Below are 60,948 nucleotides of genomic sequence, written 5' to 3'. Positions count from 1 at the left end.
CGAAGAAGACCTGGGGGTACTGGTGGATGGCAGCTGAACGTGAGCCAGCAGTGTGCCCTCACAGCCCAGAAAGCAAACCGTATGCTGGGCTGCAGCAAAAGCAGAGTGCCCAGCGGGGTGAGGGAGGTGATCCTGCCCCTCTGCTCTGTGCAGGTGCACTGCAGCGCACCTGGAGTACTGCAGCCAGGTGTGGAGTCCTCAGTACAGGAGAGACATGGACCTGCTGGAGCATGTCCAGAGGAGGGCCACAAAAATGATCCAAGGGATGAATCCCCCTCTCTACAGAGCCGAGGCTGTTCAGCACAAAGAAGAGAAGGCTTTGGAGAGATCTGGTAGCAGCCTTTCAGTATCTAAAGGGGAGCTACAAGAAAGAAGGGGACAGACGCTTTGGCAGGGCCTGGGGTGATAGAACAAGGGGAAGTGGTTTCAAGATTAAAAAGGGGAGATTTAGGTTAGATATGTCTTTTACAGTGTTATAGGTTATTAGACTTTTATAGTGAGGGTAGTGAGGCACTGGCACAGGATGCCCAGTGATGACAAGGCTATTATAGATCTGTATGTCTCTGGTCATTGCAGGGGAGCTGGACTAAATGACCTTTGAAGATCCCTTCCACCTCCAAGAATTCTGTGATGATTCTATGATGATTCTGTGATGAATATACATACAATAACATACGTTAGTACTACTGTGCAAATCACAAATATCTCATTATTGTTCCCTTAACAGCAATTCTAATAACATGAAACATTTTTTCTCGCAAATATTTCCAAAATCTCAGATCACACACACACACAAAGATTACAAACAACTTCACAGAAAATCTTAGCAGATATTCTGTTGTTCCATTTGATCAGTTTGTGCTTGTGAAGATGATATAGGAACCTATAAAAACATGGAGTTATTTTCCAAAGGTGAACCTTCCTCTGAATTTGCAGTTTGGTAATAAGAGAGAATGTAAGAAGATGTGTTGCTGGATCTCTCCACTTCTCTCCCAGGCCAAGACACTGAAAATTCTTAGTTTTGTTTCTGAACTCTTCAAGGAAAATGGCATTGAAGACTCTTGTTTTTGATTCATGGAGTATTGGTCATGCTAAGTCTGCAGTCTTCTTGAGAAGCTGTGCCTGAAATTGTAGGCATTTATTTTAAAACTGACAGCTGCTTTTAAAAAAAAAAAAACAAAAAACTCCAGCACTGATTCTAGTTACTGATTAATTGATTGATTGATTTTTAATCTGTAGAAAGAATGTGCAGTTTTAAAGAAATACTCCTATCCTGAAAGCATGCCATCACCTAGAAGATGAAATATCTCTGGACTTCGAAACTGCTTGTTACTAGTTCAGTATGGAAAGGTATGTATGTATATACGTATGCATGAATGAAAGACCAGGTGGCTTGTATTTGAGCAGTTTCAGTCATCATTCAGTTCTGCTTACTCATTCACCATCACCAGCCATGTAGCCTAGCAGCTGCAGGCTGCTGACTTCCTAGTGGTGGTCTGAAACAATTCAAGAGATTTCTGGGGTGTCCTCAAACCAAAGCCTGTTGTTTGATTTCTTTTTCTGTTCAGGGCGAGCAAAATCAGCAAGTGTGCAAGACAGAGCTGGCTGCTCTGAAATGGGTAGCGAGTGGGGAGGTCTTAGTTCCACCAGTAAGTGCTTTCCCTATGGGTGTATGACTGCTTGCTTCTCATCAGGAAGTCTTCAGTGACTGACAAGATTTTTCTACCTCTTCCTTTACATGTAGATTCTACTTGTGAGTTTTATGAGCACATAAAGTGAAAACACAAACTGCAAACTGAGGGCTATTTCCTAGAATTTCTATGTGGAGTCTTTAGGCCTGTGAGCTGTTAGCAAAGATGTCAATGCTTCAAAACAGTGGGGGAAGTGTTAACATAGAAATGCTTGCAAAATTAACAGTTCGGAACTGGAAAACAGCTAACTCCTGTCCACAAGAACATGCCAACCTGGAAATATGCTAGCATCGATTGTGGGTATTATGTGGAACAAAGGAGATACCATATAGCTGGAGTAAAATCAATAAACCCTACAATAAACCCTACAGTGTCAGCCAAGGCCCAGCCTGCATGAGGTGAGGTGGCTGCAAGAGGTCTGTGGATGATTCCAAGGGGCTGGAGCTGCACTCTTGGTGCATCACACCACCTCACTTTGCTCATGTTTTCTTTATTGAAGCCTGGTCTTGGCTCACGCACAGTGAAAGGCATCGTGGAATGCCAGCCTTTTTGGCTGCCCAAGGGCTGCTGCCCTGTGGGCCTTTTGAGGCAGATGGAAGAACCACAGACACGATTGCAGAGTGGAAGCCTGAATAAAATGATTTCTGCACTGTTAGGCAGCAAGTACTCCCAGCAGTGAGGGATTTCCATTGCACTGGCGCAGCAAAGCTGCTCTCCAACTCAGCAGCTGTTCTGAGGCAGCAGCTCTGTGAAACATCACCATTATGAAATTACGATTCCCCTGCGAGCACTCTGCTGGAACTATTTTTCTTTTTTAGATTGGATTAGCAGTCTCTGAGATGAAGCAAGGCTGCCTGCCAGAACACCCAGCTCCCTAAATAATGCTGGGGCACAAAGGCAAGCAGAACCCACACCCCTCGGTGCTGCGGGGGCTGCCGCTGGCGGCTCTGACCTCCCCGAGGTGGGCAGACTTCAGTCTTCGCAGCAGTCTGAGAGGGGAAATCTCAGTACCGTCCAGCCCCGCTCAGCGCCCTCCCTCCGTGTCCGGGATTCGAACCCGCGATAGTGATGCAATAGGGCCCGGCTCCGCGGCCGCCGGCTCCAACTGCGCATGCTCGGGTTGGCGAGGCACACGTGCAGTTGGCGTGCGGGGAGTGGGAGGGAGCAGGGGGAAACGCGCATGAGTAAGCGTTTGCATGCGCGCATCCGTTCTGACGTGAGGGCGGGAGTGGCAGGCGGCCCGTGGGCGGTTCGGGCCGCGCTACTTGTGCCGGCCGCGGGGTGCGGTGCGGCGCTGCCGCGATCGCCTGCCATGGAGGAGCAAAAAGTGAGTGATGCTGCCGGGCCGGCCGTCCCCAGGTCCCGAGGGGCTCCGGCTGACTCTGGGGCCGGCGGAGGGCTCGGGATGCCCGGGCGGCCTGTGTGAGGGGATGGGGAGGCGGGCGTTGCCGCCCGCTGGTGCTGTTGCCGCCCGATGCCGCTGTCCGGGGCTGGGGCCGCGCCGTGCATTGCCGGCCGGGCGGAGTCAGTGGGGAGCAGGGCGATGTGCCTGGCCCGGAGCTGGGTGTCTAAATACGGAGCTCTGCAGAAAGTTCTGACTCAGCCCTTCGGCTTGCGGGCCTTTGGGCTGCTCTGCTTTCCCTTGCTTGGAAGCTGCCTCGTGAGCAGCGTTGTGTTACTCGTGGCTTACATCATTCGGATTAGGGATCTGTGTTATCTTTCTGATCTGTAAGCGTTTTGTGCTGATGCTTCATACTCACCGGTGCTTCTGAAGGTGAGATTGCCAAGCAGTGCCTCTGTTTGAGTTTGGGGCTGCTGAGGGGGCTACGGCTGTTCTGGATGTTGCAGGATGTGTGCCTGGTACCTTCCGCCCTGTTTGGATTTCAGAGCTCTGGATACAGTAGTACAGTTGCAGCTCATCTCGGATTTCACAGCACTTCGTCAGCTAATTTGTTGCTGTCTTCAAACTCTGGCAACTTCAGTGTGAAGAAGTGTAGCAGGTTAGGAGGCAATGGAAGTGTGTCCTGTTTGAAGCGTGGTCGGTATGAGACTGAATTTAGGCTGCTTTAAAAACTCCATTTTGTATCCAGCCATGTCACAAAGCTTCAGTGTGATCTTGAGCAAGCTGACAACTTGCTATTTAAACAGAACTGATGTAATTTTATTGAAGTTTACTTTTCGGCTTCAGCCAGGTTTGCATCTGCTTCAACAGGTGTCATGCGGTGTCGATTACTGGTTATTCAGAGGATATGTTGTTTTATACTGCCATCAGAACTACAAGATACTGCATGTTGCACAGCTTCGTCTCCTCTTTCATGCCCTTTTATGTTTTCATCCTTCGTACGTGAGCACATGGCACAAGATCTAATACAGGTTTAAAAAAAAGGATACCAGCAGTGATTAAAAGCTGACTTTGTTCTAGTGGCTTGTGCATTGGTGGTATATTGGATCAATGTGGTGGTAAAGTTTTGGTAGCAGAAAGACTGCAGGGGTGGCCTTTGAGAAGTGACCAGGGCTGTCCTTGTGTCAAACAAGGGCAATTCTAGTTGGCTCCAAAATGTGCCCACTGCTGGCTGCGTGGAGGTCATCATCATCAGTGCAGATAGTGCTTCTGTGATAACACCACATAAGAAAATTAAACAAAATAAAAATAAAAATAAAAAAATCACTGTTCAGGTTCTCTTGTGAAAGAAGTTAGAAAAATGGGAGAAAAGCAGCCCTGCAGCCACCAAGCCACCACTTTATCCATGATTTAACCCACATGGCTTCTTCACCTTGTTTTGTCACTGTGCCCTGCTGAGGAAAGGGAGTGGATGAGTGCCTTGGCGAGCACCTAACCACTTGCCAAGGTTAACCTGCCTCAGGTGGTTAAGAAAAGTACACTGTAATGCATTTTTAGGCCTCTTACATCTGTGTTTGCAGAAGGTGTGTGTTACTCTTCAACTTTCATCATACTGGGTGGAATTTGTTTGGAGAAATTTGTGGTTTATTTAAAAAGTTACGTACTGATTGATTGGTCGCTGTAACTTCAGGTATGGAAAACCTTGTTTGCTAGTTTGCTTAGATTTGCTGCTGTACTTTAGATCAATTGTTTAAAGGATTACCAGGCTTTCTTCAAGCGTAGATCTTTTCTTTTAGTCACACACATCTATAAAAGCCAAAAGCATTGTTCAGAACTATGTACAAGAAGAGTAATTTTTTTCTGCATGGTAGGACTGAGTAAGCCCTAAAATCCCAGCTGAAAGAGGATTGGGAGTTTTCTTGTTCATCCAAATTGACAGTTATGTTTATAGGATCTAAGGCTTAACTGTGGGCTGACATGCAAAAACAATTGCTTCTGGTTGGTAATGAATGTAGCAGCAGCTGGTTGGATGATTACATTTATCTGGCAGTCTGCACACAAAGGTGTCTTAAATATGTTAGACTTCAACCCAGTAATGAGCAATTCTGTAATGAAGTGATGAAGACTTGCTGCACTCACTGTTTCTGCAAGAAACCAACCTGACAGTCTGAATTCCAGGCATTGCTTGCAGTTGCATTATGTGTTTTACAGCTTGCACTGTGATAGTGTTGTGTAAGGCAGCAGAATTCTTACTTTCCTCTGATAAAGCATGACATTGTGCGAACAGGCAGTGGGGCCACAGTAAATGCATCATAGAGGATTCTTTAATTTAAACTTATAAGGAAGAGGATCGGGGAAAAAAATGGGCTTGGGAATATTGGAAAGGTTTCTTAAAGGCAAGGTGACAGCAGGGTTCACTGTAGAAGTAGATGCTGTCAAAGGATAAAACTTCCACTTTTTAGCAGACATGAGGTCATTAGTAAAGAGCTAAGAACTTGCTTGTGGGGACGGAGGTGGAACATGAGATTATGACCTCTGTGACATCTTTTAGGTTGCACGCCTCAAAAACTGGCTTACAAGCTCCTCCATCTGCCTTGATTTCCTGTGTTGTCAAGTAGCAATGTTAAGCATAGCAACTCGAAACTGAGTCTAAATAAATAAATAAATAAATCCTAATTACAGCTTTCACTTTTTTAACAAGTGGCATGAACAAGCTCTGTAGATTCAGATGTGTTTCAAGAACTGATTTATTTGGTATTCTGATTTGTTCAGAACTCGAACTTTACAATAAGGCTGAGTTTTAAGTACCGATTCTTGATGACTAATAAAAGTCTTCAGATATGAGGGTGACTTGTTAAAATTAAGCTTGTAGTCTGTTATAATTAAAAAAACCCCACGTGCTCAGCAATTTTTCATACTGAGTACGTATTTTGCAAATTTAATCTTCTGCTTTTTAATGGCCGACAGCAGTATATTGCAGAGAACCTCCCCAGTTGTCACCCAGCTTTTGTCTTTGAGGTTGCTCTTAATCAGAGTACACAAAGTATTTACCAAAATATTTCACTAACTGCAGAAATAAGCTTACAAATAGCTGCTAACTTTACTCTGCTGATCACATAGGATATGCTGTTAGCTTAGGGTTTTTTTTTTTTATAGCAGATAATGTTAATTTTTCTTTTCAACTGCTTTATTTCCTTTATTGCTTCTCTCTCATTTGCTTTACAAAGTCTTCTAGAGAAGTTACGCAGGGCAGTGTGGTGACAGTAAGTAGCCTGGCTGTTCAGATGATTTGGGATCTTCAGTATAATTAAAGTTTTTTAATTTAATAAAATGCCTCTTAGGTCATTAATCTTTTTTTCATTACAAAACATTTATTGTGGTCTTGTATCAGAAGAGTTGAATTTACAGTTAGAACATGCATGGTGAATTCTTATTAATTCGTGTGTTGAAATGCTAAGCTGCAAAAGGACCTTGTGATCATTTCTTACTTGTCTTTGTAATTCCAGGAGACTCTGCAAAGGATCATCTCTACTCTCGCAAACAAGAATGATGAAATTCACAACTTCATTGGCATGCTGAACCAAACAATACAAAATGTTCAGGTATGTTTGTTAGGATTCGTAGCCTGTATGTGGTGGGAGCAGCTGCTTATCAGGTTTTGTCAGCCTTAGACTGGTTGTGCAGTGTGTAAGGGGTGGGCAATAAAAATCAAGTGTAAAATATAACTTCATGTTGGAACCAAGTAGGAAAACATTTCATTTCCAAAGTTCTGCCTCAGCTTGGAAGGTGTAGTGGTTTTGGTTTTCTTGCAGAAAGCAGTCTGGGGTTTTGATTTGTTTGGAAGAGAGTGTCTGATTTTGATGTGTGAACTCAGATTCATGTTAGTTGCAAGTTGTCTGTTATTTTAGACTTCTGTTGGCAGACTGAAAAATGAGGCCATCTAAAACACTTGAGAATTCTTTGCTCTTTCCATAGTTAGTATTTGGAAATTGTTGGGTTAAAGTTAACTGTTAAACCTAACTTTTAAACCATTTACCTCTCAGCTGAGGTTAAGGTTTCTCTTATCTGTCAATAAGTGGCTGTTTCTTGCTAAAACTGAGCAAAATTGAATTCAGAAAATGAAGTTTTCCAGCAAATCTTTAAGATGGCTTTCTGAGTGCAGTTTAGTGTCAAATGAAATGGAACTGTGTAATATCCTGTTTACAAACGTCTGAGAGCTAATACATAATGGTGAGAGGGGGGTGAATTCTATGCTTTTAGGCACAGAATACAGTTTCCAAATGTTGGTTCTGTGCAAGTTTGAGTATTAGAGTTTTTATGAATTTTATTCTTCAGCTTGGTGATGTTATGTCTGTCTGAAAGGGGGCCCTCCTTTAATGTTTAGTGATAAAGTGAGGAATGATAAGAAGGTATATTGTAGTCATGGCAAAGTGTGTTTTGGCAAACCACATGATTTTCAGTCTAGAAGACAAGGAAATCAGCATTGCTTCCATTAGAGATTGCAGCTGTTTTCAATTCTCTTCTCAGATAAATTCTTCTAATGTGATTAGTGAATTGGATGATGAATTTGATGCTCTGTATTCTGTATTGGATGAGATGAAGGGGAGTATGGCTAGCACTATTCAGCAGGAACAGGCTCGTAAAATTCAAGCTCTTCAGGTAAGTGTAAAATGTCTCTGAGATTCTTTGCAACTGGGTACAAGAAATTTTAAACTGTTATTTAAAGCCTTACCTGAAAATGAGATTTTTGACAGTGTTGCAAGAAATGGAGTAACTGCAAGGTAAATGTCTTTGTGTCTCTCCGGCCTCTTCTGGTCTCCAGTCTATGTTCTGGGTGTTATTGTATATCAAGGAGGTGTTATAATGTGTAACTTACATGTGAAGAAAGGCTCCATAGGAGGACATATACTTTCTATTTTCGAGCTAATTAACATCTTCAGGACAGAGATTGCTTTGTTTCTCCATATAGGAATATGAATCTGTTCAATGCCTGATGTGATTTTTTTGACCTTTTTTTTTTTTTTTTTTTTTCAATTTGTATGGAAAACGTGTGAGAGTTGCATAGGAACATGTTTAGTGGAGGGCACCAGTTTAATTTGTGAAGTACATTTCACAGTTTTATGATTGTATGATTTAGTGCAGGAGAATCTTTGCAATGAACTTCAGAGATACAGAAGTGAAAATGCAGCTTCTTGAAATAGGCATAAAATCCATGTATTTACAGTAGAGAGTAGCCAGTTAGCACTAGCTGTCAGAAAGTGTAGCTACATGGGGATATGTAGGATAACTAATCCTATAAACAGAAGCTGGTTTTTTAGCTTTTCTTTCTTTTTTTTTTTTCTTTTTTACATGATCTAACTTGTATCCTTCTTTTGCCTCCTAAATCTTTTTCCTTTTTTGCTTATACATGGCATTAAGGAAAAAGAAGAGCCTTTACTTCATAACTTTAAAGAAGCTCAAGGAATTGTTTAATGCAAATTCCACACACCTCCTTACTATGTCTGCTTTACACCAGTCTTGAAGTAGGAGGATAAAGCATTTCAGAATTTTTGGGTATATATCTCAAGTTTTGCTTTCCCATGTCCAGTTTTATTTTTCTCTTCATGTCTGCTTTAAGACCTTCTGAACATCCTGAGCAGATGGTGGTCACGTGCTTCTAATTTACTCAAACTTTAAGTATTTAGTACTTCTCAGTGAATAACTTCTAGGAGGAATTTCAGCTGCTGCTTACATAGTTTGTTCTTCCATATATATAGTTAGTGAAAGCTGAGGTTCATCTTGTAACACTTCTGGAGGGGAAAGCTATTTTGGTAGTCAGATGGTAGTCAGCAAGCTGTCTGACTTTACTGAGAAACTTTCTGTTAATATCTGTTAATTTTCTGGAGCTTAATCTAATTTGATTGAATGGCATGATTTAAACGCATTCTAAAAGCTTGTTACTGCCTGGTATGTGTTGAACAGGGGAGCTACTATTTGCATTGGACGAGGATGGAAACAAATACAGTGTTGCAGGTCGTTAAATCACTTGTTTATCTTTCAGCTTTGGCTGTTATCTAACTTTTTGGTCTAAAGGATGTTCTCTTGATGACAGATCAAAATTCCTCTAAGGTGCACAGCAAGAGTGCTTTTTCCTAACAATGAACCTATTAAACCAAACTGACAAAAAACTGTTGTGTTGAATGCATCAATCTAAACCATTACCGTTGATTGGGATTAAACTTTGTATGAGGAAATCAAAAGCTTTCAGTGTGGTCTAAATTTCGTGTTTAAGAGAACTTAAGGGACTTTCTTAATTTGTCCTGAAACATTTATATTGGTCTTGCACAGTAGTTTAAAAGGCTGACGATTTCATTTTTAAGTTGGTTTCACAAATTTTCTTGGATGTTAGTGCTGAAAGTCCAGAAATTACTCTTATTCCTTGCTTTAAAGACAATATTTTTTTTAGGATGGTGTACTTTATTAATGCTAAAGTGTTGGACGATTACAGCCAGAGTCAATGGCTCTGTGTCCAGGTTGAGGCCAGTGTTGAGTGGTGTCCTCCAGAAGTTTGTCCTGGGAGCGGTGCTCTTCAACATCATCAACATTAAGGACAGAGATGGTGGGATTACTGCACCTTCAGCAGATTTACAGATGACACCAAGCCAAGTGGTGCAATTGATAGGACAGAAGGAAGGGATGCCATCCAAAGGGACATTGAAAAGTGGATCCATGTGAACCTAATGAGGTTCAACAAGGCCAAGTGCAAGTTGTATTTGCGTCAGGACAATCCCAGTTATATATACAGACTGAAGAAGAACTCCTTGAGAGCAGCCCTGGGGAAAAGGATCTGCACATTCTGGTAGATGGAAGGCTGGACACTAGCCAGCAGTGTGTGCTTGCAGCTTGGATGGCTAATTTTACTCTGGGCTGCATCAAAAGATGGACAGCTAGCAGGGTGAGAAGTAATTGTCACCCTCTGCTCTGCTCTTGTGAAGCCCCATCTGCAGTACCATGTCCAGGTCTGGAGCCCTCTGCACAAGAAAGATGTGAAGCTGTTGGTGTGGGTCCAGAGAAGGGTAACAAAGATGCTGAAAGGGCTGGAGCAGCTCTCCTACAAAGACAGGCTGAGGGAGCTGGGCTTGTTCAGCCTGGAGAAGAGAACGCTTTCTAGTACTTGAGGGGCACTCAGAAGGAGACTGACTTTATATAAAGTCTGTAAGTGATAGGACAAAGGAAATAGTTTTAAACTGAAAGAGGGCAGGTTTGGCTTAGTTGTCAGGAGGAAATTCTGTACTCGGAGTGGTAAAGCACTGCAACGTGCTGCCCAGAGAAGCTGTGGATGCCCTGTTCCTGAATGTGTTTAAGACCAGGTCGGGTGCAGCCTTGGACAGCCTAATCCAGTGGGTGGCAACCCTACTCACAGCAGGAATTGGGACTGGGTAGGTTTTAATGTTACTTCCATCCCAAGCTGTTCTATGAAAATGCTACTTGCTATTAAATTGTTTTATTACAGTGTATTATTACATGGATAGAAAGACATGTTGAATGGCTGTAGAAAAGCTGCTGCCAGGTGTAAAATGTGCATGTTGTTTGACCTGCGTTTTGTTTACAGTCCTGTGGAGTGTCTGTAATTAATCTGCTTGGAGGGTGTATCCATAGTTATGTTAGAGGTTCGTTATGGACTACTTAATTTACTGGAAATGGTAGTTTATTAATGGTAATTGTCAATTGATCCTCAAAAACGTTTCTTATTGCTCTTCTTTCTCGGTTCCTCTTTCCTTGCCATCATTCATTATACTGTAGTGCTTCTTTTTAAGATACATATGCCAATTAGAGCAGGATAGGAATAAAATGCCTTACAGCTACAAGTTAATTGATGAAGGACAATTTTGAAGGTAGAAATAAGAGCGTACATGGACTTTAGCATTTCACAGCTTTTGTAAACCTAGTGTTGTGAGAAACACGTCTTAAAAGTCAAATCTGCCTTTTATAAACCAGTTCAGCTCTATTCCCCTTTTGGATTTGTGGAATGTGCTCTATACCACTGTGCATGTGTTAAGCACAGTGAAGTTCTAGTTAAAACTCACTGTATGTCAACTGACTAACTAAGGTAACCTTATAAGTAATTAAAGAGGCATAGCAAAGCCATGTAGCTGTAACAAATAGCAAATAACTTTTTAAGTACAAATGCATAAAGATATTCTTTTTTCTTCAGAATCAGCTTAGCCAGTGTAGTAGTGCCCTGGAGAGTTCTGAAGAGCTGCTGGAACTTGCTGCGCAGTCGCTGGACATAAAGGACCCTGTGAAATTCTCAGAGGTAGAAAATGTTAAATGGATGTATGTTAGGCAGGTGCTGGTGTTTGGATTAATTTCTAGCAGCTTCTGTGTTGTGGTAGTGGACTCAGCAGAGTACTAACTGTGTTGTTTAGCCTGTAGTATTGAGTTTTAACTTGCTTTTGTCAAGCTGGCCTTTTAAGATGTGGTGTTCAATGAAATTTAGCTTGTGGTCAAGCTCAAATGTGATCGTCTGAGAGTGCTCACAGAACTGTATGAATAAAGTCCAGTAACTTTTCCAGATTAATTAGTAGGGGCTTGCAATACAACTGCAAATCTTCAGGCAGTTCTTTGGAGCTTTAGTATCTACATTAAAAGTACAGGGTAAACCTGAACATCTGTAGTAAAGCTTTTAACATGGGCCATGATGGACTCAACTTTGGGACTTTTGTTGCTCTATTGCAGATGTGTGATGTTGATGATTGGGCAAAAAGAAGTTGCAGAGCCTCCACTTGGTTCCTATATAAGTACAGTTAACCCGTCACAGTTGTCTTTATGTTTTTCTAGTATCAGTATCACTTAATGATACTTCAGTATTAAAGGAGTTTGAGACCTTATGCACACGGCTGTGAGGCCTTTCTAAATTGGTCCATCAGAACTGCTACAACATGCAATCTCTACTAAAATAGATGCTGTCTTATTTAGTGTGAGGAGGAAGGAAAAAGAAAGTCTTTTTGTAGATAGCTAACAAGTTCAGCAAATCTGTATTGATGAAACCTTGTGGTAATCAGCCCTTAAGACCATGGAACTCATATTTATGATCTGAACCCTTTGGCTTTTCTGAAAGATCTCATGAAACTGAATTCAGGACAGCTTTTCCTATATTTCCCAGAACTTGCTAATGTATTTGTATGCTGTGAAGGCTGGAGCCAGATCTGGGCCTTGCACTGCGATTCTAATACAAAAAATGCAAGCTTTATCTCAGCACACTTACAAATGAGAGCCAACATATGCCTAGCTGGAAGAAGGATATGTTTACAAACGAGTTAAACTGTTCTAGGTGTACACTGATCCAGTACAGTAGGTTCTGTAACATAACTTGCTTTAATAATTCTCACAATAATAGCAGGCTCAGCCCCACCGAATCCATGACCAAGTTACTTTGTCTTTCTGTCTTTTAATGGGAACAGGAACAAAGGATTGGACAGGAAAGCTGTCTTACATTGCCTTTTAGACCTCTTGGCAACATGTGTGCTGTCTTGCTTTGAATGTCAGTTTTGATTCGTTTGCCTTGAAAAGTAACAATTCCTAAACTAAATGTCTTTCCTAGCCCTTCAATTTGGGTTGTCTTTTCTGACTTGTAGTGATGTACAGAGATTGTTAACTCTTGATCAGCATGTAGAATGTAGCTTTGTATTCTCTCTAGGTTGTTTACAGATAATCTGTACTGTTTGTTTTTTTTTTCCAATCAAATATGCAAAGGCAAGTTATTGGATGTTTAGGAGAAAAGGTCTTTAAATCTGGAGTTTGAGGCTTAAGAGGCTTAACAGGAGTCCAGTTCACTGAGCTCTCAACATTCAGAATCTTTTTACAGTAGCTTGAACTTAAAAATGTCTCAGGTGTTTCAGGCATAGTAATACTGAATTGACTATTAGCTAGTTAAATCTACTGGACTATTAACTGGAATACCTTTTTTAATTGGTGTTTTTTCGGATCCTGCAATAAATCCATTCAAGAGAAACTAGCTCAAGACTAGGTTGTATTTTTTAGTGTAGATTTTTTTAATACTTTTAATGAATTAGGTAACGTGGAGGTCAGAGCATGAATACCAAACGCGTGCAAGAGTGCTGTGGTTGGATAGGATGTGATTTGACACTGCTGTGCAGCCAACATGAAATTGGCTGAGAACCCTTTTTTGTCAGTGGTCTGGAAACTAAATTCAAAGGAGTTAAGACAGGGCTGTCTTGCAGAGAAATGTGTTCACTGAATCCTGAATGCCACGTATTCCACCAGTTGTAGAGATTACGAGGAAGGGTTTGTAAGTAACAGTGACTTGTCTACAGCTGTCACATAATCAGTAATAGTTCCAATGAGAACTTTGGTTTGATATAAAACAAAGCTATCTCTTAAGCTAAATTATTCATGAATATTTGTTCTTTCTACTTCCTGCTTTGGAAACATAAGATTATTTTTATATAGGAGGGAGATGTTTTTTCTTTTTTCCCCACTCATTTATACTTAGAAAAAAAACTGTAGGTCCCTCATTTCTTTGGCTTGCAAGTTTATGTATAGTCTTTGGGAAGGATGGTAGTAAAGATGAATACTGCCTTAGTAGCAGTGTTAACTCCAAATAGTGATTCAGCAATTCTCACTAAGCCATCACTAAGACTTCTACAATAATGTTTTCAGTTTTCAGTTCCTCCTGGTGGGGGACTGGGATTTTTTTTCCAAATGCTGGTTAAGATTTGTCTTTGAAATATGACATTGGTTCTGCACCTTCTTCATTGTTATTGCTTAAATACTGAGGAAAAACTGTGTTTTGTATTTTGGGATTTTGGCATACAGTGACTGCCTTTTAGGAAGTGGTGTTGGAGTAGCGCAGTGACTTTCAAAGGGAACATGTTAGTCCTATTTTTTTTGTGTGAATGTACAACATAGATAAGTCAAATATGGCTGAATGCCACTAAACACTTTGCAATTTAAATGAGAATAACAGTCATTAAGTTTTACCAACTTATTGATGGGGCTCTTTTGAAATATGATGGAGAGTAACTTAACTGATGCAGAGAAATCTGCAGAGACAAAATTATGGACAGGAAGTTGGAGCTGGTTTTCTGTGGTTTTTGAGACTGATTTGTTGCCAGATAATATACACTGTTGCAATTCTAACTAACACTATTAACATGCTTTATGGAATTTTTTTTAATGCAAATGTTGAACCTGTTTTGATTCTCAAACCTGAGCATAGAACTGAGATTGTTCTGTCTTCTTGCATGGTACTGCCTTTGAGACTTGCATGAAAATGCTAACTACCTTCTCTCTCTTCTCCCTGATGTGCCCCAAGGCTGCCAGACAGATCAAAGATAGGTACAGTACAAAGCCTACACTTTTTGTCTCTTTGAATTAGTTTTGTCCTTGAAAATGCATTTATTTTTAAGGAACATAGTCAGCTTGAATCAAATTCATGGATTCTGCTTTAAGTGTTCCTCATGACGTCACAACTTATGAAAGAGAACTAAAACTTTTCCTCTTCAGTGTTTCTTGCTGGTTCCAGACCTTTCATCCCATGATAAAAAGCGATGTTTTTAACACAGGGAAACATGTCTCTACTGCAAAACTTCTGTTTGTTTTAGTAGCTGGTGGGTGAGATTGAATAATATTTCAAGCTGACTCTGCTCCTTTAAATTGTGATTAAGTCTTGATTAATTACCTTTTGCTAGCTAACTTCAAGTATTTCTGATGATATCATTGAACTGTTTTAAATTTGCTATTTCTACTGGGTTTTCATTGTGCCGTGTCTTGAAACTACTGTTTAGAAATGGAATGTTTCTGTTTCAAAATGAATACTAAGGTTTTCTTAAGCTGAAAGTGCTGATTGTACTCTGAGAGTCTGACATCCTGGTTCAGAAAGTTCCCTATGTTGTGGGTAACGATTTGTAAGACCGCTCACAGGGTCTTACCTATGTATGTTACTCCTGCTGACCAAATTGGTTTGCTTTCAGCTTATGTATTTTCAAGGGAGATTCTGCTTGTCTAAATTGTCTTGATGTTAATGTAAAATGAATAACTGATTGAGAAATTTTCACTTTTCCAAGGGTAAAGAACTGAAGTAGTTAACAAATCAGATGGATGGTGGCAATGATAGGTATCTTAGCTCTTTAAAAGTTAATTAATACTTCGCCATTAATACTTAGAAGGTATCCTGTTATCATTTCTGTTTTCTTGAAATGCTCTGCAGTCTTGCCTTTAAACCGATTGTGACAGGTTGTCTCTATAGTATTGGCACTTCAAGAGAAGTTTATAGTGTCTGAAACTAAGTTAATGTTCTGTTATAGCTAATCAGAACGCTTCTTTTTCTTAAGAGGAGATTTAGTCTAACAGTCAGGTCAGGTAGTGGAATCTGGCTGTTACCTGCCCATACTGAATTTCAGGAAGTTAACTGTGCCTTGGGATATTGTTTGTTTTACTGTGCTCATTTCATTGTCATAATTGCCTTCTGTTTCCCCAAACTATAATCTTCTCATGCTTGTATGTTTAATATGCACCTCCCATATTTATTCTTCTTTCTTCACTGCCTAACATTTAAATGTTTTTTTTTTTTTTTAATCATTCTTTAATGTAACTGCAGTTAGCACACGACCTCTATTATATGCCAGTGAAGAACATAGTACTTCATGAGAAGTGATATGCATTAGGTGTTCTAAAGATGTATCAGACCTGTGAGCGTAGACTGGGTGACTGTAATGATGTCTATTTTGTTATTAAGCTTTTTTTACAGCAGGGACAGACCCTTGTGCCATCTCAAATCAGTGTCATCAGGCCATGCGGCAGAATTTGAATGACTTCTGTATTAAAGAACCAGAAAATAGACTTACTCTTTTATTTTGGTCTAGTCCAAGTAGTACTGAGGTGTCCTAAGAATATTCATAATAAGGTCTAAACTAAGATTCCAGAAGGGGAAATGGAGTAGTGCTTTGATATGTCTTAGACATCAAGACTTTTTTGGAATCTGTGCTAAGCAGTTATGAGAAACTAGAACATTTTGTAGTAGTTTAGAACATTTTTTGGCTAACAGTTTGAAATTAAAAATACAAGTAACCGATTGCTGTTTCTGAAACTGGCTATAGGTCTTAAACAATGCAAAGCATGTTTTGCTAATACTGCTTCCCTGACTTTAGAGTCACAATGGCTTCAGCATTTCGCATCTCTCTGAAACCAGAGGTCAGTGACAGTATGACTCACTTGATGGTGGACTTCACCCGCGAAAGGCATGCACTCCAGGCTGTTAAGTTTTTGCCAGGTAAAACTGTCTGCAGTGAGTTTAATTTGTTACTAATTCAGTAAATGACTATATTAAAAAAAGAAAATCTTCATGCATCCTAATGAGCAATGTTTAATTGGATGTTAAGCAGAGTATCTTGATGGTAAAAGTTTTCCAGTTTTTTGTTCATTTCTGCATAACATGGCACTTCTGAGAATGATATTTATGTTTTTTCTGAAGTGGGAATACGTCTTCCAGGTCACATGGTTTTGTGTTTTGTTTTTTTTTTTTTCTTGAGTTGTATGTTCTTCTGTACATTATGAAGCTACTTGAAGTTTCTGAAGGCTATACCTGGTAGCTTGATGCTTAGTGATGCACTGTAGTCCTAATAACCGGTAGTAAATTGTGCATGGAACTGCAAGCTATTAAGTTACTTATGTGAATATGATATGATATATCATATGATATGATATAAAATACATGGTAATGGTTATCTACTATGATAGTGGAACTTTTGAATCTTCTGTTGTGTTTCAAACTGGCCTGTATCTCAGCACCATAAAGCCATTTGCTATGCTTGCCTGCAACAGTATGGGATAGAGAATTGAAAAAAATGTAAAAGAGCAAGAAGTTGTGAAGTAAGAACAGTTTAAAATGAATGGGGTAGAAAACAAAGAAAACCCTACAAGAATTAATACAAAAACAAATGGTGCACGGTGTATTTTCTTGTCACCAGCTGGCTGATGCTGTGCCAGTACCCTCACAAAGACAACTCCTTCTAGCTTTTTTTGTTCACACTGACACAGAGTCATAGAATCACAAAGGTTGGAGAAGGCTTCCAAGATCATCTAGTCCAAACATCTACGTACCACCAGTATTTCCCTACTAACCCATGTCTGTTAGTACCACATCTGAATGTCTCTTGAATGCCTTCAGGGACAATGACTCAACCACCTCCCTGGGCAGCCTTTTCCAATGCCTGACCATTCTTTGTGAGAGGAAATTTTTCCTGATATCCAACCTGAATGCCCTGGCACAACTTGCAGCCATTTCCTCTAGTTAATGCTAGTTACATGGGAGCAGAGGCCAAACTCCACAGATGGTGATGGAGAAACCTTAAAATGTGATGAACAACAGGAGCTGTTCTGAAGACTTCATCATATGGTGTGGAATGTTCCTCTGATCAGTTTAAGCCAGTTCTTCTGGCCGTGTCCCCTCCTACTATCTTGTGCAGCTTCCTCACTGTCAAAGCAGCGTAAGAATCAAATTTTGTAGTATAAACACTGCTCAACTGATGTGTTATCAGTGTTATTCTCATCTTAAATCCAAGACACAAGCACCATTCTAGGTAGTATGAATAGCAGCCAACATGAACATTGTCGCATCTGAGACAGAATGCTATCACAACTGTTTGGTGGTAAATTTAGATGATATATTCCAGTGTATGTTTCATATTTTACTCATTTCTTTCCTACTTTCTTTCCACTTTGCCCTTGACTCATACTAAGAATACATCAACAAGAATACTGCTGGCAGGGCTATATGTCACTATTCCAAATCCGTGAAGGACTTGGCAGCATCAGTTTACATTTTGCACATCTATATTTTATGCTGCAGATACAGTACATAGTAACAGGCATAATTATCAATATTTTTCATACTTATCTAGCACTGTCTAGTCAGAAATTCCCATTTGTATTCTTAGACTCTGTTACTCATTGCCTTGTATTCTACATACAAGGGAACAATCTAGATAATCTGATCATATTGTACACACTTGAAAAGGATGAGAGTGTTAAAATCTGACTCCAAACATTCATAATCTTATATCTGGACAAAGATACAATTTAGTATGACCCTCCTTATATGCATGAATTTTTCTTTTTAAGTGCAAAGAAGTTGATATTGTTTGGACTGTTCATTTGTAAGCTGGAAAGTTTTCTGGATATAGCTTTCTACTTTCTGTAGTGCTAAGTTATCAAGTAACTATCAAGTAAGTCTGGCACTGAAACCTGATAGCTCAAATTTGTAAGCAAAATTGACCTGGTGGTGTTTCCTGATGTGACCTGATGTGGGAAGTTGAAAACAATCTTGGTGTTGTGGTGGAGCAATACTTAAACTTCTGTTTTTTCTTCTGAGCAGCTTAGCTGTTCTCAAGCATTTCAAACCTGTGCTTGGTTGAGTGTACTTCCCTTAACCAAAGGGAGAAGAGTACAGACCAGCAGTGCATCTTAATATTTGAACAAGTAAACATGGAAAGGTGTGATGTGCATAAAACAAACTAGACCTCCTTCTAGTGGGGATGCTCTATCTAGAAGCTGATTGTATGTAGGCAGTAAAATTCATCATTCACATCTCTAAATGTGACTTCAATATAATTAAAGTGATGCTGCTTGTCATCAGTTGTTACTGGGAGGAATCACTGCTAAAAATCTCTTCAAGAAATAATAGATTCAATAGCGCAAAGACAACCTAAATATAATTAGAAACTGGGTTAATTGGTCATAACTGGAAAAATGCACAAGTCTTTGAGTAATATGAAAAGTGGTGTGTTGTTTTTTTTTTTTTTTTTTACAACATCTGCAGTTCTGCAGGTCCTGTGGATACATCAGCATTGTACTTCTCTCAAATGTTCCTGCTTGATATGTTGACTTCAGGCCTTTTTGAAGCTTTTGTGAATGCTGAAACAACAAAAATCTTTTGCAGATCCCATTTCCAAAAGCTTTGAGCAAGAAGTGCTTCAAACACTTCAAAGTACTTTAAGTCACTTCAAACAAGTGACTTAAGTGCTTTTCAATTTCATGAAAACTTTTGTTTATAAACAAAGCTACTGCATCTTCTTCAGTAGGTCTTCAGAATTCTCTCCCCTTCTTTTAAGACAAAAGATAAACAGGGAAGAACTAGATAACTGGGAGCTGGCTAGTGGGAAGTATTTTACTGTTGTCTGTGGTGATGAAAGCAAAGTAAGTGATAATGTTTGAGGGATGCAATTGGTATTAATCAAAAGACTCAGAAAAATAAAGCTAAAAGCTTTTTAATGTTACCCAAAACATATGATCATAACTTTGGGCTCAGTTCCTCTCTGCTCTTACATATGCTTATTGCTTGCAGAAGAGGATTAACCTAACTTACTAACAAAACCCAAATCTGTATAAAATATGATGCAAATGTTAATTCTAATGTCAGTGTTTATTCATTTGTGCGTATTAAATACGCATAGTCATTTATTGTGCTTTGATGATGGAATTTATCCCCTAGAAGAAATAAGTGTTAGTGGGCTGTAGGTAGTTTCTGAATTCTAATAAGTACAAGGAGAACATACTATGTTGACTCTGTTCTCTCCTTTGAGCTGATTTGTGTATTTGTTTTCCTGCAGTTCCTAAAGCTCCAGTGATTGATTTGGCAGCATGTCTAGTCATTGATAACTGTATAACAGTATCATGGAGAATGCCTGAAGAAGACAACAAAGTTAATCACTTTGTACTGGAATATAGGAAAACCAACTTTGATGGGCTTGCTCGTGTAAAAGATGAACAGTCTTGGGAACTGATAGACTATATTAAAGCTACTGAATATGTATTATCAGGTAAAGGCTGTTTATACTTAAGACCTAAGAATATTGATGTAACTTTTGCTTTGAAGCTTACCAGGGTATCCATCTGTCTGTATGTAATGAAGTGTCATTTGTTTTATTGTGGTCTTGGGTGCTTTGAACAGTGACAGCTCTTTCTCATATTTGGAGTATGATGTTTTATAAAAACTCACTTTTTAAATTGAGTTCATGGTGATACATAAATTTGTTTGTTTTTTTTTTTCTTCAAATTCAAATAAATGAAAGACTGCATTATAAAATAGATCTTAGTCTTGTGAAGTAGTCAATGGTTAATCTCAGTTGCGTTTTCTGAACATTTACTTTTTTAGGTCTAAAATTTGATACAAAATATATCAACGTTAGAGTACGAGCTTGCAACAAAGCTGTAGCAGGGGAATACTCAGATCCTGTGACTCTGGAAACAAAAGGTAAAATATGGAAGACTATAACCTTGTCTTATATTGTAAGAAGCATTGAATGGTTGGAAGGGACCTTAAAATGCACCCAGTTCCAAATTCCTTGCAAAGATCAGGATTGCCCCTTATCAGAAGAGGCTGCCCAGGGCCCCATCCAGCCTGGCCTTGAGTGGCTACATGGATGAAGCACCCACAGCATCTCTGGGCAGCTATGCCAAGGCCTCACCATCCTCTTAGTAAATAATTTATTTGTCAGCATCTAACTCAAATCTCTCCTCTTTTAGTTTAAAGCCATTCCCCAGTTTGCCTGTGAAAAAGTCTCCCTCCTGTTTGTAAGCTCCTTTTAAGTAATGCAATGAGATCTTGCTGGAAACTTCTCCAGATTGAACAAGTCCGCTTACTCAGCCTGTCTTAACAGAAGGGGTGCTCCTGGCCTCTGATAGTCTTTATGGATATTTTAGTTTTGTAGCTCTAGATTCTAATCGTGGTAATTATTCAAAAAAACAAGCAGATCTAAATTGAGGTAATCTGAAACTGATGAATCCTTGACAATGTTTTCCAACAAACTAGAAGAATAATTCCCTGGCAGTGATGTTCTGTAACAGAATGCAATTCTTAGTTGTTCTGGTAGAAATAATGATTCTGATACTCAAACTAGTGCAAGTTCTGTACTATAATGGACAAAATTGCTGATACAAACAATAGACAGACAATTGTTCATAGACCATTAAAATATAAATTATGTTACCTGTAAGCACTGAATAAAAACAAAGTTATATGCAACTTGAATGAAGCAGTGTGCATACTTTTTTATAACCACTTCAGTGCTTCTAAGCAACGGTCGTTGCAGGGTGTTCATATTTTTAATATTTAAATACTTTAGTTACTTACATTCCTTAATCCAGTACCAGAAACAGAATTCTGGTTTTTAGACTATCTATGGTATTTTTCTACCTTAACACTGCATCTGATTTACTTTCTTCAGTAATCAGCCCACAGAAACTCAATTTCTGCATGCACATGCTTCTTGGTTTTTTTTTTTTTTAAGATGTGTGCTGTTGAGCACACATAAAATCATAAAATCTCGAGTATACTTCCAGCATCAGTCTATAATAGCTGATTGTATTAGGACTCACAGAACAGTTTATTTATAACTATCTCTAGGGGATTCAGCATGCTGTATTCATTTCCTTTTCTTGGGATGGAGAAGTTGACTGCAGCAAATGCCAGGTCTCTTCTAGTTTCATGCATCCTCTGTTTTCATATCTGTAATGGACTTTGCATTTCAACTCTTATGTTTTATCCTACATGATTGTAATCCTTATTAATCACAAATACCTCGTTGGAGAATCAGTGCTGTGGTGCATAAGAATGAGAATGGCTTTTTAAACCAATCGTAACTGTAAGAGTCTAAGTAGGCTGTAACTAGCAGAAAGAGCCAGTTGAATTTAATTAGTAACACTGCAGCATTATGAAGATGAAAAAATATTTCAATATAACTTATACGCTAAAGGTAGATTATTGTTCTTTAAGGTGCTTCTTCACTGTTTCACATTTTGTCTTGACTAGCATTTGTGTTTGATTTGGACAATACTTCATCTCATGTGAACTTAAAAGTTGAAGATTCCTATGTTGAATGGGAACCTACTGGAGGTAAAGGCCAAGAAAAAGTAAAAGGGAAAGAAAATAAAAGCAGGTAAGAACTCTGTAAATATATTTATTGTCTGAAATGCATTATCTGGCAATTAAAAAGGGAGAGTGGGGAGAAATTAAATTGATGGTACAACAGTGGAACGTGAAAAGAATTTTCACTCAGAATTTTTTCTCTGCAAGGAATGTTCATTCTTTGTTTCTCCTCTCCTGTAACAGATGTATGGGCTATTTCTGGAATCAGTCATAAATGTATGAAATATTAAGTTGAATGTAAGTCTTGGCAAAATAAATTTTCCAAGGCGTCAAGCGAAGTTCTAAAATAAGATGAAGTAAACGTTGGGAGGTAACTGGTATTCACCTCTAAAATTGTGTCCAGTAATTTTGCAGATCAATACTTGTAAACAGACAGGTTTTCTACTATAAAAATAATGAAGGAAATATCTGGCTGCTGTGTCCTTTTGGGAAGCTGAAGTTAAGAATGAAATTGGTACTATAAATGTTGTTTGAATTTATCTTAACTCTTACTGGTGAGGAAAAGGTACCAATAAAACAAACCAGATAGTGGAAGATAATAGAACATACCTTTTCTTAAAATGTTTTGGCCTCCTGGAGGTTGGCTTGTTGTTACATGCACAAATGTGGTTGGCCAAATCTGCCATAAGGGCATGTTGCAGACTTGTCCACCAGGACTCCTACCTGTTTTTCTGCAGAATTGCTCTTCATTCAGCAGTCCCCCAATCTTTCCTATTAGGTGGGATTCTTCCACCTGGAAAACCACATCCCCAGCAGTGAGCATGGTGGTCAAGTGATACTCTCCGTAGCTTCTAGCCCACTTCGCAGTCCATATCCCATATTCCCACCATTGAATATATGAAAAATGAGAGTAGGTCAGTAGTCTTGCTAAAATAAAGGCGTGAATGGTGTCCATCAGTTTTCTGTTGCCCATAGAGCTGGTTAAATTTTCCTCAAATTTTTCAACTGGAACTTCAAAGCATAGTTAACGCTGCTTGAAATAATACATGAACCAATATGTTCCCTATAGCCATATACTGCCAGAAGTATGATAATAGTGCTATTTTAAAAATGTGGACAATTTACTATAATAATGGAACAGTTGTTTAATGAATACTTCTGTCTGACAGTGGCCAGAATACTGTGCTGAAGAGCAGTAAAAGGTGATAATATACCTCATTCTTAGGATCTAACATCTAGTTTTGTTGTGAATCTTTGCTAAATCCCTTTGCTTGATGTAGTGAGCAATCTAATAGCCTTTATCAGTAACAGCTTACGTGTGCTTTATAAAATTCTTAAGAATTTGACTGTGTATTTACAGATTGTGTATGTTTTCTAGTGACTGGAAAATAGTCCTGTAAGAGTACCTCCTGGTGTGCAGGATGTGTGATTTGCAGTAGAATTGTGCCTTCTAGAGTTATATACTTATTTTTGAATCCAGCTATTTTTTGCTTCTGAACTTGTATAATAGTTGTTCTGCATCAGGAAAAAACATGTTTTCATGTCTTCCAAGATCACAGAGATTAACCTGATGTTATGTGTAAAAAAATTAATGGCAGTTCTACCTACTGAAGGAACTTTTTAAATGAGAAAGCATCATTTTTGTTATGAAAAGGCTGTCAAAATATTCCATTATTCCTTGTATAACTGTGTTTTCAGTTAGAACTTCTGTTATGATTGTCTATTAGAGCTCCTATTTGAGAAATTACTTTTTTTGCTCTCTTGCACTTTTTCACTGGTTTAGTAGTTGTGGGATTAAAGCAAATGCCCAGGTCTTAATTTCTCATAGATATTACTCTTCTGTGCTATCCATCAGGAGGATATGTTTTTGTTTGACATGAGCAGTACTGAAAAATTTGTGTAGATGAAACAAGCTCTGCCTATAGTTCTGCAACAGGAAGCTATCAATTTCTGCTGAACTAGGTCTTAAGCCTGCTTCAGGGATTGACTTCTTGCTCTATGAACTTTGGGAGTCTCGTCTCTTGTTTTTGTAGCTATCAGTGAAGGGCTTCCCTAGTTCTTGCTTTTGGTTTGGTAGGATATGGTCATGTTCAACTATGTCTCAAGCTCACCTTTTCTTGCAGGAGATTTAGGATCTTTGATTCATACAGGAGGTTTTTCTTCCCTGTCTAAAAGTACCAGTGCAAAATTAGTCTGTATTAGAGGGTATAAAATTTGAAGCTAACTCCATGGTTGGTGGAAAGGCTGTGGTAATAATTGTTTCACATGGCAAATAGACATCTTCTAAGGGTTGGAAGGACATGATGACCCTAAGGTTCTTAATGCTCTGTAACACATCTGTAAGGCTGTATTAATGTCTTGGACCAGACTGGAAGGGGTTTTGTGCAATCTGATCTAGAGAAAGGCATCCTCGCTTATGATGGAGTTGGAAATAGGTGGTCTTTAGGTCCCTTCAAACTTAAGCCATTCTGTAACTTCTGATATCTATCCTTAGTCTTCTCCAAAAGAGAATGAATGTTGCTCAAAGTCATATTTTTTCACCAAAGAAAACAAAAACTAAGGCTAACTGCTGTACTACGGATAACAATCATAGTCATAAGACTATGATTTTGTTATAGAAGAGTGGAAGAAATACAGCGGTTACTCTATTAGCTAATAAAATCTGTGCTGCATTAGAAAGAGGCCACCAAACTGGCTTACTGCTATAAAATTTCCTGCCTTTCCATTTCTGAAGGGAGAGGTTAGCACTTAAAAACAACTTTCAATATTTTTTTTTTTAAACTTTCATGCTTAATACTGAATGCCATTGTCTGAACTGGTAAAGGCTGTTAGACTTAGTTGAGAATGCCTGTGCAGGTGGCCATTTAAAGAAGATCTGAAAGAAATTATGCTGAAGACTTTTTAATGCATTCCTGACTTTCACAAAATTCTAGCAAAGTACCTGCTTTTCTTGGAGTCATTCTCTAAGTGGCCACACTTGCTTTCTGCCTAACTCAGTTATACCTAATCTTACAGAAAAATAGCAGTGGCTTTTGCTGGATATGCAAATGAATGGTCTATCTAAAGCAGGATGGATTCTGCAGTGTTTTCCCTGAAATTATGCTTTAATTCTTGGTTTTGCTTTGTTTTGTTTTGTTTTTATGCAACTGCTTGTTTCTTTTTTTCTTTGGTAAGTAAACAACAAGTTTTCACATTAATAACATTGAAAAGCTTTTGATGTGGTTTGGATTACTGCATGCTACTCACCTGGTTCATGTAGTTCTTGCAAGCAAGTTAGAAGGTTGGCTAGTTTCTGATCAGTGTTACTAATTTATATGCTAGGTTGTGATGCTAAAAATAATCATCAGTTTGAGAGCAATGATTTCTTGAAGGCTTCCTTGACTAGATCAAGATAAGTGAAGATGAACAAGATATTCTTGCATGTTTTTATATGATAGTTTAATGCCAATCAGCTTTTCATTGCCACCTGACTTTATTTTAACTGTGATACTATGCAAAAGGGGCATTTTCCTACCCCTAATGAAATGGTGTTTGAGAACAATTCCAGAAAGTAGAAAATAGTGTAGAATGAGTCAGAATAGTAACAAGCTCAATTTCACTGTACTTGTCCTAGGTATTTGAACAAGAATTAGCATTACCAAACTGTAGCTGAACTTGAAAGCTAAAGGGCAAACATCCTTTTTTGTATGTAAGCTCATGCATACTAGGCTCTGGGGGTTGTGGATTTGGAAATCTCCCTGAAATGTGTCAGAAGTAACATGCTTCCTGTATTGTTTAAGTTTTGTCAGTGAAGTTAAAGCTGTAAGCTACATAGCTGCTTCTGAGAAGTTAAACGTTTTTGCTGCTAATTACTTTTAAAATAAGACCCAACATGATTGTCTGATTACCAAGGTTTAATGTTCACTGTAGTTCACTAATAGCTTTCATTTTGTTTAACGATTAAATTTTTAGGAATTATATTTTTGAAAGGATAACAAAGGTAAAAGAAAATGTTTGGGAACATTAGGAAACCTCATGGGTTAAAAATTATTCTCTAAAACAACTGGTTGCTCACTAATATGTTCTCCAGTACACAGTTTTCTGCATTTATTTTGTTATTAATTCCTAAGGGAGATTTTCTGATCATAGTTGATCAAAAGCAAAGCCTTTCTTGATTAGGATTAGACTCTTAAATTTTATAAAGATTCCTATGGTGTTGCTGCGTGCTCCTCAGCACAGCGTGTTACAGCACAGCTTAATTTTGTGTGTGCTTTGAAAGACTTAGTAAATAAATACAATTCCCCCTTGTTCTGTATATATTTTTGATATTTAATTTTTTGAGGAGAGTTGTGCTACATTAAACTCCGGGAGCCTTGCTTAATCTCTTTTAATTCTGCTTAGATTTTATATTCCTGGGTTTTGTATCATCTTTAGTGTGTGTTTTTTGAAATTACGGTTATTGTTTTACTCCTTTTGTGGTTCTTCATTGGGTTACACTCTTTCTTGGGATTTCTTTCAGTTTATCCAAGCAATATGTATACTGAAAAACCTGTCTTTAAGATAAGACTGGTTATTTTCTCCGTTCTGATACTGATACTGAAATTTAGGTATCTCTGCGTCAAGTATCAGTAGTGCATTCATACTCAACTGTTGTAGCTGATTTATGTGGTTTATTAGAAGTCTTATGCAAAAAATAAGCAGTCCAAAGTTCTGAGTATTCCAGGCAAAATACTGGTGTATGTAGAAGTCTATGTGCCACACATCTACTTTTTTCCATTTGTTTCCTTTCTCTAAACTTGTTACATCTTGATTTTTTTTTCCTTGTCATGTTTTCCATCTCAGCTTTTGTGCATGTGTACTAGCTGACTATTAGATTTGTGTTGCTAGTGGCTGAATGTGACTCTGCCATTTCAGTAGCTTGTGTACGTTTTTTGTAATGTAATTGGCTCTTGCCTTGGAAGACTTGTTTTGGTGTGTATTGCTGTAGTAGTGTGCAAATCTTGAACGGTTCTTTTCTTAGAAGTGGTGCATCTCCAAAGAAGACATCTATTGGTGGAAAGGCCATGGTGAAGGGCAGCAGAGATCGTTTTGCTGGTGAATCGTACACCGTGTTAGGTAAAGTGAATTTTTTTTAACGACTTTGAAGTCAGTTTAGATAAGAATCTGAGGATAAATCTGAGTTCATTCAAAGCTGTGTACTTGATGCTGCCCCACACAGGTAGTCTTGCCTAGTTAGCACCAGAATTTTGAGCTATACCGAGTGACCTCAGGTCTTTCGAAGTCCTCTGTTGCAAAACTCTTAGTGACTGGCATTCACAGCTTTTCAACATGAGTTAATGTTAAATGTATCTTGTCTCAGTGGATGTAAGTCTCCTTTTTCTGCTTTATATTTCTTACCTACTTATACATTTTTTTTTTTTTTTTGTTATTAGTAGTTCAGATTTTTCTGTTTCAAAGTCTTTGCTGTAAAGAAGCTAAAATAGGGGAAACCTAACTGAAGCCTGTAAGGAAGTAAAAATAAGATACAAATATAGCAACTAAATGTTTGTTTGTTTTTTTTTTAATAGGAAACAATGCTATTGAAAGTGGGCAGCACTACTGGGAAGTGAGAGCACAGAAGGACTGCAAATCCTACAGTGTGGGTGTGGCATATAAAACTCTGGGGAAGTACGATCAGCTGGGAAAGACTAACGTAAGCTGGTGCGTCCATGTCAACAACTGGATGCAAAACACATTTGCAGCAAAACACAATAATAAGACCAAGACACTGGATATACCTGCTCCAGACAGATTAGGAGTATACTGCAACTTTGATGGAGGTAAGCTACAATTCTATTAAATTGAGCTAAAAAGCTTATTTGAATAATGGTGTCTAGCTGAAGCAATGCAAGGCAAAGTTGTACATTCCTGATGCTTCTGATTGACAGTCTCTTACGAAAAGAGACAGAGCTGTTTGTGCAATAATGCTTATAATGTCAAATGGCCTGAGTTCATCTATGAAGACACAGCTGCTGAGAAATCGTCAGTCGTAGAATATACTAATTCTGTTCCAGGAAAATTATTCCTGGAATAATTAGGTGTTTTCCTGGAAAAGTACCAAACTTGCAGAAAGTTAGACAGCAGCAGCATTAAGCATGTTTTTCAGCTTGCTTTTTGCCTCTTTCAGGTCAGCTCACGTTTTACAATGCAATCTCAAAGGTGCCACTACATACCTTCAGAATGAAATTTACACAGCCGTTGTTACCAGCCTTCATGGTCAGTATTCAAAACTTTGATCCATTTCTAATACTCAATATTGACTTTGCTGAAGACTAACAGTTGTGTTTTAAGGGTGGAAATGTGGATTACTGCTTATGATGAGTACTTAAATGTTTGTTCCCTTTTTTATTTCACACAGTGCTTACACTATACCTGAGACTTCACTGGGGCAAACTCTTGATTACAGATGTCTCAACTAAAAGGCACTTCATCTTTATAAAAGTCCTTGTAAATTCATTGTGTTCTGTTACCTGATGATCCTGCTACAATAATTGATCCAAAGTGATGCAGATGAAAGCCCAATATGCTAAAAGCTGCCAGAGCAGATATCATGAGATAAGACTAGATTAAATGCATCCCTCTGAAATAAACATTTGAAAGCTAGAGTGTTTTAAAAGCAATGAGATTTTCTTGCTAGTCATTTCTCTGGTCTGCATGCCTTTTTTCTGCCTATAAGGTAATCAATGAAAACTTGCTTTAACTGTGAAAAATTCAAATCTGCAAAAATGCAAGAGAAGAGAATAAGTTACTGCATACTTGTTTTTCCTTTAAGGGCTTTGAACAAATGGAGTTGGAGGCCTCAGCTGCATTATAAGCTGCCTACCAAGCACATCATATATGGGGAGCAGGATATAGGCCTGGGAGGACTTAGGCATCTGAGGAGGCTGTCGCTTTAGTTCATAGTAACAACTCAGGTGTCTGGACACTGACCTTCTACCTATTGTAATCCAGCCCACAGAAGACATGGCACTGTAGTTCTATTGTGTAATTAGGCTGATTAATGAAGATTTCCCAGGCAACTTTACTTCTCATCATACTTTACTGTCAGACATACCACTACAAGTTGATTATGTGTTGCTACAGCTGACTCATAAATCAGTTCTTAAGACGTGCAAGGGAACACTTGCTTGTACAACTCAGCCTATTTGTTTTCATCTCACACAGAGTTTAACAGTTTAAGTTACTGGCTGCAGTCTCTATTCCACTATAGATGTTAACTTGAATATAGTTAAAGTAAAAAAGGCAAACTGCTTAATCACAGCTGTTGTACTGAAATTTATTTGTGCAATTAGGCACACGTTCTTTAATATCATTCAGTTGGAGAATAGATGTCCCTTACAATGGCAGCCCTGAATCTCCTCAAAACTGTTTTTCACATTGACCTATGTCAGCGTTTGCATTCACATAGTTCCAGTGTGACATGACAGAACTAAGTACTGCTTTCAGACACTGGACAACTCTTGTGTATTGATTGTAACCATCATTAAGTTAGGATATTGCTGTTAGGATATCAATGTAAATATATAATTTTTTTTGTTGTTATAAACCTATTTGGAAAGTACAGAATGTGAAGCATCTCAGATTTTATGGTGTAATGCTAGGGCCCTGGGCAACCTAATCTAGTGGGTAGGAACCCTGGCAATGGCAGGGGAGTTGGAAATAAATGAGCTTTAACGTCCTTTCCAACCCAGGCTATTTGATGATTATTCAGAATTGGCTTCTGATTTAAAATGTGTCTGTATGTGATGACTAAAGAGAAAGAGAAAACAAATGCAGCTGTGGGTTAAGTTTTGTGTCAGTTCCACTATGGGAAGGAAGAGCAAAGTATAACTGCTTCATAATGTTAAGATTTTTTGTGAATATTTTTTTTCCTTTCTCTTTCAGATCTGGTGTGGTGGTCTTGCAGTAAGTACTGGTTTGCAGGTGCCAAGTGTTTTCACTGCACTCCAGAAAAACGAAAATGGATTAAGCAGATCAACTAGTAATCTAAATAATATTGCTCAGTAATGTCTGTTGAACACTTGTATTGTTGAATGTTTTTTTCAGTGTGGCTGCTATGCGATGAAACTTGAAAATTGCTTTGAAAAATGGGTGGGAAAATCAAGAGCTCTAGCTATGTACTTTTCTATTACTGTACTTAAGCATTTTGTTATGGACTTGAATATTAATTTTGTTACAAATATTTTTCTATGAAGAATATAACAAATAGTGTTTTGTTGTTTTTTTTAGCTCTCCTAGCAAGAATTATTTGACTACAGATTGATACTACTGGTCTTCCCATACAAACATGAGATAACAAGCAGGCATCTCAAAAGAATATCTATTCATGTAAGAGATTATGGGGTAGATATGAAGAAATAGAGCAATCTGTGCTTTTTTTCTGATTTAAAAAAAAAATCAAAAACTAATACCTAATTTACTTCTGGATTGGTAGTCATATATTTTCTCCTACAAATCCCATAAAATATCTTTTTAATCTCACTTCTTACCTGCAAGTTTAGTAGTAGTGAAATGATTTATTAGTGGGAGAGCTTAAAAAAAAAAAAACAAAAAAAACCCAAACAAACCAAAAAACAGCAGCAACAAAAAAAGCATGTTATATTCTTTGTGGAAAGAGTTAACATTTCAGTGAGAATTATTTGTATATCATTGACTTTAAAAAAAAAAAAAATCTGCTTGCTTCCCTCTAATCAAGTCCAAGAGCTTAGAAATAATTTTTTCAGCTACATATTAGAACTGCTTTGAAAGTAATGCCTCCTAGTTTATTATGTTGGCTCACGGTGTCAGAGGAGGTGGTATGGTGGTAGAAGTTAAGCCTGGGAAGGAATAACCACATGCATCAGTATAGATTTGGGACTGGCCTGCTAGAAAGGAGAAAGAAGCTCTGCAGAGAACGCTCCAGGTGTCGTGGTGGACAACAGGTTGGCCATGAAATAGCGGTGTGCTTTTGTGGCCAAGAAGGCCGCAATAAAAAGAATGTGGTCATCAAGTCAAGAGAGGTTCCAGCACTGGAACAAGCTGCCCAGAGAGGTTGTGGAGTCTCCCCTGGAGATTTTCAAAACCTACCTGGATGCTTTCCTGTGCAACCTGCTGTAGTGAACCTGCCTTTTCAGCAAGTTGGAATCAATGGTCTGCAGAAGGTCCCTTCCAACCCCTGTGGTTCTGTGATTGTGACATAATCCTTAAATCAACAGCATCTGAAGCTATCACACAGACAGTTGTTACTATCCAAATCTCAAGTATTTCTTCCTTATTTCTTTAGTTTTTGTTTTTTTTTTTTTTTTAGTTGCAGTGAACATCTGAGTAGAGCTCAACTGCAAAGATGTCATTGTCATGTGAGATTTGCATGCCTGGGCCCTGATGGTGTTTAGAGAGATGGATTATGATGTTTGCTTCTTATTTTGGGACTTATTCTTTAGGCTGTGGTTAATAGACTCCTAAATAGCCAAGTGCCTGTTCCTACTACCTGGTCATCTGCTTGGTTTTGGATGTCCAGCTACAGTTTCTGTTTAAATTTACCCTACTATAAACATTAATTTTTCTTTCTGGAGCAGAAAGTGTGTAATGAGAAGCAACCATGAGTAATCTAACTCTGTAATGAGAGTGTAATAAGAGAGGTCACAAGGTGTTCCCCAGGGCTCAGTACTGGGACTGCTTCTATTTAACGTCTTTATTAATGATCTTGATAAAGGGATTGAGTGCACCCTCAGTAAGTTTGTACACGACACCAAGCTGGGAGGGAGTGTTGATCTATTTGAGGGGAGAAAGGCTCTACAGGGGGACCTGGATAGACTGGATTGATGGGCTGAGTTTAACTGTATGAGTTTCAATGGGGCCAAGTGTCAGGTCCTGCATTTTGGTCACAGCAACCCCAGGCAACCCTACAGGCTTCAGGAGGAGTGGCTGGAAAGAGGCCTGATGGAAAGGGACCTTGGTGTACTGATGGACAGTCGGTTGAGTATGAGCCAGCACTGTGCCCAGGTGGCCAAGAAGGCCAATGGCATCCTGGGTTATATTAGGATGGTGTGGTGAGCAGGACTAGGGATGTCATCCTGCGCCTGTATTCATCATTGGTGAGGCCTCACCTCGAGTACTGTGTTGAGTTTTGGGCATCTCAGTACAGAAAGGACATTGAGGTGCTGGAGCAGGTCCAAAGTTGTTGTCGTATGAAAAATGGCAGCAGGCAGGCAGCCTGACAGAATGGTGTCTGACTTGGAAGTGGGAGTGAAGCAAAGGTGTGTCATTGAATTCCTCCATGTGGAAATAGTGGCACCCACTGACATTCATCGACACTTGCTGAATGTGTATGGAGATCAAACAGTGGATGTGAGTAAAGATGAAGCAATGAGTGGTGTGTTTCAATAGTGGCCATAGAGGGTCACTTCTGCTGGAGCAGATTTTTACAGGCCTGCATGCTGCACTCTTGCTCCCAGCTAGAAAAAAAATGCATAGCTAATGGTGGTGATTGTATTGAAAAAGTGTTTTGTAGCTGAGAACGAGCTCTATCAAATAGTATTATCTTTGTATCTATTGTAGTTTCCATGGAAATAAGAGGCGTTGCTTTCAGAGCAACCTATGTAATTTTTTTCTTTAATGCTTAGTTTGAAGGCAGCATGAAGTGTTTCATACTGTGATTCTTTTGACTTGCAAGTTTTAGTCTAACCAATGTCCTAAATTAACTTAACATGTGACTTTGTACTCTTGAAAGATAAATTTGTTACAATAGTTTGCACAGATTTCAGATCTTTGCTGCTAACAGCTAGTTCCATTGTTGGTGTTGTGTTTTTGTTTTGTTTTGTTTTTTTCCAGTAAATGGGGATATGAAGAATTGCCTTAAGCACTTTAGATTTTTTTAGACTTTTTTTTTGAGCTAGTGTCTGTTTTGACTTGAGTACCAATATATTAGTGATACAGTTGATACACTGTTTGTACAAAGTATATTAATGATATTTGTTAAGAACTTGCTCTGAGGGTAAAGAGAGATGCCTGCAGCCTTTGGAGCTGCTTTTCCCAGAGGAAGCTTCAGGGATAGGAGGGATGGTTCTTTGGCGGGGATTATCTTCTGTCTGATGCAGTAATACAGCTGGTGATTTCAATACTGAGCCTCACTGCTCTGGAGACAGACTGTTTGGTTGGCAAGTCAGGGGAGATCTTCTAAATGACCAAAATGAGATTTTACTACTACTTACTTGAGCAGTTACTGGTAATATTTCAGCGTTAAAATATCTTCAGCACAACCTGTAAGGAACTGGAGGTTTCCCTCGAATGAGTATAGCAGAAGGTTATCTTCATTTCTGTGAGGTGCACGAATTTAGGAATGCGGATTGCAGAAAGGATGATGTAAAAGCATCCAGCTGAGAGGTGTTCCTTTAAGTACCAAATTGAGAAGGCAGAAGGGGACTTGTCTTTCTTCCCTCACTGCTTTTTCTCCTCAAAGAACGGCACGAAGCTATGGCACAAACCTCCTTCGCTGCTTCTCGTATTCAGACAGAGGCAGACGTTCTCCCCAGTTCACTCCTACGGGCCGGGCCGCTCTGCCAGATCTCATCTCATCTGCCATCACGCTTCGGCCCATCCCTCCGCAGCCCCCTGCCCGCAGACCCGTCGCCGCCCGCTGGAGGCAGGGCGCCTTCTGCTGTCTCTGGCGCGTGTGTGTTGCCAGCGTTTTGTGTTACTGAATAAAGCTGAGATCTGATGCGTACACCTCAACCTGTAGCACGCTGCCTTCACTGCCGCGCGGGCGCCCCGGGGATGGGGGCGGGGCGGGGCGAGAACGGGGGGAGGAAGGGCGGGCGGGGCTGCGTTGCGCCTCAGTGCCTGGGCGGGCGCGCATGCGCGCAGCGGGCGGCGCGGCGCGGGTGGTGGAGGCGCAGGTAAGGGCGGCCCTTCCGTGCCGCGGGGGGCCCGGCGCGGGGGCTGGGAGCTCGACGCTGCGATGTCCACCTGAGCGCAGCTGCCGCGGCCCGAGTGGCGCCGCAGGGCCGTGCGACGCCTCTCCCCCGCGTTTCCCCGCAGGCCGACGGCGGGGCGTTGCGCAGTGGGGAAGATGAGAGGCGCGGAGCTGCTGTGGGGCGGCGTTGTCGTGCAGCCCCGGGACTGATGCAGAAGGTCAACAAGAACGCGGTGCTGGCTGTGCTGAGCCTGACCAGCCTGGTGTTCCTCCTCTTCCAGCTCTACTACTACAAGTTCTACCTGTCGCAGAAGGTAAAACCAGGCGCCCGTCTTTGGCCGCTTTCCTGCAGTCTGTGATGGTGAACGAGGCCGTGGTGATGCGTTCCTCATGGTCTGTGAAGGCTGAAAGCTGAGCAGCTAGCAGCCGTGACTTCACGGCGTCAATAAGCGCCAGCACCGCGAAGTTGCTGTGCGTCTGGGAAGAGAGAGCTCTGTCCTGCTGCTTTGCCCCCGTGGTGCTTGCCTAACGGTGCCGGTGTTTGTCACCCTGCTGTTGACCTCAGTGCACAAACCCGAGACCTGATCCTGTCCACACAGCTCGTGTCAGCCTATCTAAATAATAAATACAGCAGTAGGCTTTGGTTTCTAGTAGGCTTCTAGTGCTGTAGGTGGGTAACAGTAAGCATAATCATAAAGGGCTAACTGGATAAATGCCCCTGAAAATATTGTTAAGAGGTCATAAGCAGGTATTCAGCTGGAACTTATTTATTTTCCCTTTTTTTTTTCTTTCTTTTTTTTTTTTTAATAGAATGGAGCAGTTTTTTCAAAAGCCAGAGGAGGCCAGTCTGGCCAAGACAACACTAGATGGGTATGTACGTCACTGACTGCATGGTTCCATTGCGTTCTCAGAGAGCTTACACAGAATTGCACGTGCAAAGCCTAGAGCTCTTGCCTCTTCACTGAGGGTGCTTTAGTGTCAAGAACTGAAAGATGCTTCTTTCACTGAGTGAGGTGGTTACATGTTTCAAAACTGTTCACTGTGGAGTTGAGACAGAGTTGCAGCCTAACAGCTATTCCGTGTGCAGTCCTTTGCTGCGTTACACTCTTAGGATCAAGTCTCCTGACTGAAGTTTTGATCTAGGCTTTCATGCGCTTTCAGACAAAGTATTGAGAAGATTGGCCTTTTGGTCTGTAGCTTGTTTGATAGTGTCATGATAGAAGAGTCAGCAGGTCACAGGGTAGTACTTCTTTCTTGCTGCATGCACTTAGCCAGCCGCTAAGTGGTCCTTGTTACGTGGTTATGATGGATCATAAAGCTCTTCACAAGCAGGAGAATTATGCATTTCAGCATTTGCTACTTGCTGCATTCCAGCATTCAGGACAAGTGTTAAGAGTGCCCTTACATACTCAAAATTGCATGCTTTAGTTTATGTTTTACTGAAGATGTGCTGGATTCGTTGCAGCTAGAACATCACACTGGTCCTGGGAAAGGAAAAGTCAGTTGAATACAAATTTGTATGTGGTGTACCTAAGTACAGATACTCAGGTACTTGTAGTTAGTATTTATTTAGAGAAGTCTTTCACTGACAGATCTCCTCCTGCAAGAATAGCAAAGGTGATTAAGGAGAAGCTGTGCTGGGAGCTGATTGCCCTTTGCTTTGGATGCAGTATGATTATAATAATGCTGCTAGTTAGCAAAATAGCCATTTAAGTGCCTTGTTTCTGCTGAGCAGAATGAATGGTGTTTGTATTAAGAACTGTACTTGGAAAAAATCCAAACCAGCTGTTCTGTGGACTGCTTGCTGGCACAAAGGCTCTTGCAATTCTTGGAGTTGGCATCCTCTTCAGAACCACTAATGTGGTGTTAGGTGATAAAGTCACAGTGGAGCTTCCATCCTGCCATTCTTTAGGCAGAATTCTCTTTAGCTCTAACTTGATCTAACAGGGTTATCTGTAATTGAGCAGAATGGTCCATGGTCCCATTTTTTTTACTTTAGAGCTCCTTCCTTTTGAGTCCCTGCATGATGAGTCCAAACTACTCTATGTGAATGAGTTTCTGCTTGATACTATGATCATTTCTTCCTGCTGATTTAAGTTCCAAGTAGAAACACCTGTTCTCCTGGAAAAGTAACAAGAAAAAAAAGTAGACATCTTTGTACAGATTAGTTTCCTGTTCATCAGTCTGATCTGCTTGTTGTAATTACAGAAATAAGGCTAACATATTGCTTACCTTTTGGCTGAGTATAGTGGAAATCACTAAAGGTGTGGGCTTGCCTCTGCTTGTAAAGCACATGTGGTGTGCTGCTCTCCTGATTATATCTGTTGATCCATGTTCTGCCTTCACTCATGTTTTTTCACCTCTCTGAAGTCAGAATCCTGTGCCAGTATTGGAAGTTGGAAAATGAAATCCGTTTGGATGGACTCAGCAATTTCATTGTGAGAGTATGAGAGCTTGAGTTGGAAGACCAGGGTCAGTTTGGTGGACTAGTAGCTTGGACAGCAGGCCTTTTTGTTTTTCCTTTTTGTGCCTTATCTAGAAACCTTGAGATATAACAGACATAAAGCCTAGCAGTGCTGTTATAAACATTTTTTTTTCCTTATTTGAACTGTGTTTTCCATCATGAAATTTAATTCTCGCAGTTAAACATCTCAGCTACAATTTTAATAGCAGTTGCAGTTGTTACTGGTGTAAATTGTCCCTGTGCTATGGACATTTAAATGTACTTGATCAGAATTCTCCTCTGAGTCAAGTCAGTAAAGTCCTCTCCCCACGCACAGGGCCTTCTTGGTACATATTTTACTCTTTAGGCAGTGTGGACACAGCTGAATGCCCTGTGTTCTTCCTGCCTCCTTGCCAAATCACGCTTTGTGCACCAAAGGTGCATCAAGGATAGTTAGTGTTACTGATAGTGGGCAGCATTCTTTCTTATTAGTGGTGTAAATGACAGCAGGTGCTCAACACTGTTCTAAAATTTATCTTCTATTTCCACAATTCCTAGTAGTGTTAAAGTAAATCATAGCTGACTTTGTCTCTCAGGAAAAATCATGGAAGAAAGAACTTCATTTCCTGAGGATGTTTTGTGATTAGAGTAAGTTTATTCTCTCCACTTACTGGCAGACCAAGCTAAGACTGTCACAGTGATTGACTTGTAATTGTGTACGAAGATTTAAGCTTTCAGGATTCATACAAGTCTTGATTTTTTATTTTATTTTTTATTACTTGTTACTTGCTAAAGCCCTTCCTGTTTTTGGTTTAGAGTGACTGCATCATGCAGTCTGTGTTTGCATGAAACATTACTGTTTGAGAGCATTCCATGAAGGATTAGTACTATACTTATGAGCTGAAAATGTAATTGTCTGGGTCTTTTAAATGATTCTGTAAGGACTGTAAAGTTTCCTTCTTTCTCTCATTTGCCATTCTTTGTTATGGTTGCTGGGTGGTTGCCTTTTTTTTCCAACCGGCTTAGCCTCCTTCTTTCCAGCAGAGGTCTCTGTTGAACCTAAGGTGTTAAGCATAAACTCGGTTGTATATGGTGAGATGGGAGAGATCTGTTCTGTCTGTGTGGAAAATCTGCCACAACCTATTTGTTGCAATAAAGGCCAGGCAACCTGTGTGTACTTGCTTTTAACTATTAACCGTATGATCATTCTGTTAGATCCACAGAAGCGGATGCAAGTTCAGCACTTTCTGCAGAGTTGAGCCAACTAGATCTGGTTGCTTCAGCCTTTTGCCAGCTAAGCTTTCAATAGCTCTAAGAATAGAAATATTGCAACCTTTCTGGGCATCTGATTATATACTGGGAAAAAATTCTGCTAACATCTGATTGCATTTTCCTGTTTTCTAACCATGTGCCTGTCAACCTGCAGGAGTGCACCTCTGAGAAAAACTTGGCTTCATCCTCTCTGTACCTCCTAGTTATGCTGGTATTAAAGGCAGAACTAGATCTCCAGGTTGTGTCTTCCTAATTCCGGTCTTTGGCACTTTGTAGACTGCCCTTGTTTTAACCTAGAACACTTAGGTACTTTTCTGCAGTTTCTCATGTTCAGTTGCCCCAGCCTTTCCTATTAGGTGAATTTCACCCATGCCACATGCCAGGCTTTGCCTTTGCCCAGATTGTCCTTGCTATGCTTCCTGTCACCATCAGTATGAGTCACTGGACCTTTTCTTGGTCTCTGTGAATGGCAGTCCTGCCCTCCAGCATACTGAATGATCTTCTAGTTCAGTGTAGTCTACCAGATTTCTGAGAATGCACTCCTTGCTACTGTAGAGATTATTAATAAAGTTACAAAGCAGTGTTGACTAGGACTGAACCCTGCTGAGATGCCAGTAGTAACCAGCGCTTGGTAGGACATGGTACCAGGCCTGTGCCTGCTGGTCAGCTGGTTCTCCATGCAGCTTCTGTTGTACTTACCCGGTACGTATCTCTCCACTTGAGGTTCAGGGGTACTGTGTGGGAGTAGGTCAACAGACTTGCTAAAATCAGAATGTGAACAGCATCCATTGCTCTCCCCTTGCTCACAGAGCTAATTATTTCTTCCACGGCAGCTGAGGTCATTAGGTGCAGTTTGCACTTGGCTGACTTTCGCAGTCACACTTTTGACATCTGTATGCTTACGTGTAACGTTACAGGGGCTTTTGCTGCAGAAGCTTTTTGGGGATTGAGATAAAACTGACCAGAGTTCCCCAGAGCCTTCTTTCTGGAGTTGGTATGGAATTTAGCTCTTTCTAGACTCGAAATGTGCCAGAGGAACCTCAGAAGGACATCAGCCAGTTCCCTCAGCGCCCATATGTTCCATCTACATCTGTCACCTGTTAGTTTATTTAAGCGCTTTCCAACTTGATCTGGAACTGGAAAAAAATCTAGAGCTTAATTTAGAGGCTATTCTAGATTACAGCACTCTGAAGCGCTTTAATTTCTGGAAATTTTTCAGTGAATATGAAAGATTTTTCCTCTAGTCTTAGAGATAGGGAGTGCTTGAGAGCAGGCTGCTCATCTGAAAGAAGAAATTTCAATTTCTGCAATTGTTTATGGAAGTAAAGGCACACTCAGATAAGATAAGGCACATTGGGAGATAAGATTTCCTTTTATCAGTTGGTCAAGAGTTAATATACTGATTCATATACACTTACAAATGATGTTTCTAATTCTAGTTTTCTCCTCTGTTAAACAGCATGTGGTTAGGAAGTTCCTAGGCTTAATATCCAGTCACAACATACCAGTGTATTTGATTGATCCTTTAATTCTGGGACTTATTGATAAAGACATTGAACAGATCAGAAGTTCTTCTGATGGTCCTAGTCCAGAATGCAAGTACTTCTGTGCTCCAAGAGACTTCACTACATTTGCACTACTGGACAAAGCGTGGAAACATGAAGTGAGTTTCTTTTCTTCAGTTCACATAGTGTATTTCAATGCATTTAACTGTTCTAGGATTTTGTGTCATCATGCTTCCATGTTTGCTTTAAGGACACAATTTGCTGTAAATCTCCAAAGAATGATGGTAGATGAAACTCTTTTAAATTAAAAGGTATTCACGTACTAGCCTTTGAAGTTTTAGAAACACATGAATTGTTGAAAGAGAATGGTAACCCTGGCTTTGAAGAAAGTCACACAGTTGATTTGAAAATAGGTATTGAGAGCCTATTGAGATAACAAAAGGTTCTTAAGAGGCTATCTGCAGTATTTGGAAGCAATTGTATTAAGGTGGCATCCCCCAAAAAGAAAAAGAGATTGATATTTTGAAATGGAAGGGGAAATCTTTAAGCCTGTTATGTAGATAGAGCCATAATAAATGTTGAATCTGGAGATCTGTTGATAAAATGCAAGTATTAATGTGACAGGGCTGGAAAGATTACGATAATCCGCTCATTTACATTTATTTTAGTAAATCTGTGTATTTGCACCATTTTGTTTTGTCACCTAGTATAGTAGCACCTGGTGCTTTTCTTCAGTAGCATGAGATTTTTAAGTGGATGCATTTAAAAGTGGAGATATAGTAGGGGATGAAGGACAAAATTAAATCCCAGATAATTTCCTCAGTTGTGGCATCTGGAAATACATACGGGGTTAAATTATACAAACTACAGATGCCAGTGATAAACAGCTTTTTTCTTTTCCTTTTTTCATTCATGTCCCTCTCCACAACCCCATCAAGGAATATTAAAATGATCTGTAGCCATTTTACTGAAGCAGTCCTAAACAAGCAAAGAGTGCTGATGCTCCATAGCTGATCAGACAATGGTTTTACTATTGTAAAGAAATTAAAGGAACTGAGAATAAGATCGTGTAGCAGAACAGTAATAGAACTCCATCTCCACATTCCTTTGTAGCTTATTTTAGCTATTTGTATAATGCAGAGGAGTAACTGAAAGGGTTGTCAGGTGCTGATTGATTAGTTCTTACCAGGCAGAACTTCATACTCTTTTTTTTCTTTTTTTTTTTTTTGGCGTGTATGTGAAAATAGGAAAGTCAGTGGCTTAACATTAATATATTTAAAATTTTAAAATCTGTTGATAACTGTGTGAGTGCTTTTATTGCAGTAATGAAAATGGCTTTTAATTATGGTAAAGATCATAGATTACACTTCATATTATTTATGTATTTATGTAGAGTTTCAACGAAGAGTTTTTTTTGTTGATGCTACAAAATGCACAATGTAGTGGCTGAGGAAAGACAGTGTTCACTGTGTTGTTTTATTGACAATTTGCTGGTCAAAATCTAAGAAAAGGAAATACAGCAGTTGGTTATGGTTGCTAATCTTTAGGTTGTAACAAATTGTTGAGTGATTGATGCTTAAATCTGATTAGAAAATGAAAAATGGGAATAATGTCAGTTAATAAGATTAGCATTCAGTTTTGGTTTCTCTTCTGTTTAGCTTCTCTCCCTCTTTCTGCCTTTCTGCCTCTCCCGTTTTTAGGTGGGACTTTTTAGAACTGCTGAGAAGATGGGGTTCCAGTGGCTAAAGGTTCTAAACAAGGACCCTCGCTTGGATGGGATGGATGACCTGTCTGGCACTGAAATTCCCTTGCACTACATTTTTAAACTGGCGTCTCATGCCATTCACCTGGTGGTGTTCTATGAGAGGAGTGGTAATTTCCTCTGGCATGGCCCCCTAAGGCTCAAGCAACATATGGACAGAAAATTTGTGTCTTTCCGGAAGCTCCACTTTGGTCGCTACCCTGGAGCGTATGAAAGGTGAGTTCACAACAAAGGAGGCAAAAGGCTGTAGCATCATTTCCAAAATAATTTCTTTCTCTTGTATATTAAGTTGGCCTTTTCTATAAATTTTAAAATGAATCATGAATGTTTTAGCTCTCGGAGTGCCTGGAAGGTAAACTTATGAAGGTAAATCCAATATTGGTTATTGAAAACGAGAGTTTCTCATCATTTGTAAATGAGAAATGAGAGAGGAAAAACTAAGTGGCAGGAGATACAGTAATAACTGGTGCGTATTTGGTGTTCTTCCTGCAATCACGTGCATCCAAAATTGTAATGCAGATATGAAAATGGGAGGCAACACAAATTTGCTTAGTAATAATGTAATAAATGACCGGTATTAAAGAATGTGAATAAAGAGAAGTGACATTTGTATCATGCAGAAAAGCAGCAACAAATACTTCGTAATCTAGATTTGTAAAGTGCTGCTCCAACTCCTTATTTGCACAAATGTTTGAAATTATTTGTCCCTAGTCTTATGCTTAAACTTTGCATCCCATTGGTGAAGTTACTGTAAATATCTGCCTTTTGTTAAAGCACTCTCAATAGCAACTTTTCAATTTTCAGTCGTTTCAGAAAATACAGATGGTGGCAAATCTTGTCACTGTTTTCAAAGCCTAGCACGTACCACTATGCTTTGAGAGCAGTATTCTTGTATGGCATGTGTTTATGTTATGCTAAAACAGCCAGACATTTCACAGGTCAAAATAAATCTATGGTTTTTTCCTTAAAGCTGAGACTACTTTTTCTTCCTTTTAAAACATGGAAGCTATATGGACTGTGTTCCTAAACATTTAAAAATGACTGTGTACGATGTTAAATACCTCTTTTCACTCACTGTGAAGACTTAATGGCTTCTAAACTTCAAAGGCAAACAGCCTCTGTGGACAGGTTGAAATTTGATTCTAAAAGTCTATCTCGTATTTAGACAGCCAAATAACCTGAATTTTCAATGCATTGAGCAGCAGGTCTGAACAAATTTAGTGGAAGTTATGAAAGTTATAAAGGAAATGCTGATCTGAAAAGGTAAGTATGGGCTTACAGGCACAGAATTTCTTTCTAAATGAAATTTGGAAGGGTATGAGGATGTATTGAAGCTTTTGTTCCTCTTGTTTCTTAATTCATTTTGAGTAAGTTTGGACAGAGGAGTCACTGAGAGAGATGTGTTTTAAGATTTCGAGCAGTGCTAGAGGACAAAATGGCTTGTAGTTTCTAAAGGAGTTGAGTCGAGTAACCTATTATCTTTCTTTCCGTGCAGGCCTGAACTTCTGCTTGTTTCTATTGATGACTTAAAAGTTCAAATTCCAAAAAATCCATCCAGTTTTCTAGAAGAGATGTCACACTCTAGATTTCTTGAATGTAGGTACAGAGAAGCTCGGGCTTTCTTTCAGGTTAGTGGTAATCAAGTAGTGTCTCTGAGATATAATGCACATTTTCACCAGTTGACCCAAACCTACAAACAGTTCATCACTTTTCTATTTAAATGCAACCTTTCATGTGCATAAACTAACCCATAGGATCTGGGACTCAACATAATTCAGTACATGGTAATAAACAAAAACTTTAACTGAAGAATCACGGTCTTTCTTTTTGACTTGTGTGTTTTTTTTCCCCTTTTCTGAAGGGGTAACTAACCTGTGCACAGTTTTCTCATAATCTCACCGTTAAACAGATTTAATGAGATCTTTTGCATCTTGTAGTCTAAAATGTTACTTATGCATTTCTCAAAGTTCTGAACAATCCTTACTTTTACATTCATTTGAGCAACGTATTGCAATACTGTGTTCCTAGCTCTGATTTCAGATTCTCTGAAGCCTCCAGGCAGTAATTGCCACAGGTAGAGAAAGTGTGCTTGGGAAAGCATATTGAACTTCAATACTGAAATAAGCAGCTGGCTTCTATTTTGAAAGTTATCGAGGTGCATGTCACCCAGGAGCTCTTAGTAACATCGGTTCTGAAGTTGAGTGGTCAGTGCATTGTTTACATGTTTGATTTGGCAATGTTTGCCCAGACTGCCTCCATGGTTTTGGCTTTTCTTTTCAAGTTTTTCATTCGCGTTGCTGCGGTTTTGTAGCAGAAGTTCTGAACATCCAGTTGTAACACTTGGTGGCGCCAAATAAACCTGTAATATGCTCAAATGTGACTGCATCCCTGCTTTCCCCTAGGCTGTGGGTATTGGCTTCTGTGTGAGCAGTTAGGAGTTGTGTGTTGTTACCGCTATCTTTGTCTAATATATGTAGTCTTATTCTGTTTTACTGTGACTTTACATTACAGTACTTTGGAAAAGACAAATATTGACATTTCAGAGTTGAAATTTGACCTGCGATTCCAGTTCCAGCATGTTCTCAAACTGAACCATGTGTGTGAGAAAAGATAATGCCCAGATATTAAATAAATTTTCAGAGGTCGTTCTTTTTTCCTAAGATGCAGAAAAATGGATGGAGAAATTTGCTCTCTCATAGCAGCTTACTTTTGCTTTCCAGGTGTATCCTGATGATGCCTCTGTTGATGCAGTGGAATTCAGAAAAAGAGCAAAATCCTTGCTGCATTTAGCTGCCCTGACACTGAATAACTTGGGAGTAAAGTTCTGGCTGAGCAGTGGAACGTGCCTTGGTAAAACATTTTTAATTTATCTCAAATCTTAAACATTTTATCCTCTGCTGCATTTGTGATGTCACCTGAGGTTAGCAGCTGGAAGGTGGTTATCTGTGAAGTGTGAAGCAGATGTTCTGTTTTAGCTTTATTAAAATAAGGCCTTTTTCTCTTAACCTGATTTCCTGATTTCTCTTGAGAAACTTGTGCCTTGGAGATTGTGAGTGTATTCCAAGTAAAGCATTAAGGATTGCCAGCAGTTTCTGTGTTTCTCTGCCTGGAAAGTAATTATAAATTCTCTAAGTTGTGTGGCTTACAATTTGTTAAGTGCTGGTTGGAAGATACAATGATGATCATATTTTTCAGATGTTCTTACAGGCTGTCACCTGATTTTCTTCCCATGTTTATCATTGAGCTTTTATGCAAATTTGATATCTATTTATATATTTTTAAACACAGGTCTTTTAATAAAAAACCTAGTAGAATAGGCACTACAAGCTTTTAATTCTGTTGAAAGTTGAAAGAAGTATCTTTCCTTTCCTTACTGAAATAGGTTCTGAAATAGGTTGTGTCACATATCACACACACACAGAATCACACAGAATCACCCGGGTTGGAAGGGACCCCAAGGATCATGTAGTTCCAACCCCCCTGCCTAGCAGGGCCACCAAACATACACATTCAGATCAGGTTGCCCAGGACCCCGTCCAACCTGGCCTTAAACACGTCCAAGGACGGGGCATCCACAACCTCCCTGGGCAGCCCGTTCCAGGGCCTAACCACTCTCCTAGTAAAGAACTTCCCCCTAACATCCAACCTAAATCTTCCCTCCTTCAAATTAAAACCATTTCCCCTAGTCCTGCTGTTGTCAGCCCTTTTGAAGAGTTTACTCCCCTCCTGGGTGTAGGTTCCCTTCAGGTATTGATAGGCTGCAATGAGGTCACCCCGCAGCCTTCTCTTCTCCAGGCTGAACAAGCCCAACTCCCTCAGCCTGTCCTCATAGGGGAGGTGCTCCAGCCCCCTGATCATCTTAGTCGCCCTCCTCTGGACCCTTTCCAAAATCTCAATGTCTTTCTTGTACTGAGGGCTCCACACCTGGACACAGTACTCCAGATGGGGCCTCACAAGAGCTGAGTAGAGAGGGACAATCACCTCCCTGTCCCTGCTGGCCACCCCTCTCCTGATGGAGCCCAGGAGAGCAAGTCACCTTTACATTTTTTGGCCAAGAGAATATAATTTTCTGAATGAACAGTTACTGAAACTGCATTAATAAAACAAACTAAAGAATGTCTCCGTTCTTGTCTTAGTGTTCTGCGGTAGTGCTTCAAATCTATTTAAAGTAATTGTTGAAAATTGTAAGCATGGCTACAGCCCTACAGCTGTTCATTTCTTGTTAGATTTGGACCCAGATAAAGAATATACTTTCCTGAAGACATTTAGAATAGAAAGCTGAAGATATTTTCATTTTAGGAGTTAGTACTTTTTCATTCCTGGCTTCATAGAGAAAGGAGGTGGCTGTAAGTGCCACTGTTAGTCCTTCTGTTTTCTTCAGTGTGATTCATTTGTTACCAGAGAAAGCAGGAGTCTTATTTATGACCTCATTTGAGGATTTCGGGCTGGTTACCCTTTGATAGGTCATTTTTGTACTGCCTTTGTTTTGTGATATATTTCTCAGCTCCAAAGTTAACTAATTCCTTTTTTTTCTTCTTTTTTCCACTTGTCAGGATGGTATAGACAGTGCAGTGTCATTCCTTACAGCAAAGATGTGGACCTGGGGATCTTTATAAGGGACTACAAAGCTGATATCATCCCAGCCTTTCAGAAAGCAGGATTACCTTTAAAGCACAAATTTGGCAAGGTACACAGATAAGGAAGAATTCACTTAATATGTCTTTTTGTAGGTTAGTAAGTTTGAGTACTGCTACAGTTCTTTTATGTAGAGATGGATATCTGAAATCTCCTCCTGCAGTCTAATGTTTTACCTAAACATGTAGACTTTCTGATTTTTCATGTTCTCTGGGACACTGTGTGAGAAGACACCATTCTTACTTCATTCTGGCTTCAATCTTGATTGGGGAGTCTGAATTTTACACAGAAGAAATTTTATAAAATTCTAGAGGGGTCTAATTTGTGTGAGTGCTGCTGGAGAAACTTGAGATAGAATTTGATATTGGATGTGGCTGATTGTAAGAGTGGATTGGTAACAGCTCTGAGATATCTGCGTCTTGTGTGCAAAGATAGCAGAAAGTGAAGGATTGCTTGAGGTAGGTACTGGGCTAGTCCATTATCAGCTTATGTGCACCCTTACTATCTTTTTCTGGAGTGTAAGCTGCAGAGTGGAATGTAAAGGTAGAAGACAAACAAAAGCACGGGGATGTGAGGGTTTAGCCACAATTAAAGTTATCGTTGCTGGTGCTAGTGAGCATTTTATTGTCAAAGACGGTGCTATTGTAGGTGTTAAATGAAAATACTTACTAATCACTTGCTTATTCACTGATATTACTCTGCTCTTTTATGTGAGCCTTTTTAGCAAATGGCATTCTCAGGTGGTGGCAATTTCTGTATGGATTGCAGTAGGCTGTTGTATGACCTGTGTGAGGGTAGTTGGGAGCCTTAAGCAAGCCATTTTCTATTCCTGATGCAGAGCACATGCAGCTGTAAAAATTAATTTGTTGTGGTGTTAAATGGACAGTATTGCTAGAGCTAACTTGAGTTTTGTGTGGCAAACCATATTGGTTTGTGCTGCAGTACAGTTAATTTTATTCTTAGTATCTGGTATGGTGCTATGTTTTGGATTTGCAACCAAGACAGTGTTAAGGACATCCCAGTGTTTTTATCTGTTGCTCATCAGCGCTTCTACAGCATCAAGCCCTTTCTGCTTATCATGCTCCCTTCTAGCATGGTGTTATTACACAAAAATTGGAAGAGGACAGAGGCAAATGCAGATAAACTGATCAAAGGGATATTCCATAAAAAAAGCTGGGATAATGAAGGAAGAAGGGAAGAGTATTTGGAATTATGGCATCTGTCTTCTCAAGTATCTGTTATGCATAAGAAAGCTATGATTACCTGGAATTTCCAGAACATCTGGCTGCCAATGGGAAGTAACAAACTAGTCCCTTATTTTGATGTGCCTGTGTGTGCAGCTTCTGCTTTACCAGTTACTGTCCTTATCTTGACCACAAGTTTTCTTGCTTTTCTTTCCACTCATCTTTTCCTGCTCCATTGTCCTCCTGGAAGCGAGAAGGAAAGTGAGTGAGTAGCTGTGCAGTGCTTATCAGCATACTGGGGTTAACACACAACACGGGCACTTTTAAAATTCTTATCTTAAACCCCTACCATAATACCTTTTCTTTTGAAGGGGCTATGTTTAGGTGCTTTCCAAATAGAGTAGCAGACTTCATGGCAATGAAAGGTCATCATTCTCTGCTTTCACCTGTTTTACCAAAAGCATCTAAATGGAAAATGGTTTGTTTTAGATTTCTGCCTTTCTGCACATAGCTCTTTTGTGTTCTCCTGGAAAACTGCTGGAGTTCTGGCTTACTTGCCTAGGCAGAATGACATTACAGTTGGTCATTGAATAGATAGCTCTGTGTTCACTTTGTGGCAGAAAGCAAGGAGATAGTGCCAGAGCTTTGGGGTGGTAAAGAGAAGTCAGTCTCACTGAGGTGCAGAAAATTTGTGGTTTTCTCAAGGCACCAAAAATAAAGAACTTGCTGTGGTGGTTTATTTTCTGCACTTTCACTGCATTATTGAAAATAAATTTGTTCCCTGAAACCTGCTGGCTTCAGTAGCCTTGTGTTTTTATGAGTGCATATAGTATGTATTTCTGTCTTGCAGGTAGAAGACAGTTTGGAACTCTCTTTCCAGGGAGATGATGATGTGAAACTTGACATTTTTTTCTTCTATGAAGAAGATGACTACATATGGAATGGCGGAACTCAGGCAAAGTCGGGCAAGAAATTTAAGTATGAACTGGATTTATACCTCTAATTGGAAAGAAACTGAACGAGTTAGGTTTAAGTGTTAGCATTCTGTATTGTGTTTTTTTCGTTTGGCAAAGTCTGTGCTTTTTGTGGTACGTATCAGGGAGAATCAGAGGAGTTTTTTGTACTTTGAGACTTCAGAAGTAGAAAGAGAACAATACCATGCCTTGCTAGAGAGGTGCTGGGCCTGTCGAATGCTAGTTTTCTTGCGAGATCTGAAACTTTTTCATGTCATGTATGAGCCAGATGATATCTGGAGTGTGCAAGGGCTAAGTTAAAGGTTTAAGATGAGAAAGAAGTCTCTTAAACCTTTTTCTGTTTTACAAACATGCTAAGTGAAAAACAAATCCTTAGGCATCTGTCTTGACAAGTGTTATGCCAGAAAGCCTCAGCTGTCCTTCCAAAGTAAACTCCATAGTTTTGGATGTTGTGGTAATGATCTGGAATACTTCATTGACTATAATGATGTGACAGCAGTGCAGATAATTATTGCAGACCTTCTTGTTGTTCAAGTTCTGAGAATGGGATTTTAAATAGAATACCACATTTCTTGCTTCATTCTTTTCAGTGCTAAAACAGCAAGTAAGTACAACAGCTTCTTAATCTATTCAGCTTGCTGAATAGAGGTTTTGATAATTAGATTTGTTTCTTTCCATTACCCATCTTCTCCCAGAGACACTTGTAGACTGGTTGAAAGCCTTGTTGACTTACATAGGATATCATTATCTTTCACATTTTGCCTGAACTGCATTTGCTTACTGTTAGCTAACAGGAGCTGTGCACTGTCATCCAGACAGTGATAGTGTGTGACTCCTTGCTGTAGATTTATTTGTTCTGAAATGATAAACAAAGATTGGGGAAGATACTTTGACAAGCAGAGTCAAAAAGTACACTTAAAAATAGACCAGGAGAAGAATTACTGGAATATTCCTGCATAGGAAATGTAATATGTTTTGTAGAATACAACAGTTTTATGGCTATCTAGAGCAAGTATAATGTCTTTTCTTCTTTTCTTTCTGTACAAGATCATGGAGGATTTTTTTTTAAATGTATTTTTCAGGCAGCTGACCAGAAATGTACTTGTGTTTCATAGCTGTTTTCATTCCAGTAAAGTTGACATCCTCTTTCAAAATTGCATTTCAGTAGCAGACTTTGGGACCCTCCATTTTTCTTAGCCATCACACTTTCAAAATTTTGACTAGCTGAAGTAGAGAGGTCAATCAAAAGTGAAGTGACTGTTTGGTCATGTTAAATTTGGTCATGCTAAATCTCACCTGCTGTTCATTTGTATCAGAAGAGAGACTGATTGCTGCTGGATCATCACAGATCTGGAAGGTGGCTCTATGCAGAGATATTTATGTTTTTAATAAATGGAGGGTAAAATCTTTTTTTTTTTTTTTTTTTTTTCCAAAAAAGCTAAATATTTTTGCCAATGTATTTTCTACATATCTTACTAAATAAAAGTATGAAGAATGGAATTATTTCTCATTTAGTCTAGAAAATATTTTTCAGTAGCTATTTTTCTTTTTACTTCCTTGGCAAGTGGATTTCCAAGCCATACAAATCTTGCTATGTGGTTTACATGTTTATGTATAGAAATACTCTCACAACACTGCAGAGGCAGGCAAACTCATAAATCCCTGTAATTTTGTTTTTGAGGTAACAAGAACTGAAACTTTTTTTTGTTTAGAAGATTTGTACTTGATGGTTTCATTCTTAGCACAGAATATATCTTTATGAAAACGTATCCCAATAATCAAATCTATGCTGTATGCATTAATCCTTAAAATGAGTTAATTCTGTAATTGCTTAATATAGAGGCTTTTCTGTAAGCATAAAATCTTTTCTGATTCATGAGACTGAAATTGGCAGAAGGAATGGTGATTGGTGTATGTGCACAAAAGCACCCAGCCCTGGCCAAGCCACTTGTAATGCCTGAACAGTGAACAAGGATCCCAGAGGTGAATGCCTCAATGAAAGTAATACTTTTCATTAGGGAATATAAGCATTTTATTTCAGAATTAGTTAAATAATTTCATGGAGTTTCTAACTGGCTTTGAATTTGCAGGGTAGGTAGTTTAGTTTAAATTATCTGTTCATTTTCCTTAAAATTGATTATTTAGAGTTCATTCTTTGGAGGATGTATTATTTCAGCTGTGTGCTGATAGCTTTTGCTTATGCATGCATGCCCACTTCAGATAGATGAATGATTTCCTGGGTAAATAAGAAGTAAATATCTTCTTGATGATTATAGACCCACTAATAAAGTTTATTTATCTTGTTTCCCCCTTGGTAGCTGGCTTTTTTTCCCTCTTTTTAGTTCAGTTTAAAGCTAATTGTCAGTCCCTAGATATAAATTAAAAAGTGCTTGATCACTCTTTTTCACCTCCATTTAAAGCATGAAAGCAAGGTTGTTTTATTTTCTGAAATTGTTTGCTCAGCTCTTAGATAAAATACTGGCTTTGTACTTGGAGGAACTTGCTAGATTTTTAATTCATGCAAATGCACAAATCTTTTAACTCTTTTCTCAGAAGTGCTAACTACTTCTAATTCCATTTTTTGACCTGTGAAAAATAATGTTGAGAACACTTTTTTTAGTTTTTTTTTTCCTGTGGAAGGCTTAAGAAGTGGGAGTGATCCTCTGCAGGAATGGTGCATATGCTTTGGTTTAACATATAGGGTTCCTATCAGATGTCATTCTGACCAAGCTGTCAATTTCCAGTAGTATCAGCTTATCTGTAGGTGGGGCCTACACTGGGCCCTCTGCTGAAAAGAGCAGGCAAAAAACAAAGTGGGTTTGGTATAATATATATTAATTTAAATGGGCCACGGGGGTTTCAGAAAGTGCAGAGTGGCAGCTGTATCTTAATTCTTTGCAGCTGCTCCAAGTCTGGCACTGTTTAAGCAGGCACTGAAGGCAAATGGAATGCTTTGTTTCATGCGATTGAAGAAAGGTAAAAACTTGTTTATAAAAAATTATACCTTTGATTTCCAAGCCTGACTCACAGAAAAGTCTTTCATGCTGTATTTGAAATCTTCCTTCCCAAAAAACATGTCAAATATCTTGATATCCTTCAAACAAGGTAGCTTAATTTCAGTTTGTAAGTGGAAAGGTAGGGACAGGGACTAATTTCTTTTACAAGGGAGAACAGCAAGGGAGTAAACAGCAGTAGAATTAGAAATGCTCCTCCTTGAGAACATGTGGCAAATACTAACCAGCTACTGTTGATAAAAACCCTGTCCAGTTGGTAAATGATGCATCATAGGTAGGAAACTATGAAATAAGAAAAAAAGCTGCAAATGTAATTTGGCAGACTGACTTACATGTGCTAAGCATGTCTTCTGCTGGTGACCATGTCCTTCTGTGGTGCAGGTATCTCTTCCCGAAGTTTACTCTGTGCTGGACTGAATTTGTAGAACTCAAGGTCCATGTACCCTGTGAGACCCTGCAGTATGTTGAAGCCAACTATGGCCCAGACTGGAAGGTTCCTGTCAAGACATGGGACTGGAAGAACTCACCATCCAACGTGCAGTACAACGGTGTCTGGCCTGTCGATGAATGGGATGAAGTCATTCAAATCTACTGAACGTCTCTTTGCTCCCAGAAAGTGTCTGGTATCCTTGAAATTGTCAGTTTGTAATTTCCTGTCTCCCAACTGCTGCTTTTGTATCTCCTCATCTGTTTCCTGAAGAGACGGTTTCCATTTTTTGCAGATAATTTTACATGTTCATTGTGAGTTGTACACATAGTTAAAGATTAAAGGCAGATTGTGGAAACTAAGGAGAAGAAAAGCCAAAAGTAAAAGTGTACAAAATCAGTAAGTGTATGGGCAGTTGAATATAAAAGCAAAACCCATGGCCAAGCTGCTTGATCTGGGGATCATTAAAACCTTGGGACCATTCACTTCTCAAGAAAGATAGGACGGAAAATCCTTAAGATATTCTGGGTTTTTTTGTTTGTTTTTTGTTTTTTTCTGAGGAGCTCACATGGATTTACAATTCTTAAACATGCAATCTGTGAGTCCCATAAATGCATTTAATTTGAGATTGATGTATTGCTACAGTATGTGAGGGGCTTGCCTTTTGGAGTGAAATGTTTTAATTCAGAACCTGTGTGACCCCCCCTGCTCTGCAAGTGTTGTGTTCTGATGTAATATTAAGTGAAGGAAGAATCAAAAGCACAATCTGCATCAGAGATCTTCCAGTAACAGTTGGTTTTTTCTTCAGGAACTAACTACATGTATTAACAACGGGGAATGTTAGGTGTTCATTTCTCTCTTTCTTAAAAACTTGGGGGCGTATGTTGCAGGAAAGTATTTCCCATTAAAATACACCACCTGGTTTTGATGTCCCAATTGGTGTTCCCTCTGTAGGAGCTGAGCAGACTTTAAAGGGTCATATCTATCACTGCTCTTCAGAAATGAGGGAATTGATACTTTTCTGTTAAACAGGGGCTCACGGAAGGTCAGTATGAATCATAGCTCTTTTCGTAAGTGTGAACAGAAGTGTGTACAAATACCGACTGCTCCATCGAATTTGCAACAGCATAATTGCAAATCAAGTGCAAGTGTATGCTAGGCTGTGACTGGGAAAGGTGCAGGCCTGACAGCTCTCATTTTTGGTCACGTTTTTGGTCAGCAAAATAAGCTTTTTTGTTTTCTGTTTTGGAGAGGGATAATAACTTTCATATGAACTTGTGCTCATATGGAATGAGCAGGATTGTTCCAGTCCTGCTGTGCAGGGAAGATGAGACCATTAGTGTTACTGGTGATATGTATGTGATACAGACCCAGGATTACTTATGAACTAGTATCAAGGTACTAAACATTTGTCTTGCTTTCTTGCAACAGATCTAGATTCCCTCTTTTCTTACGAAAGTAGAAGGGCTATCATTGATCTGCAGCTCTTCCACATGGCAAGACTGAGTGTGTGGCTTGCATTCTGCTGGTGTGCAATGTTCAGCTCTGTATTCAGACACGTACAGTTCTTAAGAGATGAAAAGGCCGCTGCTGTGGGGCTGTTCCAGCACTGTATCGTTCCAGGTGCACTCTGGGTCTTCCTTGCAGTTTTCATCCTGGAGCATGTGGCATACATTTCCCTGCTAGCTCTCTGTGTTCCAGAGGTCTCCTGCCACTGAGGCACTGGAGTGAATTATACAGCTTCCGACAAAAACCTGTCATGTTGTTCTGAAGTGGTACTGTAACTTTGCCTAATTGAGAAGAACAAGATGTGAAATCCTACTCTTGCCATTTACTTGCAAACATAAACGTTGCATCATAAGGGATAATTTCTCAGGTATGTATTTTTTTGTATTTTGTTCTTTAAAATGGAAAAAGCCAATTCCTCATGATTTTAGTGCCCAGAACTCTGTTGTCACTGACTTCTGTACTAAACGGTGTACAATCAGCCTGCAAGTTTTACAACTACGATCTTTTAAGAGTCTAAGGACAGATTCTATCAGAAAATTGTAATCCTGTCAAGTTTTTGACTTCACAGATGGAAAGAATTTGTAATGGAAAAAAATGCATGTCCCTGAGAGCGGATCTCTGAAATATTTGATGATAACTGTATATAAGTTATTCAAGTTAAAATATTTTCAGAAGATACAAATAAATATTTAACACTGATTAGAAGAATGAGATTCAAATTTACTGCTCAAGTTGTGGTTTCATGCTTTATTTTGTCATCTCGGGCAACATTTCTAACACAGTCATTGTAATTACTGTGAAATATTGGAAAAGTAAAAATTTTGAGCTGTTTCTTACACAGCTTACTTACTGTTTATTTTGAGCTGTTAATTTTTAATAAACTTGATGAGAATTCAGCTATGCCAAATCTGATTTGGCATTCTGATTGATTTTCTGTGTCCTAGCAATGGTGTTTTATCATTACATTATCATGCCACTTGCAATGGAATGCTCCCTGGTTTCTTCACAGTGAAAGCTCTTCACAGAGGAGCACTTCAATTCTTCATCAGCATTTATCTATACTTGCAGCTCCTATTGCAAAGCTGTTTGTCAAAACACTGGAGTATTTAATATATTCTCCTTTCGTGTTCCCTTTCCAGTGTCCCCTTCATCAAATAGATTTTTTTGCTTAAAAAAGAATGAAAAATAGCATCAGGTGTTGGTGCTTACCAGAACCTTGTGGACTTTATTTTGCCTACCGAAAATATTTTGTGTATTTGCCTTGCTTGTCAGCAGAGGAAGAACTTCCTCTGAATTCAGAAGTAGAAGTTGGAAAACCAGGAGCAAAACAAGTCAGCAGGCAGAGAGTAGAAAGTTGAACTGAGAAGGATTGCTTGCACCTGTTCCACAACATTCGTTGGTTCTCATTAAACCAGAACACATTTTTGACCTCATATGATTCCAAAATGATATACTGGATTGTTTCCGTAACAGAGCACATGATGAAGCAGAGAACTACAAAGTTATGTTGCTGTTCTCAGTCCAGCAGTGTGTTATGCATAACTCTGCAGTTAATTCTCAACAGCAGCAAAGCCAGTCTGCCAGCATATTGACTGGTGCTGGAATCAGATTCCTCAGGCAGTTAAGAGTGCCGTGGTGGTCAAGATGACACATACCGTGTCTTGAAAGATTGTCAGACTGACCTACAAGGGAGCCCAAGCTTGTGTATGTTGCAAGTAATAGGAATCCACAACAAAAATGGTTGGAATAAGGTAGAAAAAAGGATCTTGCAATTACACAAGCACATTATACTTCTGCATGTCTCCTGACATGCTTTGTGCACCCAGCTGCATGTTTCCTACTTGTAGGGTTGTGTCCAAGGAGTGGTGTAAACACAGCAGAAACCTGTTCTGTTAGGAGGCATACTGTGATGCAATGCCAAAGAAATACACAGATTTAGGCATTCGTTTCCTGCTATATTCCCCTGAATTGCCCAATCCCAGACACATTCCTAATTCTAGTGCTGTTTTACCTTCCTAATTTACAACCTTCATTTTGAAAATGTTATGAGCAGGGGGCAACTTCAGAGTTCTCTCCACTGCACGTATTTAAGGTCTTAACCAACAATACATGAAGCACTTTCATTTTCATGTGGCAAACAAAGCACACTACATTTGTTCATTTGTTAAAGATTGCAGTGCCTGCTCAGGAAAGCCTAGAAGTGGAGGATAACAACAGGTTTAAAGCTCTGCGAGGAAAGTTTGTAGAAACTGTGTTGCTTAAGAGAAGGCCTGTAGGACAAGAACTGTAGCACGTTTCCAAAGTCCATAACAGGGTGCTGCAAAAAAGGAAGGGATGCATTTACTTTCTTCGCAACTGGCAGAAGAGAAAAGTAAATGAGAGAAAAGCACAGCAAGATTGCCTGCAGAGAATTCTGGGGTATATTACCCATGGAAATGCACAAAGCTTTTGATTTTGGTGGTCATTAAGATCAGGTCATCAGATGTGTCGGCTTGGACTCAAAGATTAATTGTAGCTAATCCTGTCTTCCAGTGGGAGTGAGTTAACTGTTTTCCAGGATTTTTTACTTCTACAAAATTGCAGTTGAAATCATTGTGCATGAGTCTTAAAAAGTTGGTATTTCTGGAATCTGACAGTGGAGCTGAGCACCTAAATAGCTCAGTGGGAATGATGGTGAAGCCAGTCCCAATACCACCGTGGAAATGATAAGAAAGTGCACAGTCTTAAACATGTGAAAATTAGACACTTTACTACAAGAGTGCAGCACAGCTCTTTGGAAGGATATGTCTAAGGCAGACGGAGGCTGTTGAACAATGCTTCTATTCCTGCACAGAACAGACGATGCCTTGCTGAGCAGGGCAATAAGCGTTGGAGGGAGATGCCATCCGGAAGGAATGTTCAGATAGCAGAATGATCTGTGTATGATTCATCCCAGACTTCTTTGAAAGCAAGGAATGGAAGGCAAACAAAACTGTGTAATGATACAGATATGAAAGAGTTGTGAAAATATGCCCCAAGTCTTTCTCTGCTGTCCGAATGAAAAATAAATTGCTGGTTTTCTTACGCCCTTTCCCTTGAAACAGACTCTGGGAGATGTTGGCTTCTGGTGTTAAAAACAGTTTGTATCCTTTGCTGCTTTAAAATTCTCTCCCTTGTCATATGTTGTGAAGTCTGCCAGCCCAAGATAACAACAGTCTCTGCTTTTTGCTATCACTAGGAATTGTTTATTTTGCACAGATGAATGCGATGTTGAAGGGGTGGCATCAGTGTTATAACAGAAACCTTTCTTCATACCAGCCAGTCTTCCACTAACAGATCTGTCCTTTATTGTATGTTTGCAGAACTCTCCAAGTTCACACAGCAACTCAAGAAACTCTGGTGCAAGCCTTACTTTTGAGGTTATTTCCTTTATAGACATGTAGTTATATCACAATGTATTGCTGAATAAAATACAGAAACTAGAGGTCAGTGTACAAGCATGTAAAAGAAAGATATCCTCCACTTGCATATAAAGGCCTAGATCCTCAGCTTTGGTAAATAGGCACCAGCATCTGATTTCCATCTGTTGATGGTTTTCCCTAATGGCATTAGTTAGCCTAATAGTTCACAGAGTTCTCTGTGGAGGCTTAGTTTTATACACAAATGTCCTATTGATCCAACCTGCAGCAGAGTACAACGTAAGCACTGAATCCATATTACCAAATCCAAGTCACAGTTGTAATTAAGGAGTGTGGGTAAAACCCCTCTCCTTGAAAAAATGAAGGGTTGTTGGCAGTTTTGTTCTGAACAGAGGGAAACGAACACTCGTGGTAGCACCTGCTTTCCCGAAATAAATCTTTCTAAAAGAGTAGTCAAATATTCTATACAGAAATAACCGCGTGAAATTTCATGCCTGGTGCATTGCAGATCATGCTGTGCGCTCACAGCGTTCCCCCTCTGGCCTGAACATTTATGAATACCTTCTTTAACCATCAGCATGAATGTCAGTGTCTACAATGCAAAGGAAATGTGCTTGGGATTCTAGAACAGCCTGGCCGATAGCTGAATGACTGTTTTAAAGGTCTGTGATGGACTTTTTTTCTTCTTGTGTCTCTGAAGCAGAAATCTTGACACTCCAAAATGAAACCTTTACAATTCTGTATGGAAGCTTGGCAAGGCTGAGCAGAAAGCTCTCTTGCACACTTGCTCTCATTACTGAAGTTATTTTTTGAATCATTAGAAAGCAGTTACTGCATCATTTAAAATAAAAACCCAGATGAATGATTTAGGAATGTGCTGCAGATGATGCTTCTCAAGTTGCGGTAGTTCATGAAGAGATGCTGCAAATAATCTCATGATTGAGTGCCAGCCCAAGGCACTGCTACTGAGGTGATGGGGAAAGCTGTGTGCTTTGCACCATGTAAAGTGAGAGGCCTGCAAAATCTCAGGCTGGATTTTACAAATATATATTAGAAACAGCCCCAGTCTGAAATGCCAAGAGCACAGACTGCTTGAGTGCGAGCAGTCCCTCTCCAGAGCTCTGCGGAGCTCAGTCAAATAAGTTAGGAAACACAGCTTCTTGGAAGGCTTCTACATCCAAAGGTTTTGCTTTTATTTACTCGGAGGGCAGTGAAGCCCTGGCACAACTGCCCAGAGAAGCTGTGGTGCCCCATCACTGGAGGCGCTCAAGGCCAGGTTGGATGGGGCCCAGGGCAGCTGAGCTGGGGGGGGCAGCCCTGCCCATGGCACAGTTTGGGGCTGGGTGGGTGCTGAGGTCCCTTCCAACCCAAACCCATGAACATCACCTTCATCGTCTTAGTGGCTATTTCTTGGGCGATCTCACTTACTGTGAGAAGTCCAGAACTGAACAGTGCAATCTGGGTGCAGCCTCACTACGAGCAGATCACCTCCCTTAACTTGCTTAGTGACACTTTGCCTGAAGGAGCCAAGAGGCCTTTGTGACAATGGCACACTCTAGTGTGCGCCAGGCCTCCCAGGCCCCTTTCTGCAGAGCTGTTTTCTTTCCAGTCCTTGTGTCTGGTATTGTTCCTCCCCACAGATGGGATTTCTCACTTCTCCCTGCTGAGCCCACGAGGTTGGCCCCATCTCCAGTCCACGGATGTCCCTCTGGATAGCAGCACAACCCCCAGACACTCCTCTCAGTTTTCTGTCATCTGCAAACTCTAAATTCAAGCAAGGACTCACACATGGCAGATTGTGTCCCATGAATTTTGATTCTTTTTTATGATTACTTTGTTGCAGTTTGGATTTGATTTGCTATCTCAGCATGCGACAAACACATGCCAAGCAGTTCTGGCACTTCACTCCTTTCTTTTCACCAGCTCAGCCATTGCTGTTCCTGCCACTTCAAGAATAATGTAAGAGACCCTCCTTGACATCAATAAAGCAATCACAGACCTTGTTAGCCAGTCACCCCCAGTCAGAAAAGTCAAAACTCTTAAGTACAGCAGCTTTCTCATAGAGCAACTGTTGAACCCTGTGGCCTCTCATCTTGAGTTGGCATTATCCTCCATTTATCACCAGCACTCCCTGGAGCTGTATCTCAGAAGCTCATCAGAGCAGCAAGAGCATCTCCTGTTGAAAAGTTGATGTGTTTGCTCTTTGGACAGTTGTAATCATCTGACATTGTCAGCATTCAGGCTTGGTCACCCATTAGTAACAACATTTCCAGCTGCACTGAAAGAGAGAGACTTCTGAACAAACATGGAAAGGGAGAGAAGATTAAATGGGTGACAGCCGGTAAAGACAGGAGCTAGGCCAGAAGTATTTATTCCCAACTACTTTATTTTGTGAAGCCCAGCAAAACGTTTTCTCAACATTTATAAATATGGATGCCACACAAATTTATTTTCACTTATTCCTTTCCAGCCCATGTTCAGAGAGTAACGCACAGAAACCCCAGGGAATCCTTTATGCCAGAAAAGGCGCTGCTTGAGATAAGCTATGGTGTTCCCCTGCACACCAGTGATGATGTTGGCAATTATGAGTGTATTACGGGCAATGACTACAGAGCAGATACACCTTAGCAGGAAAGGAGAAAACCATGCACACATATGCAATGTTAGCTCATATTCTGGTCCACAGAGGCATGAGAACAGTACAGCTCATGCTCCTGTATCCCCCCATGTAAGGGAATGCAGTGGGTTCAAACAGACGTAGTAGGTGCAAACAGATCATTGTGGAGAAACGGAGCCCCAAGCACCCTTATTGTGCAGCCTGGATGCTTCTGCTGCCATAGGGCGTCAGTTTCCAATCCACAGCTATGGGTCTTATAGTCCCAGAAATAAGTGGGAAAAGGAAGTCAGCAGGATTTTTGGCTGTCAATCAGAGATGGCTTTGTGGTGTGCTTGGGCACTGGTGTTTTGCTCTGTGAGCTTGACAGAGACATGCAGCAACCTCAGGAGCACAGGAGCACTATAGTGAGGGACTGGGCCTATCTCCAGCACAGAGCTCACAATGTGCTGTCTGCAGCATCTTTGGTGGTCTTTACACCACTGATGCCTTCAGCAGTCAGAGGATGCTTGCTGCAGCCACTTCTCTTCATTAGCAAATGCCACTGCATTTCTTCATTAAAAGGTACCTGTTGTTTTGTTGTTAGGAGCAAATGATTACAGCCATTTAATCGCAAGAAGCTATTGAAGTCAGCCAATCCATCATTCTGCCCCTTGGCCCAAATCTTGGTTGCTTTTTCCTGTTGTACAAATGAAGCTGTTCAAACCTACAGGCAATGGTCCACAGTATTTCTTGTGAGCAAACCAAGGAATGGCCCACACCACAGCATGGCCCCATCTCCCACATCTTCCCCAATGCCATTTCTGAGTTCCTCTAGATGTTACCCAGTCTTTACTCCTCCTGGAGGCTGACACGGGGAAATTTGGAGCTGGATGCTTTCCATTTCGGTCAGAGTGATGACCAGACGGACATATCTCCTGTACCACTTCTTAAAATGTTTCAGCACAACTTGCATTGAAGAACCCTGGGGCTTTGTCTCTGAGAACATGGCGCTCCTCCCATAGCTTTGCATTGCTTAGCAGGGCTGGTTCATAGGAGAGCCACTGGCTGAAGAGGAGCCTTCTGACACAGCCAGCTTGTCGGATAAGAGAAGGGACTACCAAGGAGGTGGGAGTTCCCAGGAATTAGTACGCTAGAGGGCAGTGTTTTCTGTGTGAGAAAAAGGAAAAAGACAGTAGAGCAAAAGATCATTTCTGCACAGGACAGAAACCATTTTAGGAGAAGACATAATGGCTTTGCATGGGAGGTAGTGGCCTCAAGTTGTAGTGGGGGAAGCTCAGGTTGATTATTAGGAACAATTTTGTCTCCAAAAGAAACAATTTCATCTCCACTGGTGCTGCAGTGGCACAGGCTGCCCAGAGAGGTGTTGGAGTCACCATCCCTGGAGGTGTTCCAGAACTGTGTGGATGCGGCACTGAGGGACGTGGTCAGTGGGCATGGTGGGGTTACGCTGACAGTTGGAATTACATGGTGATTTTGGACGTCTTTTCTAACCTTAATGATTCTATGATTCGATGCAGGAACTCCTCCTTCCTGATCTGATCCTTGGCTGGCATAGAGGACAGGCTGTTTTGGTCAGCCCTGATGCCTGGCTCCCAGCTGACAGCTCCGCATCGGCCAGACATGGCTGCCCTCCTGCAGTGGAGTTCAGCCTGTTCTTCCTCCCCCAGCCCTCCCCACTGCTCCTTGTCCTCAGTCCCTGCTCTGTACCAAAGAGCTGAGGCACAGACTGGGGCTTTTATTTATGGGGGAGAGATGTCAGAGAGCTGCGAGTGGAAATGAGCTGCGCTGATAAGCTTTCCGACTGTATTTTGTTTTACTGAGGTTCTTAACAAATAATCTTTCTGCAATGCAAACCTGGCTTATCAGGCTAATGCAGATTGTCTGAAATCCTTATCTCCATGGGCCAGTTAGCTGGAGTGATCCCCTTTTCACAATGAATAGAGAATGAAGAGCTGAACACAAGCCCTCCCCTTCCTCCTTCCAATCATTGCCATTTACTGGCGGTGAACCAAGTGGCTCTGATTTCCAAACTCATAAATAACACAGGGGCTTTGGAGCAGAGCTGCCCTGTACTGCAGAGCAGTAGATTCATTGCATGGGGTGCCAGAGTGCGAGGGGCAGAGCTGAAGGGGAGGAGGTGGCCACTGGTTTGCTATAGGCTTTAGAGAAGCATGGTCTGGATTTTAGTACTGCGATATTTCTTAATTTGCTCATTGTGTATATAGATTTCCTGTTCCTCTTAAGAGTCAGGTTTGTGTATACCTGGGATTGAATGGCAGCTAAGACAGTTCTGCATGTACAAAAGTAATAGGACAATAAGAATGATAGAATCATCAAGGGCTGGAAAAGACCTCTGGGATCACCAACTCCAACCAGCAGCCCACCCCCACCATGCCCAC

At 40.0% G+C, this 60,948-nt stretch overlaps 2 protein-coding genes across 5 annotated transcripts; both read left to right on the top strand.

Annotated features, from left to right (window-relative positions):
• The first annotated feature begins 2,882 nt into the window (after positions 1 to 2,882).
• On the top strand, positions 2,883 to 32,886 carry FSD1L (fibronectin type III and SPRY domain containing 1 like). Of its 4 annotated transcripts, none has more exons than XM_048931067.1 (14): positions 2,883 to 3,018; positions 6,540 to 6,635; positions 7,561 to 7,692; positions 11,228 to 11,329; positions 14,351 to 14,373; positions 16,185 to 16,306; positions 19,644 to 19,853; positions 20,189 to 20,287; positions 21,845 to 21,971; positions 23,071 to 23,103; positions 26,904 to 26,995; positions 27,448 to 27,699; positions 28,047 to 28,135; positions 29,804 to 32,886. In XM_048931067.1, exons 1-14 carry the CDS (start codon positions 3,004 to 3,006, stop codon positions 29,924 to 29,926), a joined length of 1,515 nt encoding a protein of 504 aa, XP_048787024.1. In that variant the 5' UTR covers positions 2,883 to 3,003; the 3' UTR covers positions 29,927 to 32,886. The 4 variants fall into 4 exon arrangements, with proteins under 4 accessions (XP_048787024.1, XP_048787023.1, XP_048787026.1 ...); XM_048931066.1 differs by having other exon boundaries at positions 26,901 to 26,995; XM_048931069.1 differs by lacking the exon at positions 23,071 to 23,103.
• Positions 32,887 to 33,746: 860 nt separating this feature from the next.
• On the top strand, positions 33,747 to 53,463 carry FKTN (fukutin). Its single transcript, XM_048931071.1, has 10 exons — positions 33,747 to 33,792; positions 33,935 to 34,123; positions 34,620 to 34,679; positions 38,984 to 39,187; positions 40,730 to 41,007; positions 42,287 to 42,419; positions 43,512 to 43,641; positions 45,345 to 45,478; positions 47,461 to 47,588; positions 50,980 to 53,463. Exons 1-10 carry the CDS (start codon positions 33,751 to 33,753, stop codon positions 51,191 to 51,193), a joined length of 1,512 nt encoding a protein of 503 aa, XP_048787028.1. The 5' UTR covers positions 33,747 to 33,750; the 3' UTR covers positions 51,194 to 53,463.
• Positions 53,464 to 60,948: the final 7,485 nt, after the last annotated feature.

This window comes from Lagopus muta, chromosome Z (assembly GCF_023343835.1).
Source record: "Lagopus muta isolate bLagMut1 chromosome Z, bLagMut1 primary, whole genome shotgun sequence".
In the NCBI taxonomy this organism is placed as follows: domain Eukaryota; kingdom Metazoa; phylum Chordata; class Aves; order Galliformes; family Phasianidae; genus Lagopus; species Lagopus muta.
Note: the sequence above shows the minus strand (reverse complement) of the source record. Positions and strands in the feature narration are given on the sequence as shown.

Coding starts and splice junctions, on each gene's coding strand:
- FSD1L (XM_048931066.1), top strand. Junction 6,636..7,560: donor AAACAATACAAAATGTTCAG/GTATGTTTGTTA, acceptor TTCTCTTCTCAG/ATAAATTCTTCTAATGTGAT. Junction 28,136..29,803: donor CGTTGTTACCAGCCTTCATG/GTCAGTATTCAA, acceptor TTTCTCTTTCAG/ATCTGGTGTGGTGGTCTTGC.
- FKTN (XM_048931071.1), top strand. CDS start 33,751: ATGCGCGCAGCGGGCGGCGCGGCGCGGGTGGTGGAGGCGCAG. Junction 33,793..33,934: donor CGCGGGTGGTGGAGGCGCAG/GTAAGGGCGGCC, acceptor GTTTCCCCGCAG/GCCGACGGCGGGGCGTTGCG. Junction 47,589..50,979: donor AAGTCGGGCAAGAAATTTAA/GTATGAACTGGA, acceptor TCTGTGGTGCAG/GTATCTCTTCCCGAAGTTTA.